This window comes from Osmia lignaria, chromosome 10 (genome assembly GCF_051020975.1).
Source record: "Osmia lignaria lignaria isolate PbOS001 chromosome 10, iyOsmLign1, whole genome shotgun sequence".
Lineage (NCBI taxonomy): Eukaryota > Metazoa > Arthropoda > Insecta > Hymenoptera > Megachilidae > Osmia > Osmia lignaria.
This window is the reverse complement of record NC_135041.1, coordinates 2935856-3007944: the sequence shown is the minus strand read 5'-3', so window position 1 is coordinate 3007944 and position 72089 is coordinate 2935856. Positions and strand designations below refer to the sequence as shown.

General features: G+C 40.0%; 3 protein-coding genes and 2 long non-coding RNA genes across 11 annotated transcripts in view; 2 read left to right on the top strand and 3 right to left on the bottom strand.

The window, feature by feature from the left end:
* Positions 1-7858, bottom strand: part of LOC143305763 (uncharacterized) — a 16016-nt gene extending 8158 nt beyond the window's left edge. The window contains exons 1-5 of the mRNA XM_076690575.1: positions 7800-7858; positions 7097-7545; positions 6861-7037; positions 5852-6775; positions 1-200 (exon numbers count right to left, since the gene is read on the bottom strand). The exon at positions 1-200 is cut by the window's left edge and continues 2208 nt beyond it. Of these exons, the coding sequence (XP_076546690.1) occupies positions 1-200; positions 5852-6775; positions 6861-7037; positions 7097-7545; positions 7800-7858 (1809 nt within the window). The remainder of the gene's footprint in view (positions 201-5851; positions 6776-6860; positions 7038-7096; positions 7546-7799) is intronic.
* Positions 7859-33174: 25316 nt separating this feature from the next.
* On the bottom strand, positions 33175-41808 carry LOC143305743 (uncharacterized). 2 transcript variants are annotated; one of them, XR_013062909.1, is made up of 6 exons: positions 41692-41808; positions 41377-41567; positions 40257-40489; positions 40003-40176; positions 38094-38377; positions 33175-33862 (listed from the first exon to the last, which is right to left on the bottom strand). It is a non-coding gene; the product is annotated as an uncharacterized LOC143305743 (long non-coding RNA). The 2 variants fall into 2 exon arrangements; XR_013062910.1 differs by lacking the exon at positions 33175-33862 and adding an exon at positions 33893-37971.
* Positions 41809-54010: 12202 nt separating this feature from the next.
* Positions 54011-60513, bottom strand: LOC143305748 (uncharacterized). The gene is made up of 2 exons (XM_076690547.1): positions 60066-60513; positions 54011-55744 (listed from the first exon to the last, which is right to left on the bottom strand). Exon 2 carries the CDS (start codon positions 55738-55740, stop codon positions 54259-54261), a length of 1482 nt encoding a protein of 493 aa, XP_076546662.1. The 5' UTR covers positions 55741-55744; positions 60066-60513; the 3' UTR covers positions 54011-54258.
* A 6531-nt stretch (positions 60514-67044) lies between these two features.
* Positions 67045-68896, top strand: LOC143305762 (uncharacterized). Its single transcript, XM_076690574.1, has 4 exons — positions 67045-67275; positions 67384-67452; positions 67656-67759; positions 68878-68896. The coding sequence occupies exons 1-4, from the start codon at positions 67051-67053 to the stop codon at positions 68894-68896; spliced, it is 417 nt and encodes a 138-aa protein (XP_076546689.1). The 5' UTR covers positions 67045-67050.
* A 1239-nt stretch (positions 68897-70135) lies between these two features.
* LOC143305732 (uncharacterized) overlaps positions 70136-72089 on the top strand; it is a 4472-nt gene continuing 2518 nt past the window's right edge. Inside the window, exons 1-3 of one of the 6 annotated variants that reach the window (XR_013062874.1) lie at positions 70136-70264; positions 71671-71984; positions 72056-72089. The exon at positions 72056-72089 is cut by the window's right edge and continues 150 nt beyond it. This is a non-coding gene — a long non-coding RNA (uncharacterized LOC143305732). Of the gene's footprint in view, positions 70265-70799; positions 71985-72055 lie in introns of those variants that run through there. The other 5 variants (XR_013062876.1, XR_013062875.1, XR_013062873.1 and 2 more) reach the window with 5 other exon arrangements.

Here is a 72089-nt window from a genome sequence, read left to right as displayed (position 1 = left end):
GTTCTCTACTACGTAAAATAATGCAGGCTTACCGTGAATGTGAAGAATTGTGGTACCTATGCTATAAATAGGTGATTTTGTAAGTCCTGTGATTTCAATAACTTCTTTAGTGATACGTTTGGCTTGATCTCCGAGAACATCGCGCACTATTAAGTTAACTGCCGCGCCACCGTCAATTAAAAATTCAGCTGTTTCTAATTCTAATTCCGGAACTTTGATTTTTATTCTTGGTGCTGGGGTTTCCTTGATGAGGATTCTCCCGTGAATCTGACTATCTTTTGGCGAGGTCTTTGCAGATCGCTCACCGCCTCGCCTTTCCGTTGAGCGTTTTCTGAGTTTAAAGACTTGTTTGATTCGACTGAAGAATTTCGAGAGTATGATCGCTGTCTGAAATTTTGCGAATTCCTCCTACAACGTTTTTCATCGTGTCCTTGGGTATCACATCGCCAACAATATAGCTGCGAAGTATCATCCTTTTCACTGCGTTTTAAAACTGTAAACCGTTTTTCATCTTGATCTGTGCGTGGTGAATTTGAACGATAAGAAGGTGAATTCGATTGATTCCTGGATCGCACAGTCCATGCTGATGTACGTGGTCGTCCTTCTCTCTCGTCTTCAGAGTTAGATGGTCTCCTCTGTCGATCTCTATATCGATCGTGTCGTGTTGGAGATTGAGGGTATGAAATTTCATTTCGACGTTCGTTGCTGTGGTGATCCCTGTTGTTCCAGCCTCCTGGTGATGTGTTTCGTGCCAAATCACGACGACTTCTTAATTTCCTGTCTACCTCTAGCACAGCGTCAAAAGCTTCCTCTAAGTTTTTAATGTCTCTATTTTGTGCTGATACCTTAAAAGAGATGCGGTCTGGTAATCCATCTAGGAAATTTTCTAAAATATCCATTTCCATTTGTTTAATATTTTCCTCTGAATGTCTAGGATATTTCTCTTTAATCGCTCCTCTTGTACAATAAACAAGATGGCTTGTTCTATCGATGTAGTTTCTCAAACTTTCGTATTCCCTAATTTGAAGCCTGGCAATTTCTGTTTGAAATTGCGATAAGCTCTTTCCTGGTCCAAATTTTCTCTTCAAATGCTTGATCAACGCGGATACCGAAGTGAATTGATGTTCTAAAGTACTTCTTCGCGCCGGACCGGTGAGTTTAGTTAAAATAATTGTAAGGTATTCCCTTTCTGTTCCCTCAGGAATCAAGGTCAATCCATCTTCTACCAGTTGTGCAAAACGTGATAAAGGTGGATTCTCACCATCAAATGTTGGTATTGTTAACGCAACATTTTGTATGCAGGATCTTTGTGTCAAAAGTGTCATAGAATTTGCGATCGAAACTGTTAAGTTCATAAGATCGGCTGAAGAAATATTGGCTTGTTCATTCGCCATGTTGAATGAATTTGTTGGTTAAAGAATGTAACTAGGAAAACTAGTATACAATCGTTGTTCAACAAAGTAATAGCCGTGTGTCAAATTCCACGAAAGTAATTATGCCAGTGAAATTGATCTATGTGACTATATCCCACCGCTGTCACCAGTTCTGTTACGCGGCCGACGGCTTGGCAGCGCGCGTGGCTATCAGAGGCTTTCTGATTGGCGGCCGCGTAACTTATTTTATTATCAATACAACCCGAGCGGTAAGATTGTATTGTGGTAGGAACTGTCACAAGGTTTCACTGGGTTTAAAGGAGAATGCTAATGTGGGTTTGACACAGCAATGTATATATTCTACAATCTTGGTCTATTACAGATGTTGTTGTCGCGAATATAGGTGTATAATGTGATATATTACCTATTTCCACTATGCTCGGTGTTCACGCACTGGCAATGCGGGGGTGTTGTGTGTGGTTGATTGTAATGCCAAATAGAAACACGACTCGCGGATTCTATAAGGTGAATGTTGCTCGAAGGGGACTTCAACCCGATCTCACTAATAGTAACCAACTCACTACCGTACACGACGTGCTCGACACGAGATGAACTCTGGTACTGCCCCCGATCGTTGGTACGAACGGGTTTATATACTAATTAAGAAGGGTGGTCTGGTTACTATTCGAGTGATCAGGCTGGGTCCACCTGCCTCTGCGACAGTTTAGAGTGGTTGCATCTGCTATTTGATTACGGCGGACCCATTGCTTTCCCAAGTGTTTGGTTCTGCTATCGGTGGGCCTTCTGTTTATTACGAGAGTAAATGGTCGGTTTGCCCGAGAGTTTTCCTTTCCAGATGTTTAAGCTTATTTGAAAGGAGACACGTTTGATAAAAACGGTCTGTCTACGTGACAAATTGAACGATAAAACTTTTTTATTTTTAACTTTTTCTTAATGAAACTTTGACTAACGCATTTGCAAGATTTTTCAGATTAAAATGGTACCAAAACACGATATGATTTGAATTATCTTGATTTATTAAAATAATAATAAAATTGCACATTATAATATATATTGTCATATATTGGAAAAAGATTTTGTAATAATTTTACAAAATTATTGGAAGAAGATGACAGTATAAATATAGATAATATCTATAACATGGATGAAGCTGGCCTTTTTTATGGAAAGCCTTACCATCAAAGACCATGATTTCCATGAAACCGGACAGTTTCTTCCTATTGAAAATTAAAGTAATTTACAAGCTAACAGTAATAACAGAATGATAATAGAATAAATAAACAATAATAATAAAATAAACAATATAGAATTGACATCTCGGCTACATACGTATAAGGCAGGCCGTACACGAAAGATACATCAAACACGCAACATGCAACATGCAACACGTTGCATGTTGTGTACGAACGTAGAATAGGTATCGCGGCACGGTACAAACGATTTGTACGAACGTAGAATAGGTAACGCGGCACGGTACAAACGATTTGTACGGACACAGAATCGATACCAAGACTGGATATATGCAACGTTTAAATGCCCAGAATCGACGCCTCGGCTGGATATATGCAACATTAAATGCCCAGAATCGACACCTCGGCTGGATATATGCAACGTTTGAAACCCGAGCCGACACCGCAGCCGGTTTTCATTTCCAATCCTCCTTTGCTTTTCGCCAACTTTTAACATCAATTTTATCAAGTAATTATAATTGAAACTATATCGTGTTTGGTACCACTTTCATCACTAAAATCTCACCAATACGCTAGCAGACGTTTCATTTGTTACGAGCCGGAGGGGGCGACTGCGTAGCCGGGGCTTAATTTAGGTATATGGTATTTGTTAATGGCTTGACCAGTGTTGTTAGTAACACTGGGAGCCTAAGGAAGTAGACGTGGAGACGAACCTACGTATGGCTAACGTAGGGAGCTCCAGGAGGTTGGCTATAGTGGACGAACCTACGTGTGGGTAACGTAGGGAGCCACAGGAAAGGTGTAGAGTGGAGGACGAACCTACGTATGGCTAACGTAGGGAGCCTCAGGAGCGTGATATGCGGACGAACCTACGTATGGCTAACGTAGGGAGCCGCAGGAAGCGTTAGTATTAGGTCTCGTAACTTGATTGATGTACCTCGAGCGGTAAAGGTACACCTTAATGGGTTTCTGGATAGTAAATATAATTGAATAATAGGATGTAAGTTAAAAATAATGTGAGTTTATTCTCTATTCCGGGACCTTACAATTGTTGTGTGTAATTGTCGCGGTGTTCAATGAATTAAACTCTAGGTTGTGTAGGCTTTTTAACGGCATTTGGAGCCCATGAAGGTACAAGGTTGGAGAAAGTTCCATCCGACCATGTGTTCGGGCCTAGAGGTTCGTTACTTTTCAATCGTGGCCGAGTCATAAAATAGCGGGACTCGAGGCCAAGCGACGACGGCCAGTACCCCTGAGTTTTAGGGGGTGCAAGACTGAACGTTGTTAGTCAGTCACAGCACAAACGCGGAAACGAACGGTCGGCTCTTCAGCAAACCGTGCTACCTTTTAAAAATATACTTATAACCGTTATTATAGTAGGACTTGGAGTTTTATTTAGAACCTGACAAATTCCTTAAAAGAACGTCCTCTCCTACAGTTGCAAGTTTAAATGAGTTGAATAAATAGAAATTAGTTTCGATTCCGCGAAGCAAGAATCTAATCCTTCTCGGTTTTCACGAATGCGAGCAAACGGGGGCGGACTACAACGATTAAAATAATGCTTAACAGCAGACAACGTACTGTATAGTTACTGTGAGTGCTTGAAGGGGACTTGAATACCCGATCTCGCAGAGTTTCCTCGTTGCAGAGATTGTCCGTAAAAGAACGTACTGACGTGTAACGAACTGATTCTAGACTTCAACTAGACCCGAGGTGCCCTTGTCGCTATCCTTTTTATACTCAAAAACTAGAGTAAAAAAGTGGTGGGGACTGACTCTACGTGACCCGTAGGACCGCGCCCTTGCTTTGCGTTGGTCTCGAATTTTCTAGAAGACGGTTGGTGTCGGGTGCACCCATCCGATTCCATATAAGGAAATTTTTTGAGAAGGGTTTGTAACACCATATAAGGAAATTTCCGAGACGGATACGTAACCCATTCAAAAAAAGTCAAAAATAAAAAAGTTTTTTGATTCAATTAGTATTAGTCACACCGATACGTTTCGGCTCTTTCCTTTGATCATCGGACCTCTCTCTTTGCGCCACTGTTTGTCCTTTTCTACGTTCACGCTTGGCTGCTCGACGCGTGTAACCCGAGATTCGACGCCTCGACTGGATATATGCAACGTCTGGGTCTCAATGTTTGTTGCATATGTCCAGCTTTTACTGTACTTTACTAATATTTTCAACAACTTTGTCGATCCCCAAATGGCCCAAATCATCATGGCATGTGCGAATTACATTATTTTCTAAGCATGCCGGTACATAAAATAACAATTTATTGTTTTTAATTTTCTTATATACTAGTCCATCTCTTAATATGTAATATTTATCTTCGCTGTGTTCTAATTGGTCTCGTAATTCGCTAATTGTATGGTCTTGACATTGCTTGATCGAGAGTGTCTGCTCGAATTTATTGGGTTCTAAAATAAGTATTGAGTGAGAACGGCTTAACGCATCTACATGCGACATGTTACTTCCGCTTCGGTGTTCGATTTCATAATCGTAACTTTGTAAAAACATCGCCCACCGCGAAATTCGAGGGTTGACATTTTGTTTGCTTAATGTTAGTCTAAAGCTGTCACAATCCATAACAATTTTAAAAGGTACGCCGGATAAATATATATGAAACGTTTAATCGCGTATACGACTGCTAAGCATTCGAGCTCGAAGCTATGATACTTTGATTCTTGAACGGTTGTCCTTTTACTAAAATAAAAAACAGGTTGAAAAATTCCATTCTGTTGCTTTTGCATTAGAATTGCACCAAACCCGCTACTACTCGCGTCACAATGAAGTTCTGTTTTCAATTTTGGTGAATAAATTGCTAATACTGGTTTGTTCACTAAGCACTGCGTCCAAAATGAAACACGGCATTTTTCCGTAGCAATTCGTAAAAAGGTCCTGCGATAGTCGAAAAATCCCTAATAAAGCGTCAAAAATAGCTTGCTAAGCCTACGAAACGGTGTAATTGTTTGGCGTTCGTAGGAACAAGGTAATCAACAACAGATTCTACATTCTCTCTATCGGGAGCAATACTATTGTTTGTTATCACGTAGCCTAAATAGGTTATTTGTTGAAACAAAAAGAAACATTTATCCAATCTAAACTGTAAATTATGTTGTCTCGCTAATCTAAATACCTCGCGCAAAATTTCTAAATGTTCTTCTACCGTCTGAGTAGGTACTAAAATGTCATCAAGATAAAGCAAAATTTTGTTTAATGGAAGTAAATTTTGAAAAATGTTGTATATGTACCTTTGAAAAATACGAGGTGCATTAGTCAATCCAAATGGCATTTTTAAGTATTCGTACTGTCCTAATGGCGTTATGAAAGATGTATATTTAACTGAATTTTCAGAAACTCGAACGTGGTGAAAAGCATCTTTCAGATCTAGTTTCGTAAAGTATTGTTTGTCGCGTAGCTGATCTAAATAATCATCAATTAATGGAACCGGAAAGTTGTCTCTAATCGTAAGTTTATTAATTTCCCGAAAATCTACACATAAACGAATTTCACCATTTTTCTTCCTTACCATAACAATTGGACTGGCATAAGGCGAATTACTCAGTCTGATAATTCCTTGTTTCAGCAAATCATCAAGGATAATTCTCAATTTTTCCTTATCCGCAAAAGCTAATCTACGCGGTCGAAAGCTAACAGGTTGCTCGGTTTTAAGAGCAATAACAGCCTCGACAGAGCATGGGGGCTCATTATTGTCGATGGGATGGTTCTGTATATCTAAATAAATTTGCCTAAGCTCTTTTGCTGTCTTCGAATCTAAATTGGGGTCAATATTTAAATTCTCAGTTACCGTAATTGGTGTTTCAACATAATCAATTTGTAGTATTTGTCCAGCAAAATTTTTTGTTTCTAACTCGTGATCTTTATTACTACTTGTCGCAATTTCAAAAGCATCTCCCATAGTTATTCGAACAGACCGTGATGAAATAAAATCTCTGCCAAGCAACGCAAAACATGACATCGTATTGTCCAGTACTACGAAAAATTTTATTTCTAATCGCATATCATTAATATTAGCCATAGTCGAGAAAACACCTAAAATATCCAATCGCGAATGGTTAATGCCGTAATAATTATTAAGTTTTGGCGAATCTAGACGAAGAGCAGATGGTAATAGTCCATACTTAATTAAACTAACGGATGATCCGGAATCAATCATCGCTGTAATGGCTAAGTTAAACATCATACCATTGTCGTCTCGAATCGCAAACGAAATCGGTACCATAAACGGAGTTTCTGGGGAGTCCGGCTGTACCAAATTTGCAGAAGTTCCCGGCGTCGCTGTCGATGTTGATGTCGATGTCGACGACAGTACCCGTGGCTGCTTTCGCCCCTGGTCCACCATGGGGGTATTTTTCGGGCAATTCTTTGCGTGATGCGCTGCTCCGCATTTGAAGCAGGATCCCCATTCCCGTGCTGGTTTTCTGCAATCCTGTTTCCAATGTCCCAACTCGTTGCAATTATAACAACGAATTTCCTTGCTCTACCAACCTTCCCGATCACTGCTGACCTCGTCCCGCAGTGACAACTTCCTGAATGCTTCCAATAAATCACTGGCTGTTTCAAGTCGTTGCATTCGTGCTTGATCCCTTAGACGAGGGTCGGGAACCCCGTCGATTACTAAATCCACCAATTCCTCTGGATCAATCAAAATTCGGTTGGCAAGTGTGACCTTGTCGTGAAAATAGTCACAAAACGACTCGGTTTTTTGCCAAGTCCGTTTCTCAAACTCTCTTCTTGCGGCCAATTTGTCCAATCGGACCTCAAACATTTTCCGCATTTCTTCCAACAGCGCCGTTGCTGATAACTCCATCAAACTCGGCTTTGAATGGAACCATTTTAAACCCTTGCCTCGGAGGCGTAGCATAATCATCGTGGACGAAGCACAATCGTCCAGCTGGTACATCACTCTCAAACGTTCTACTTGCTGCTTCGAAATACTAAAATTGTTTTCAGCGCCCGAAAATTCACTTAATAAATCCGCGATTGTTCTAATACTGGTAGTAGACCGCAAACTTGCACTACTGTCCGTGGATTGCGGGGTTGTTGACAAATTTCTTTCCCGTCGCATTAATTCCACCTCGCGTTGTAACAAATCGCGTTCGCGACGGAGAAGTTCCATCTCTCTTTCCGTAGCGGACGCACTAATTCCAGCAGCTGATGACGTTTCGCCAGATGGACCCTCCGCGATTACCGGAATTGGGCCCTGGACGCTCTGAAGCTATTCGCTCTCAGATTGTCGCTGAAGAGCATCTTCTATTTCCGGCTCGGCGGTGATCAAACGGGCGATCAGCTCATTTTTGCTGCCGGTCACGGATAAATTCCTATCCCGCAATAGCTCTTTTAACTTTGCGATTGTCAAATGATTCAAACTTCTTTTCCCAGGCATCGTAACAACACAACACAAAATGGCAGTTCACCGTTTTCAGCACCAAACTGTTAGTCGCGATTCCAAAAATAGCCAAAATTCTAATTTCGCACTAACAACACAAAAGAAACTCAAAAACGGCACGAATCCCACTTCTGATAGTTGCAGGAGGGGTATGGTGAAATAAACACACACCGTAATCTGCTTAGAAATACTGCGTTATATTTTGACGTCCGTCGTCTAAGACGCCTTGGTTCGAACTGCTTTGAACTGTTTCGAACGAGTGCCCGTCGAAGAAAACTCTGGGCCCACTTAAGGGTACGTGACCGTGTCGGGGTGGGCCGAATCGGAGCCCCTTGACCCGTCCTGTCTGCAAAGGTCTGGACTGTCTCTAAGCTCGATGGGGTGTCATAAATCTAATGGGTAAACCTAACAGTCTACACGTATATATTATAAATATAGTCTTTGAATTAAATATAATCTTTGGAGTACAGTAAAACCTGGATAAATTCAACGAAAGAATGCTTGGATAAGTGAAACATCGCTATCCCCTCCACTTGGGGGGATCCCCCTAGGCTAACCGAGCCGCTCGACCAGGAAACTGTGTAACATGATCCTACCGTAATATTGGTGTGACTAATACTAATTCAACGATAAAACATTTTTATTTTTAACCTTTTCTCAATGAAACTTTTACTAACGTATTTGTGAGATTTTTCTGATTAAAATGATACCAAACTCGATATAGGTTGAATTATATTTATAAACAATAGTAATAGAATTGTAACGTCCCGGAATTATTATCGCGAGTACGCTACTGCACCGACTGCGTAGGGAGAGCGGTTCCCTATAAGAAGGCGTCTCGTAAATAACAAAATAGTGAAGGGATCATAGGTTCGGGTGGTGCGCGGTAAAGGAGTGAAATCCAACGTTAATTCCTTTCTCAAAAATCGTAATGAGTGTTTATTCAAGAAAGTTGTGTGTTGTGTTTGTTTATAATATGTATATAAAAAGAAAAGGTAAGTAATTATTTGAGTTATATAAAAATGTAAGTAATGAAAATAATATAAAGAATTAATGTAATCAATGTACAAATGTTGCGCCCTGTTCTTGAAATACAAAAGGAAAATAATTATATTAGTTAAGTACAGTGAGTGCGCTCTGTATAAAAATTACAAAGAAAAATAACAAAATAGTTTGACCTAAAATAAAATACAAAGAAAAAATTTAATTGATTAGTGAACGCGTCTCTAGATACGATTATAAAAATTCTAAATCTATAACTTGAGTTTATAACAAAAAAAATAAAATTATTCAAATAAATTGTTCGATTGTCGGGAAATTGGCGTGGATCCGTTCCGACACTGTAGGAGCTAACCCGTTCGGCCGCAGTACGATTTCTGAGCAACTTAGCCGTCACTGATAGGCCGCATCCAAGGAGCTTCTGCTTTCGCTCGCTTGTTAAGCTTGGTTGCGAACACTGCAGGATGGTATCGTCGCTCTAGAGCCAGTGTGCTAATAGGCCGCATCCAAGGAGCTTCGGCTTTCGCTCGCTCGTTAAGCTTGGTAGCGAACCTGACACATATGAAAACCGCTGCGAACCGGTGGTCGGGCGCTCCGGGTCTGACACAAAACCTTTGCCGCCTCGCCGACAAAAGAATCTAAGCTACTGGAAACCTATGTAGTAATCGTATCATAGATCCGTGTCGGACTACGATCAGAATCGAAGTGAAATAGCTCCTCGCGGCACGCTCGTATTTATACCCGAGATTTACTTACGTAGCAGTTTTTTCTATACGCGTTTTCGATACCGGAAGTGTTTGGACTTTGACCGGAGTGTACGTAACTCCGCGCGTATCGCTGTCTCTGTCTATGCGTAGTGCTATCTTTCTTTATTCTGCGCTCTATTCCTATCTCTTTCTACGCGTTACTCCTATCTCCATCTATATATCCCGCGTCGATCTTTTATCGACGCGGTAGAATTATCGACGCGATAATTATCGATGTATTTTTTTTTGTATAAATTTTGTTAAGTATAAATATAATTAAATACAACATTCTTTTCCTATTTGTTAAATATGAATATAATTGTCGATCTGAATCGTGTTAATACAATAATAATAAAAAACGAAGTGTTATAACTTTGATTGTATAAAAACTAAAAAAAATAAATATATATTTTAATAATTAATAATGGTGGTTTTTTTTTATTTATTCTTCTTCCTGCGGGATGTTACAGAATCAACAACATAGAATTGACACCACGACTGAATATAAATGATGTCGGCTGAATACAAAAGATGTGTACGAACACAGAATCGACATGTCAGCTGAATAGAACACATGTGTACGGATTCAGAATCGACACCTTGCTTGGATAAATGAAACATTAAATGCCCGGAATCGACTCCTCGCTTGAATAAATGAAACATTAAATGCCCAGAATCGACACCTCGCTAGGATAAATGAAACCTTTGAAACCAAAGCCGACACCGCGACTGGTTTTGATTTCGATCTCTCTTGCTTTTCGCCAACTTTTAACATCAATTTTAGCAAGTAATTATAATTGAAACTATCCCGTGTTTGGTACCACTTTAATCATAAAAATCTCACTAATGCGCTAGTAAAAGTTTCACTAAAAAAAAGTGAAAAATAAAAAAGTTTTTTGATTCAATTAGTATTAGTCACACCGATACGTTTCGGCTCTTTCCTTTGATTATCGGACCTCTCTCTTTCCACCACTGTCTGTCTCTTTCTACGTTCACACTTGGCTGGTCGTCGCGTGTCACCCGAGATTCGATACCGCGCTTAGGTAAATGCAACCACTGGGTCCCAATCTTGGTTGAATTTATCCAGGTTTTACTGTACTTTGGTATACATTTTCTTTAACTTTAACTCGTCTTAAGGGGGGCGTTTGGTCCAGCCAAGGTTTTTTTTTCATTGCGTTTTTTTCAAAGATAAAATTTATTTTCGTTCACGAAACTTTTGTTACATGTTGTTCGGTATACACCTTAGCGTTAGAGCGTCGTATTAGTCGCCGTGACGTCACCGCGCAATCATAAAATTATCGGGCTACGCGCAGCCCCCACCATGCGGTGGTTTCGCGGAGACACGCGTGTCGCTCAACCGTTTGAAATCAGAATAAATCCAGATTTCGATCGATAATCAGTGTATAACCAAAGCGACAGTAAATTCTTTCAACCAATTCTTTATTAAAAAATCCGTACATTTTCGTTCTGACTAAGTGCCAGAGAACGGAGCACAGTGTGACAAAATAAAGTGACGATCATTGCTTTATTAAAAAGTTTCTCGTTATTTCACACCGCCTCGAAATCCAGTCCTTCGGATAAGGACGCATCATCCGACCATCCAACCAAACCAACACATGTAAAGGTACATCTGAACAAGAAAACACACTACTGAAAATTTGATTTGAATATCTATATTGTGACCCGCAATCGCGTGGGTGTGCACTTTATACTCTTTACACCGTAATACAATTCGTTGGGCGCCAGCCTCTCGCGGTGGCAAATACAAAGTAAAAGGGAAAATCGGGGGTTAACAGGGGACGGGTTTCGCGGCTCGACCGTAGTCTGCCGTTACACACACTGCACGGGGGAGTTCGTAAGGAGGATCTTCGAGGGAAGGGAGATCTCAGGGTAGAAAAGGTTTTCAGGAAGGTTCTTACGCATTACACGATCAAGGAAAGGGATGCAAGGGAACTTTAAGGGGAGGAAAGGGTTGTCGCGGGCGCGATGCGCGGACGAGGAAGTTACCGTTATCAGATTCTGAATTATACAATTTTAGTAACGATAGGGCTTACCACACTGTCACACACAGCACACGCACTCTTTACACTTCTACTCCTTTCACGCTCTCTATAGCTCGGTAAATCGCCATTTGTAAAATCGTTCTATCAAAATCTCTATACGACACGCTAATTGCCGGCTCGTCGTCGCAACCGCGGCGGTGAGCCCGTGGCAGGGAATTTTGGGGAGGGGATGGGGTAAGGGAAATTGGACCATCTTTCGGGTCGCAATATTGATCGACGATCGATGGGCCGGTAACGGGGATCGATGGGGCTGACAGAAGCTCGCTGCTGATGGCTGCGGGTTGATGGTCCCCGGGCTCGACGACAGGTGGCTCCAGGGGGAATCCTTTTCGAGTTGCTTCCTGGGCTGTCTTTGGTGGACGTGGTGGTCCTGCGTTGCTCCTTCCTTTGTGAAGGCATCTTGGCTGTCGTCGGCCTCGGGGCTCTTTCCACGAAGACGGGGGGTGGCAGCTTTGGTATGTCCTTCCGTCGCCTTCATCGACCTGGTACCGGCGGGTGGGAAGGAGGAGGAAGAGGGGGTGAGGAAGGGGTATGATCGCGTGGGCGTGGGGAGTGGGGAGAGCGCAGCGATTGTAATGGGGGGGGAGGGGGGGTACACGTGTCACCACGTTACAATATATATATAGATATAGCGGCCACAAGCAGAGGGTCCGACCAAATCGGCTGAAATCCTGGAGTCCTTGGAAATTACGAAGATAGTATGAATGTAGAATGCGCATGAACTACAGTCTGCAAAACAAAATTGTTAATTGCAAAAATGGCGGATATAAAATGAAATTTGGCGAAAAAAATCGGCCTTAATTTTGCAATAACTTTATCCTATAATAATAATTTTTCATAAGTCAAGGTTCATCCGTATATAAATTTAATTTTCTTTAATTTAAACTGTGAATGAAGTGAATCGGATGAAAATTCGATGAGCTACGATTCCAGCCAACTTGAAAAACGTGGTTTTGAGAAAAACGCGTTTAAAGTTTTCGCTTGTAAAAAGCATAAGTTTCTCAATACTTACGACTGTTTAAAGCTAATCCATAGAAGTCCCAGAAGTCTCAAAACAAACACTGTTCTTCTATTTACTTCGTATGCATCTTGTATAAAAGGACTAGAATTAAACAGTCTTCTTCCACACTTGCACTGAACTATGAGTTCTACCTGCTTGGCGCGCACCGCTCCTAACTATATTTTACGGTCGAATTTGATGCTATAACTTTGGGAATGTATTCTCTACATGTACAGGAAGATTTTTAGGCAAAAAAAAGTCTATTTTTTGGATCGGCTGCTAGCGATAAGCTCTCTAAGGGGTGTAACTTCCTTGAGTGATTTAACACTATTGACGTATCCCATGTTTGTGAGTATTTTGGGGTTGATGGTCTTAATCTATAGACGCCTTTTAAAAACCTCGTTGTTATTATTGGGTCTTTGCCCATTTTGTTGGGTGAAATTAAAGAAACAGCTAATCTAAAAGAATTCAGGGTTCCGTAGGAAGCACCTGCTTTAAAACATTCCGTAAGGAACTTTAACAAGTTATTTATATCTGGTGAATAGAAATCAATTTGATTTGTCAAACAAAACTGAGCCCATCTTTTTAATGCTGATCGTACTGCTTCACTGTTACTGAAGCCAGCGAAGCTATCCACCGCTTCTTGTGGGATCTCTTTCTTTAGAAACGCTTCCCTGATATTTTGCCGGTCATCAAATACAGGTGATTCGCTTGCGGATGTATCATTGTCCTACAGGGTGATATCAATAAATTATTGTCTGGTCCGAAAATTAGAGGTTCAAACTCTCTAAATAGAGGGTATCAAGGTTGTTCCAGCCATCTTGGGACTACCATGATTCCCGTAGCTTTATCCTGCTTAACCTTAATTAGAGTTTTTAAGATTAAGCTAAATGGGGGAAAAGCATAGAACTTTAAGGAGTTAAAGTAGGATCTGATCGGAGGATCAGCTGACTGTAAAGGCATCAACCTGTATGGCCTCTGTATCCGGTCTCCAAGATAAGAATTTTTCGCACTACCTGTTTTCCTTACTTGCAAATAAATCAACTTCAGGTGGGCCAAACTGTTTTTTAATAATCCCAAAAATTTCCGGATTAAGTTCCCATTCTATATCATCGTTCGCTAATCTTGATAATTTATCCGCCTGAATGTTCTCAGTCGAAGGGATACCTATATGATGCAAAAAGGAAAATTCTTTTCTTTCCCGCCCATTGCCATATTTCTCTCGCCAATCTGTTATACGCAATCACAGTAGGGTTGTCTACCCTAAGTAATATTTGACAATTATATAACTTGCTCGCCAATGTTTTTAATGCTAATCTCATAGCTAGCAGCTGTCTGTAATTAATGTGAAAATCTTTCTGGAAACCGTTCCAGTGACCGTACGCTTTTACTGAACCATCCGTGGTTCCCCAGCCTGTCCCCGAAGCGTCTGAACATATTACCGTCGCATACTCCGCCGATTTAAAACTATTTTTTGCATTTGGTAAATTGTTTACCCACAAACTTAAATCACGCCGGGCAGAAGAAGATAAACTCATTCTCGTACTATAATCTCCTCTATTTTTTGCTAATGCCAGAATCTTTTCTCTTACAATTCGTTTGTGTTTCGGATGTTGGGGCGTTTGAGGGATATCCTCGGAAAGGAATCTCGCGGAAGGATTGCGGTCAATATCGGAGAGTATCGAAATAGGCGGATTCGCACAGGACGCAAAGAAACGTGGTTTAAAGTAGCACTTTTAATTATTTAATTAAGTTTATTTGTCACTGCACACATACCAACAATAAAAAAAAACGCCGGATTACGCAGATAATCGGTTAATATAATTGAGGAGATAATCGCGTAACAAAAGTTCGTTGTTATAATAGATTTAGGATTAACGTGTTTCTTTCGCGAGATCTGGATTACAAATAATACCGCGCACAGGTAGCGTTCGCGGAGACAAAGAAATTCGGTTATTACCGAGGAGAAGGAGGGGGTCGTGTGAGACCCCGGACACGGCGAAGGTGTTTGGAATTTAAGTACGCGCGCACGGGCGCGAATAAACATTGCCATGAAAGGATCAAATGGCTTAACAGTCATCGATTGCCGTTGCCCGAACAGTTTGGTATATAAAAAATCATATTCGACTGCTATTAATTTACTTATCAACTCTGCACATTCTTTAATTGCGCAGATTTTTTCTATTATTCTCCGATTAGAGTCTGTTTTTCATTTAATGGTAATTCGAGTGTGTATTGCAACGAGTCAATAATCACCCCCAAAAATTTACACCTCGACGCTGGGATCCTGCAACTTTTCCGTTCATTTATCAAGAAACCCAACGATCCTAGCAACCAACTTATTTCTGTAATGTTTTTCTCACATGTCTCGTAATTTTCGCCAATCCATAAAAAGTCATCTAAGTATATTACCGACCTGAACCCTCTGGATCTTAATACGCTAGCTACCGGCTTGAACAATTTGGTAAAAATAAGCGGGCTTATGTTTAAACCAAAGGGTAAACATGTACATTGGTATAATCGTCCCAGAAACTTAAACCTTAAATATTTTCGACTGCTGATAAGAATCGGTACAAGATAATAAGCGTTTTGCAAATCCAACGTTCCCACAAAATAACCGGCATGAACTAATCCTGCTGCCGTCCTAATATCTTCAATTTTGAAGTGCGACATCTTAATAAAGTTGTTTAAGCCTTGTCGGAGCGTCCACTATTAAATATTTAGGAAACGTGCCGTCTAAAACTTTCAATAATCAGTATTTATAAAACGTGCCCGATATGGGCTAACCGAAATTTCGTTCTGAGAAAAAAGATAACGTTGAAGCACTTGAGAATAAGGGGCGTCGTCCTGTCTCAATAAAACAGTCTTCAACGGACCACGGTCGCGAACGGTCGAACAGTTTTTCCATTTCTTTACCGCGTAGTCAGAATTTAGCAGTATCTTGCCGCGATTAGTTTCCTACCATGAAATCGAGTGTTGTTCCGCGATTCCATTAGTTTTCTACCTAAACTACCAACGCGCCCAGGGCCTTGCCGGTCTCTGAATACAAACCAAGGTCCTGCCGGCCACAACCAACAAATCATCGTCCGGGGCCTTACCGGGACCACAAACCCGAGACCTCGCGGCGGCAACAATCAAAGAGTAACGCCCGGGGCCTTACCGGGTCCACTGATTACAAACCCAAGGTCCCGCCGGCAACCAAAAACGTCTCCCTGCGCAGGGGATCCAACGTCGAACATTCGTATACACTATATCATCAATATCACACGCGACATACTCACACACACAAATCAATCTTCAAGGGTTTTTTACGTCTTCGGGCTTTTTCCCTTGCATTCACAAATAAACTCTTATTTTACCACTTTACTAATCTGTTGAGAAAGCTAGAGGTAAATCGTCCTGACTAGGAATGTTTGTTTTGTTACCAGAACTCTACCCTTTAACTTCAAGCAGCACCGTCGCTTTTTGTTTTCGTTTTGTCACTTCCGTTTTCCGCCTATAAAAAAAAACTGCATGTGATAGTATGACTTTTTCTATGTTTTGAATAATATGTATAAGTGTAATCCATCATATATAATATTAATAAAAGTATTGTTTAAGTATAGCAATACAAAAGGTGTGTACGATCGATACTCTTCCACATGAACAGTTTCAATACTATTCTTTGAAATGAAATCTTTAGAAAATTTACAATTGGATCTTGCTTCGTCTGAGGTTCGAACAAGAGTGCCCGTCCTCTCAAAGTCAGCTCTCGTCCATCCGTTTCCCCCCTTTTGATTTTAGATCTTCAGCGCGCTAAAGACTTGAGAGCGATAAGGGCGAGGTTCTAGGAAAGGACCGTGATTCCCGAACGTTTCGAAAGGATGTTTAGGATTCGTCGATGCTGGTTTGACAAATAATTATTCGGCATTAATAAATGGTAAAATAAGAGTTTATTCATGAATGCAAGGGAAAAAGCCGGAAGGCGTAAAAAACCCTTGAAATGTTTGAGTAAAAAGGGAAAAAGCCCGGAGGTGTAAAAAACCCTTGAAGAATGAGTTATGTGTGTGAGTGTGTCGCGTGTGATATGATTGATGTATGAATGATATGAACGTTCGACGTTCGTGGTTGCCGGCGGGACCTTAGGTTTGTGTTCAGGGACCGGTAAGGTCCCGGGCGATGCGCTTTAATTGTTGCCGCCGCGAGGTCTCGGGTTTACGAACCGGGTAAGGCCTCGGGCAGGTGAGTCGATTGTTGCCGGCGGGACCCTGGGTTTGTAATCAGTGGACCCGGTAGGGCCCCGGGCGTTACGTGATTTCTGTTGGCGCGACGAGGTCTCGGGTTTACGAACCGGGTAAGGCTTCGTGCGCATTTTGTTTTTGAGTAAAAAACTGTGTAATTGAACAAAGGCACTCGACTTCGTAATAGAAACCAGATCGCGGCAAGACGCTATTGAATTCGGAATTACGCGGTAAAGAAAAAGAGAAAGAACAAAAAAAACAAAACTGTTCGAACGTTCGCGACCGTGGTCCGTTGGTGACTGTTTTATGGCGGCAGGACGACGCCACTTATTTCCAAGTGCTTCGACGCTATCTATTTCTTAGAATGAAATTTCGATCAGCCCATATTGGGCACGTTTTCTAAATATTTAATGGTGGACGCTCCAACAAGGTGTTTAGTTTCCTATAACAACAGGTTATGGGCCCAGACACGAAACAAAATCAGTGATTATCGTGGATTATACACCTTTGAGGTTAGGGTGTAGCGTGCTATCTGATATTTGAACACGTGGCGTGGTCTCGTTTTCTGGACTTTGTTAGCCCTTTTGTAGAGTGAAAATTGAGAAGCTGGTTGATTCAGGAAACAGGATGCAATGGAAATTCCAGGTGAAAGCAATTCTGGATGCACGTGATGTACTGGAAGTTATTGATGGAACTTGGGTTAAACCTGACAATAGTACTGAGAAAGCTGCTGAATTGGCCCGCTGGAAGAAGGCAAATAAAGTTGCCAAGGAAGTTTCGGTTACTACGTTGGACAAAAAACCATTATCATTAATAATGAATTGTGATACTGCCTGTGAAATATGGTCTAAGTTGCTGAACATCTATGAACAAAAACCAGCTAATGCAGTATACCTACTGCAAACACAATTTCGTGAGTATCGTTATACACCTGGTGACGACATTACACTGGAATCATATGCAAGACGGTTGAAAGAGTTAAATGAGCAGGTATCTGACACTATGCTTATGACGACCATTCTAAACACATTGCCATCCGAGTTTCGACATTTTCATAGTGCATGGGACTCCACATCTGCTGAAGGAAAGACTAGACAAATTGGTATCTAGATTAATGGTCGAGGAGGCAAGGTTGGGAATGAGTGAGATCAAGATGAATCCTGAGTCAGCTCTTGTAGTAAAGCAGCAGATAAAAAAGAAGAGTTCTATTCCAAAGCCCAATTCAGATTCGCACAAAGTTAAAACAAAAATAAAATGCTGGACGTGTGGAGGTCCTCATCATCGACGCGACTGTTCTAAAAGGAAAAGTAATGATGAGTCGGTGAATAAACAAAAGGACAATACAAAAGGTCTGGCTATGGTGAGTACACAATCTGCAAATACATCTGACGTCACAAGATGGATTATTGACTCGGGCTGTACTGAACATGTTTGCTGGCAATTAGAGTACTTTTCTACTTATGATAAATTAAAAGAAAAAGTCACATTTGAACTGGGTGATGGCAGTAAGGTTGTTGCTGCTGGTAGTGGCAAGATAAGAATAAAATCCCATGTAGATGGTGCGGAACATCATCTTGATAATGTCATGTATGTCCCTGACATGAAAGTTAACTTGTTCTCGGTTCGATCAGTAGCTGAAAAGGGATTCAAGCAAACAATCTTGGGAAACAAATGGACCTTTGAGAAGAACAATTTACTTATTGTTGAAGGTCACAGAAAGGACAATGTGTACATCCTAGGCATAGATGTAATACAAAACAGGGATTTATGTCTTTCAGCTCGAAGCAGCAAAGAGAATTCATTGCAAGTATGGGACGAAAAGATGGGACATCAAAACAAGTCTCATGTTAGAAATCTCTTGAAGTAGAAGGGCATTGAAGTCTCTAAGACTGACGGAGAAGAAAATTGCGAAGGATGCGCTCTTGGAAAGTTTCAACGTACCAATTTTGGAGTAATTCCAAAAGACACTTACCCAGGAGAGTTGGTGGTGACTGACATCTGTGGTCCTATGGAGGAATCCTCACTCGGTGGATGCAGGTACTTTGTTGTCTTTAAGGATGATTATACGCAATACCGAAAAGTGTACGTTATTCGTCATAAGGATGAGGTGGCGAGCTGTTTTAAGGCCTATATCAACTACGTGCCGACTTGGACCGGAAATGTGGTTAAAACTGTTATGTCTGATAATGGTACTGGGTATACCAATAGGCACTTCGTTGAGATCGCTGAGAGTTCAGCTATTGAGTTGGGACGTTTCGCAAGCTACACTTCTCAGCAAAATGGACGAGCGGAAAGAGAGAATCGCGTCTTGCTTGAGATGTCTAGGACAATGCTGTTAACGCAGAGAATGTCAAGACGCTTCTGGGCTGAAGCAATTACGTGTGCTGCTTATATTCTGAATAGAACAGGAAATAGTCGCGAAATAGGAAAAACGCCTTTTGAAGTGACCGGAAACTACAGAGTATGGGTACCGGACGAGGGGCGAGTCGAGATCAGCCGTGATGTTGAGTTTCACGAAGAGCCTTTGCCAGAAGCCTTGGTGGAATTGAACCAGGAAGAGCTGAGCGATGATGAAGTGGCGCAGGAGGAACCTGAGTCACTATGTGAACAGGATGGTGATCGCAAGCTCGATGAACAGCAAGAGCAACATACCGAGCAGGGGACTCATCAGTCGAGTGTGAATACAAGGTATCACCTTAGAGATCGTGAGAACATTGCAAAGCCAAAACGTCTGGCATATCTGTGTCACAAAGTTGTTGAACCAAGATCTTACACGGAAGCGATACAGATGCCTGAAAAGAAGAGTTGGATTGAAGCAATGGAAGAGGAGATGCGCTCTCACTGGAAAAATAAAACCTGGGAGTTGGTGAAACCTAAAGGGGATAAACGACCGCTTACCGCAAAATGGGTTTATCGAGTGAAAACTAAGCCGGATGGAGAAGTTGATAAATTGGGAGTCAGGAGTACGTAATCAAAATTACAAGTTTTCAACTTCAACTTTATTTCTATGCAGTGTTTTATGGGCGAGTACAAACGTGAATAACGCGCTGTCGTTCGTTTTTCTACCCGCTCGTTGCCCAGAGAAAACTCTTTTCTACCCAATTGGCTAACCCTCATATAGAGAGTTGCCAATTGGAATCTTCCCTTTTCCAAGGTCACCGCCTGTGCGTACGCCCTTAGCGCGTTTCGTCTAACACCGACGGTGCACCTTGGCGGGGGGTGCAGCCGAACGCACAAGTTTGACGATGCAACGGGATTCCCGAGTGACCAGATACCCTTGCCATAAACGGTCAGAGACCGCCGGGCCAGGTACGATGGTCTCACCGTGAATCCCCAGTTTATGATGCTGCACCTAGCTATTGAGACCGCTGCTAAAGAAATCTACAAAGCATGCTTACTAAAAATCCTAATGATTTCTTCAAAAATAGCTTTTCGAACGCGCACGTCATAAACCGTGCTGACCGCCTGAACACCAAAATATATACTCTTTGTGTTCATGTAGCAAGCCGCTACAAATTATAACTGCTGAACTAACAAACTGATAGAAATGAGCGTTTAGAAACTTTCAGTGGAGACATGGGAGTACCTAATGAAACTTATTCCAGTTGAAAAAATAAATTCTTTGATCGCTTATTTTGCAATTGTTTTAAACAAATGCCATTTTATAATAGCGGGGCAATATTGAAAAATTTGATATTGTAACGTGGTGACACCTGTGCCCCCCCCCCCATTACAATCGCTACGCTTCTCCCACCGCACATTCCCACCTAAAGATAACCCTTAACCCTTCCCTCACCTTAACCCCTTTCCCCCTGCCCGCCGGTATCGGGCCGATGGAGGCGGCGGAAAGAACCCCAAGAAGCGGACAACTCTAGAAGGAGCTACGAGGCCGGCGACAGACCTTCAACCCTTCCAGAAGAAAGGTGCAATGCGGAACTTCGGAAAACTAGACGAAGCTGCCCAGAAGTTTGCAAACGCCCACCCGGAGCCATCTGTCACCGAGCCCGAAGACCTCAGCCCACCCGTCACCGCAGGATGTCCGTCGGCCCCATCGACCCCGATCACCGGCAGATCGACAATCGATAATCGATCTATCTCGTCGCCGGAAGAGGCCCCCTTCCTAGTCCCATCTCCTCCCCAAAACCATCCCGCGACGGTCTCGTCGTCGCAGCAGCGACGGCGGACCCAGTGATGCCAGAACCGTAAGACGTGGGACAAATTTTTACCCTCCCCACGACGCACAGTGGGACAAAACTGCTTTTGGCGATCAAAATTCTGTAACATCGGTTCTATTGGAAATATTTTAATGAAATTTTGGGAAGTTTTTGCCTACATTATAATATTTAAGTTGTATTAATATAAATCATATTGAACTACAGGGTGTCAAGATATTCACGTATAAACTGTAACGCGTTCAATATCCTTCACTTGTTAGACATAGTTTATGTTATTTCACAAAAATTTAACTTAAAACTGTTAATAACTATAATGAAAACGGATATAATAATTAAAAAATGACAAGACATGTGTTATTATAATATATTTATTTATATTTATTATGATCTATACCAAATCATTCGTGAAAATAGTTTCGACAATTATGAAAATTTATTATGGCATATTGCAAGGCCGAAATAAAGTTTTAGATGACGAATATACACGTTGAATGCAGTTAACTAGTTAATAATCGTATCTGGTACTGCTTTTCCATCACCGTGCGCTGCGGCCAAGATGGGTGTAATTTATTTCAATCGCCATTATTTTGAGCAGTGGCAGGTTGGGGCAGCCGTTTTTTTCTGATTCTGATAGAGGAAGGTTTACTCTTTACTACAGTAGTAATCACACCCTGCACAAATGTGCACATTTTTTTAAAATCAAACGCAAAGTTGATATTTTAGTTAAATGTATTTCGTTTCAGTCAGATCCTATTATTTAAAAAGTTGTTAACATTTTAACTTATTTCATGCACTGAATAGAATCTATACTAATCTAGTAAACTTTGTAATTCATTTGAATTTTATCTTTTCGAGTAAAAGTTATTAGAATCGTATATTGAAGTTACGGATAATATCATCAGCGTTTCGTTTTGACAAATTTCTACTGACTTTGAGTGCGAACCACGGCAAAACGAAAGCAAATATGAAAAAACGGATTACACCACGTTAAACTACAGTTTATTCTCTATCGATGTATGTAAATAGTTTTTCAATTTTCGAATACACGAAAATCGACTTTTGATCGCCGAAAGCCGTTTTGTCGCACTGTGTGACGTCCCACGACGTCCCAGTGATTCCCCTACCGCAGTTGTTTCATCTAACACAAGCGCGTTGTCCACGTGTCCATGTGAGCTCTGCGGGTTTGGCAGAGTTCGGCTGCTTTCGTCATTTCTACGTTATCGGCTCGATGCTCAAACCACTAAAGCACGTGGCAGCAGCATCGACGAATCGACAAAATAATATAATTTCGTCCATGGCAATATGGTAGAAGTGAGAAACCAGGAGATTCAGTTCGAATCCCGATTCTACGGTTTCAATTCTGATTCTTAATGCATTAACGTTTTTTTAATACATAAAAATACATTTTTAATACATTAATACTATGAAATACATTAACTTGGGAAGCAGTTAAAAAAAGGAGTTAAACTGCATCTTTCTTTGATATTTTTTTTAATATTTAAGTTTTATATATATACATATGTATGTACGTTCATATGATAAAAGTACGTGATACAGTAAAAGCTGGATATATGCAACAAACATTCAGTCGAGGTGTCTAATCTCGGGTTACACGCGACGAGCAGCCAAGCGTGAACGTAGAAAAGGACAGACAGTGGTGGAAAGAGAGAGGTCCGATGATCAAAGGAAAGAGCCGAAACGTATCGGTGTGACTAATACTAATTCAACTATAAAACTTTTTTATTTTTGACTTTTTTTTACTGAAACTTTTACTAACGCATTGGTGAAATTTTTCGGATTAAAATGATACCAAACACGATATAGTTTGAATTATAATTACTTGCTAAAATTGATGTTAAAAGTAGACGAAAAGTCAGAGAGATCGAATCAAAACATTGCATATGCATATCCAAGCGAGGTGTCGAAGTTTGATCGAACGTCTTGCATATACCCAGGTTTTACTGTACTGTAAATTGTTAGGAAACCGTCTCTTGTGGAAGAAATACATCGTAGAAAGGAAATAGATGAACAGCGATCACCTTTATTATACTATTCATTGTTAGTCATTTATTTCATGTCAGTCGCCTTTAACATATAAAAAATGGCACAAAATATCCTGGATTTTTAATATTTTTCGATCGGTTGTGTATTCGACGTAATATCGAAAACATGTTGAGTTTGCTACAAACTGCTACACACGATCCGTACAGGAGACTGGTAAAATGCTGATTACTTAAGAAAAACAGCCCGTAAATAAATCTGTTGTCAGATTTATTAAAATTTTTTTAGACAGATAACTTAGTATATTCTTTCAGCATAGAATGTGTTATTATGCTGGATTTTCCCGATTCTCCTGAAAGTGTGCGAGGCTGGCAGAACGACATAGCTCGAGCGAGTTCTTGAATGCTGGCGGGCGTAGAAAATGACAAATAGCGAAAGAGAAAGATGTCCGAGAATTAAAGGGCCCGAAAAGAAACATTTGAGTGAGACAATATTAATTTAACCATAATTTTTTTTATTTTTCATTTTTGCTAAATGAAACTTTTACCAATGTAATTGTAAGGTTCTTCTGTTTAAAATAAGACCAAACACGACGTAATTTGCATTATATCTACTTATTTATTTAAAACATAATGCAAATATATAAAGTAAGTATAATTCAAATTATGTCGTGTTTGGTCTTGTTTTAATCGAAAAATTTCATCAATACGCTAGTGGAAGTTTCATTCAAAAGAAAAATCAGTCATTACTCATTATAAAGCAACGAAGCGAAAGTGCAGCATAACTACACAGAAAACACATAAGGTTTATAGCAAGCTTAACATTTTCTATTGTATTATGGTAATCACTATATTATAGTTTTGTTTCCTTGTTGTATTATAGGAAAGTAAAATATGCAATATCGTATAAGCGTGGACCAGTTGCAATAGTTGCAAGAAACCTGATATGTATATAACAAATTAAATGAGGAATCAAATTGTATCTAATCCATCTTTCATTGTAATTACCATTCAGAGAATAAAATTATAATAGTTGTAAGGAATAAGAAATAAAACTAACAAACCGTTAAAGATTGAAATTTCTTTATATCCTTACAATTTAACCTAACCAATTTTCCTCGTATGTCTTCGGATTTACGTATTGTAATAGTTAGAATAACAGTAATATCTAATTGAAGAAATTACTTCTGTATCACGTACTTTTATCATATGGACGTACATACATATGTATGTATATATATAAAACTTAAATATTAAAAAAAATATCAAAGAAAGATGCAGTTCAACTCCTTTTTTTAACTGCTTCCCAAGTTAATGTATTTCATAGTATTAATGCATTAAAAATGTATTTTTATGTATTAAAAAAACGTTAATGCATTAAGAATCAGAACTGAAACCGTAGAATCGGGATTCGAACTGAATCTCCTGGTTTCTCACTTCTACCATATTGCCATGGACGAAATTATATTATTTTGTCGATTCGTCGATGCTGCTGCCACGTGCTTTAGCGGTTTGAGCATCGAGCCGATAACGTAGAAATGACGAAAGCAGCCGAACTCTGCCAAACCCGCAGAGCTCACACGGACACGTGGGACAACGCGCTTGTGTTAGATGAAACAACTGCGGTAGGGGAGTCACTGGGACGTCGTGGGACGTCGTGGGACGTCGTGGAGAGGGTAAAAATTTGTCCCACGTCCCACGGTTCTGGCATCACTGGGCGAACCGTCATTGAGCCCGAGGCTAAGTTAAAGCGAGCGAGTATAGAGATTTTGTACAGAAGGCGATTCGTAGGAAAGTTACGAGTGAGATTTGTGTGTGAGGTGTTTTGGGTGAGTCCGTTTCGTATTACTATTGTAAAGGTGTGAGTTTCGGCAACGGCAATCTTCGCCTGCGTACATTCGCGTCCGCGTACTGTTTTGATTCTTTAAAGATTTCTGTGTTTTGCGAATCCCCTTGTCCAACCCCTACCATTCCCATCTACGGTCATCCTCCTACGCGTAACGTATACGGACTTCCTGACGGACTTTTCCCTACCCTGAGATCTCTCCCAACCCTAAACAGTCCTCCTTGCGCACTCCCCCGCGAAGCACTGTACGGACGTAAGTGCCACGAGTCCCATCCCCTGTAGCGACCCCCATTCTACCCCCTTTTCCCACTTTCGATTTTGATCGCCACGAAAAGTGGCTAGCGCCCAACGCATTGTAATCGCGATTTGTACTCGTGTTGAAAACGAATATAGAGTGTACCCACGAGAATAACGGGTCACACTATATATGTGAATTCACATATATTCAAACTCATTATTATATTTCACACTCAACATATATTGTATTATATTTTAATATTTTATATCTATTATTATATTTCAATATTTTGTATATTTTATTATATTTTAATATTATATGTATTTCATCATTTTTTAATATTGTATAATATACTATTTTTGGTTCATCTTAATCAATTTTAATTTTCTTTAACATAACCTTTTGTTAGATTCGTTTATAATTCTATAATATTAGCGATCTGATGAAAGGGCCCGAATGGGACTAGCGCAGGGATGGCCAACCTTTTCAGCAGGCGGACCAAATTTCAGAAATAATACTTCCTGCCGGGCCATGCATCTAATTTTTTTTCTGTTAGTTAAAGTAAACAAGCAAGGGTGCTACAGCTTCGACCACATCGTCACTCATGATGTAATATTCTTTTGGTGATATGTACAATAAAGTTAACATTTATATTCATTTGACCTAGCTCCGCGGGCCTCGTGTTGGGCGCCCCTGGACTAGCGTATCTCCGAACTCACAACATTTTTTAGACCCAATAGCAATAGAAATTATTAGGGTAAACTTTCTGGCTTTACGGCGTCATACACGCGTTACGTTACCGTTAATCACATTGCTCGATTACCACACTACCACATTACATACTTTTTCACTCTTACAATAGCTGACTTTTACACACGGTAGCGTCCCGAGCACACACGCGCGCTCCGCACGTAATAACACCAATCTCGAAGAGATAGACTATCCTAAAAACATCAAAGATTGTTTCTGCGTTCGATTAGGCAGTTCCCGGAATAATATACGCCTTGTCGAATCACACCCGGTCGATATAAGGAAAATGATAAAAGCAATTTTGAAAAACATTCGGTAATTATTGAGATTAGGTTACACCTCACCGATTATGATGAAATTTAAATATGTTGTAAAACTCAACATTTTGAACAACATTTTCCTATACATATAACCGCCGCTAGGCTTTGGTTTTCGAGATATTTTCGAAAAACTGTTGTCCGTGACAACGTACACATTATTATGGGATCGCCATTTTTCTACTGTTTCTGCAGGCAACAACACGGCGATCGATGACCAATACATATCTTTTAAGGGGGTTAAGGGATATAAAGGAGGTCGTGGAAGATGTTGGAAGGCATACGAAACGTTATATAAGTTCTAGAAGGAAAAAGATGTAACTGCTCAAGGTATCAGGGGGAAAAGAAAGAACAAAGAGTTGTAGCGTAAAAGTAGATAACAGAAAGATTGAGTATTTGAAATAATCTGTGGTAAGGTGTTAAACCACTTCGATGAATTCAGAACATTCCACGTTTTAAGAAGATTAATTTCAAGTAACAAAAACATCTATTTTCATTCACAATTCAAGCACACTCGTATGAATAATACATTCAAATGATTGTTATAAACAATCATGGCAGTTTAGAGTACATCATGATATTTACGATTGCGCAGTGTAAGTATTAGGTTGTTGCATATGAAATGTCCGATTCTTTAATACGAATAATCTGATGCGTTTCTGTTAGCAAATATTTTTGTGCCTGTGGATGTATAAGGTATCATTGTAAAGCTCGTCATTGGTTCTATTGAATCTGACTTTTATTTTTCCTATTTACTTATCTAACTTCATTTTTATACGACTTACAAGTTAGTATGAATCAACGCGATTTCCGAGTATTTCTTTTATACCACTGGAAAAGCGGTGATAATGCCGTAGTAGCTGCTCGGAAAATTCATGATGCATTTGATAAAAATACGGTTAATGAACAAACAATTCGTCGATGGTATGGGAAATTCAAGGGTGAAGATGAAAGCCTCTCAAATCAAGAGCGTGGAAAGCCAGAAAAGACCTTAGAAGACGAAGATTTGAAAAAACTGGTTGAAACAAATCCATGCCAAACAGTGCAGGAACTTGCAAGAGAATTGGGTATAAGTATTGCCACAGTTTAGTTTGAAAAAAGATATACTCGTTTAAAGTTCATTTAAAAAATCGGGCATTTCATATGTAACAACCTAATACTTACTACGAAGAGATGAGAAGTTGAAGAGCGGGGCGGGACAGGGGCAAAGGGAGCACTTCGCACGCTCCGCCCTGTCCCTACGTTTGATTCTCGCGTTCAAAGTTCGCCGCAACGCTGACTTCGTACTATCTCGCTTTGTAGCGAAGTCTCATTTTTCTTCTTTGTCAGGCGACGCGATTAGTGTATGATCGCATCGGCCAATAGCGCGCGACGATCTAGAATGCGTGTGCGTGAGATGTGACTTATCAACGACGACCAATCGTACCCGCATTCCTTAACCTTGTCAACTTCTCATCTCCCTATAGTACATGATTTCTGATGAACAGAGTTCTAAAACAAAATTTAAACAATGTAACATTAAACAAATTTAAGTTGCATAATAAATAAAGGAACATTTTGTTGAAATAACAATCCATTTTTTGCTCCAAAATGTTGGCAATTTATTTTTTTTTAGTTGAACGAAACAATCTAATGCTGGATAATAGAAAATTTACAATTAGAGTTATTTAGATTCAAGCATTAGAAGTAATTTACATCGTCCAGTCATACTATTACATGGCAAGCTAATATAGAGTGGGGTTTGATACACCAATCAGAACCGTATTTCTTTACCTTGCAAGTAGTAAGTATAATGGGGAACCTTCTTCTGTTGTTTAATGGAGTAAGAAAATAGGGATGAGAGTCAAAAGTAGTTTTTGGGTGTAGGGTTATGTGGAGTTTCCAAGCAAGTGGTGGACAGAAATACAGGATGAAGTAAAATGGATTGGTTTGTTATGCTGGGCGGACAAGCAGGAGTTTTCACTTAACACTATACGCCATGATATTCTTTCCATTTTATCTGAAGTATCCAAACAAGACAAAAGAGAATTTAATCACTTTTGTAATCATTTTTGTTATGATTGTAATCAATAAAAGTTCGATATTAACAACATTAAATGTATACTTAACTTTACCGTAATCACCAGTTTGACAGTTACTTGAGAAAATCTTCTATTCTTTATTCTTTTTAATTAATATAATACTTGAGTAATAATAAATCAATAGAAGTAGCTTCCAGTTACAGATTTTTAATATTATACATCTATTCCACGTTCTAGTATAAGCTTGATTCGACTTCTTTTTGGGGATAATGTAGAGCTTTCTGTAGTGTAAAATGAGAAACCAAAATCCTCTATTTCAATGGACCAGGTTGTTCTAGTGACAAAGAGGTTGTGAATTTTTCCAATGACAATGACCATTCTATAGCTAGATAGAGGGCAGAAGCTGCACAGAAGACAGCAAATAAGAAAACGGGCTGACAGATTCATTTGTATTCAGTAAGGTGAAAATCTCACGATTATGAGCGCGCTGTTCACCGTGACGGGAAGACGTGACCTCCGTTCATCAAAGATTTATCTAGAATATTCCGTCGTCGATTTACCTTTGAAAATGTTAGATGGTAAAAACTATCATAATTCTACATATTTCTTACTGCCTTTCATGTTTCTGTTAAATATAATCAATATTAGAAAATATTTTGCAAATCTCTTTACTGCAACTTAATAGATTTCTAATGAGCTAATATTTCATTATATTCTATTTCAAATTAAGATTTATTAAGATTATTATTAGTGATACCATGGGAGAAGCGCGCAAAGTAGTATTTTCCACTCAATTATTTTCTTGAGTAGGTTGGTTTCTTTGATATACATTAGCAGATCGTGCTTTTTTGCCTTCCTAGTTATCCTTCAAAATAGGCTTCAAGCTTCAATAGAAATGACGGTTTAATTTGGAATTCATCTTGGGTGTCCTATGGGCGGAAACTGAAGAACTCCAAATCATCCTTGTCTTTTGTCTTCAAGAAAAAAAACAGCATGATAGCTAAGCAGCAATATTGGCAGAAAACGATTCAAAGAATACAACCAGATAAGATAGGTTAGTGCAGGCCTGCCCAAGTAGGGGAAAACCATTCCTGAAACACATGTTCCGGTTCCCCTTCCAACGTGGCTCCTTCAAGTAAGATGGGACGGTTCCGACTACCGTCTCACCTAGGAGACAGTACCGCCGTTAGGAAATATGCTTGGGGCTCCTTATTTTATAAATTTTTGTACAATATATAGTACATATTATATACATTTTGTAGAGTATGTATTTTATACACATTTCGTGTGTAATATCACAGAAAATAAATATTGTAGTTGAGGATGTTCGTGCAAACTGTGTAATTCTAATTTTCCGAATTAGTCTTCCGAATAGTCATTCATATCGACCGAAAATGGATCACTGAAATTGAATACCTTTAAATCTAATTTCAAATTGTTCATTTAAATCCTCGAGGACAGATACGAAAATAAGAAAGTTTACTGCGGGAAATTCATCTTTGATTTCTCCGCAGCTTGGAAAGTTTTTGAAGTTATTGTTTTGCAATTGATTTGTGCAATTGAATGACGTTTCCCTGTGAGTTTCACCTGCATGAGTAAGACTACGTGATTTCAGATGTTTTTTTGCTGAGCGAAGACCAAAACAACCCTAGCACAGCACCGTGAGTCATACGGTCACTCTTACTAATATTTTGACACCCTCAGAAGCAGAATAATTTTTTTTTAAATTAGACCAAACCACTTGAGCTTTTTAAAAAGTTTAAAAATATAATTGTATGTATATACAGGGTATTCGACAACAGGTGGGCAATATTTTAAGGGGTGATTCTAGGGATCAAAATAAGACGAAAATCAAGAGTAACGAAATAGCGTTTACCGCTTTGTTTTCCAGTTATTAACGTTTAAAAATTCGAGTTAATGTTTAAAAATTCTGCAATCTGCTCAGCACCGACGATCGAACGTCAGGTCAGCAGGGGTCGGTACAGTCATAACCAAGAATCGTTGAATAGTAGAAACTGACCTCGTACTATTCTTCTATTTTTTTTTTTATCTTCACATTGAATTTACTTTAAATAACAATCACCAAAACAATGTTACATTAAATGTTCAATATGTCCATCGTTTTGTTCAATACATACGCGAATGCGTTTCCCGAAATTGAGTCTCATGCGATGAAAATCGTCTGAAACGTTTTGAATATTCGTTGTTTCAATTCCTCGCCGTTCGTTACCGTTGTTGAGTACACTAAACTTTTCAGGTGTCCCATAGAAAAAAGTCCAAAGGATTGGAGTCAGGTGACCGGTAAAATATTTGGGTAGGTAGTAATTATAAAAGAGTCTAAGTGAGTGAGAGATAAGCTGGTATCGGGAATTTCCACAAGTATACTAAAAAATATTAAAATAATTTGTGTTTTTTTTTATCTCGAAAACGTACTCGGTACTTTATCTTGGTACTGCAGCATACGGCTTTTTCTTCCTATTTTTTATCTTCACATAAGAAAATCCCTTAACACAGTTAAGCGACTATTTTTCCGATTTATTATCCATTCTAACCATTATGTTTTATATTGTTAAACGTTTGATAGCTCTGAAGGAAGCTGATTCTTCAAGTTCGAAAATAGTACCTAGCAGTATTCACAAACTTCATAATTAAAATCCACTTTCTTACGTTTTCGAGATAAAAAAAAAACCAAATTATTTTAAGAAATGACCGTACCCACCATAAAAATGAAAATTTCGAACACGAGACGTCAGACGGATTAAGTAAATTAGGACAATCCCAGAATACCTATTATTTTATGATAGTCGGCACTCAACTCGACTCCACGTACCTGCAATAATATCAGGGTCATTTATTGTTTCGTTCCAGCGCACCAAAATTTGTCCTTTACCTGAAGTAACTCTCTCACTCACTTAGACTCTTTTATAATTACGACCTACCCAAATATTTTAGCCAATGAAATGCTTTTCGTATTTTTACCCCTCTACGCAGAAATTTAACGTATACCCTAACACTATGCGAAAGCAGCAGATTCGAATTGACAGTCCTTACATACGTTGCAAGGAAGTGTCTGTGAAGTGTCTGTGAAGTGTCTGTGAAGTGTCTCTGAAGTGTCTGATTATTGTAATCCATAATGGAATACACTAATGAAGAATGTGCAGACATTCATATGTGCTACGGTCGAGCGGATGGTAAGGCTTGCGAAGCTCGAAGGATTTATCAACGATTATTCCCACAACGGAAGATATCAAATTCGAAAACATTTACTAGGATTCATCAACGATTAAGAACTGCAGGTTCGTTCCACCGAACGAAATCTGGCGGACATGATCAACGGGATCCGGACCTAGAGGAGAAAATTATGCAGCACGTAGAAGAGGATCCATCCACCAGCACGAGGGACATTGCTGCAGTAGAAGGTGTCAGCCACAATAAAGTGTGGAGAATTTTAAAGGAGCAACAGATGCATCCGTACCATTTTCAACGGGTCCAAGCATTAGAAGCAGGAGACTTAGAAAGAAGATTGACATTTGCAACATTGATGTTGCAAAAAATTACTGCTGACCGACACTTCTGTACCAAAATATTGTTCAGCGATGAGGCAACGTTCACCAAACACGGTGTGCAAAATTGTCACAACGATCATATGTGGGCCACCGAAAATCCACACGCCATTGTAGTCGCAAATTCACAGCGACAATTTTCAGTTAATGTTTGGGCCGGAATTGTCGGTGACCACATTATTGGTCCAGTTGTGGTGCCTTATCGGTTGACAGGATAGAATTATTTGGAATTCCTGGAGGACAAATTGCAATCATGTTTAGAAGAAGTGCCATTAAACATTGTACGGGATATGTGGTTTATGCAAGATGGTGCACCACCACATTGGGCGGGCGCTGTGAGAAATCACCTGAATGAACGTTTCCCAAACAGGTAGATTGGTCGAGGGGGGCCTGTCGCTTGGCCTGCACGTTCACCCGACTTCAATCCCTTAGATTTTTTTCTATGGGGACACCTGAAGAATTTAGAGTATTCAACAACGATAACGAACAGTGAGGAATTAAAACAACGGATATTGTTTACATCGGGAATAATTCAAAACGTTTTAGGCGATTTCCTTCGGATGAGAATTAATTTCGAAAAACGCATGCGCGTATGTGTTGAACAGAACAGTAGACATGTTGAACATTTGCTGTGATGTGTTTTAGTGTTAATAGTGATTTTTAGTTATTGTGATTTTAATGCTAAGCTTTTATTTTTAAACTTGGTGATTGTGTGGTACATGGGGAGGGGTATTAGTGGGTGTATGTACATTGTTTTAGTGTTAGTAGTGATTATTAGTTAATGTGATTTTAATGTTAAATGTTTTATTTTTAAACATGGTGATTGTGTGGTGCAGGGGGAGGGGTATTAGTGGGTGTATGTACATTGTTTTAGTGTTAGTAGTGATTATTAGTTAATGTGATTTTAATGTTAAATGTTTTATTTTTTAATTTGGTGATTGTGTGGTGCAGGAGGAGGGGTTTTAGTGGGTATATCGAAAACGGAGAGTCCCACATTACCGGATTTTGTTTCGGTGTGCGTAATAGCATTTCCCCTCCTCCGAGATAGATAAAAAAAAAAAAAAAGTAGAATAGCACGAGGTAAGTTTCTACTATTCAACGATTCTTGGTTATGACTGTACCGACCCCTGCTGACCTGACGTTCGGTCGTCGGTGCTGAGCGGATTGCAGGTTTCTGGCGCTTTTTACTTGAATTTTTAAACGTTAATAACTGGAAAACAAAGCCGTAAACGCTATTTCGTTATTCTTAATTTTCGTCTTATTTTGATCCCTAGAATCACCCCTTAAAATATTGCCCACCTGTTGTCGAATACCCTGTATAATAAAATAATTTTTAACAATTATTAATTTTTTCTTCACAGCTATTAATAAAACCTATTGATCGTTAAATAGTATACTAAATATATTTCAACCTTTTCGGAGGCTTTTTTTGATTTAATGATTGTACGCGTCTCACTCCGTCGGTAACTGTCTCGGCGCTAGTTCGAATTATCGAAGCCCAATTACGCACCAGGTCGATAAGCGATACTCGCGCCGCGATTTCGATTCTGGATCGTTCCGGATAACTTTCGTTTCGTGCGAAAGCCACCAAAACGCAAGCATCTAAACCGAGCCGATTGAATTCAAAAAACCGTTACCATCCTAAAATTAAAAGATTCTCGTGTTCGTGTTCCGAGAAGCCAACACCGCTTTACCACTGGAAAGTAATTTCCATCTGTGTTTGTGTTAGAAACGATTAAATAATTGACGCGCTTGTTAAGTGACTTTATTTAAATACACGAATTTAGCAAGTACGTCTGTTCGCTTAATTCCGCCTCGACGTCCAAGTCCTTGCTTAGCCGTGAACCATCGACCGATTGTGCATCAAGTCGTGAAAGTGCACTCAACTCTTTCCAAGCCTTTACAAATTTGGTCCTTCGAGCCGGATCTGGAATCGAGGAAAAAACCGTTAGTCGTCAAGCGCCATGAGTACCCTTGAAGAATTGTTTCAAAAGCAAACACAAACCATGCGCTCAATAGAACGAGCTCTCGCCAACTTTAAAAAATTGGGGCTGTCTAAAATGACCGCAGCGACCACGCAAAATCGCATGGCGATGTTGAAGCAGACGTATCTCCAAAGTCAAGAATTGAACGCCAAGATCGCCGCTGGGATTGACCCGAAGACCAAATCCAACATGCCGTATTTCGTGGACAATCAATTCGAGAAGTCCGAGGAGCGGTATCAAGAGACTCTGGATTACATGGCGGAGGTGTTACGCGGCATAGGATGCCGCTCGCGGATCCATAATAACAGTCTTGTAGTTTAACAATCTTACGAGTTTAATTATCGAGAGCAATAAACTCACCGTAAGACATCGTCCGTTTTGCCTTCTATGTACCTGGTAAAAATGGTAATAACGGTAAATTCATGAACCGATGAATTTACTCCATCAATTTAGAAGCACGGTCAGTCATGTTCAATAGCACATTGTCTAATTGCTAGAAACCTTTCTAAGCTGGTCGGAGTAGTATTTTGTCACGTACCGAATCAATCACCATGAAACTCCAAAAGGTCCAACAGTATACAGACCTTCTACAGTACAAGGCCAGTAAAGTCAGAACATTTATTTGGCATACGCATTGTCTACAAACGCTCACGACGAGCAGTTTACAATCCTTTACGAGGTCTTGCCATTCGCTTCACTTAAATTATAACTCCTCTTCCGGGTCTTAAGCGAACCCCCTGCTGTGCATGTGTCTTGTGAGATCTACCAACCCCGACAGGGTTCGAACCGCCTTCTGCGCTCTGTCCCAGGCACCACTTTATCGTTTGCACCTGGGTCACTGCCGGTTCGGGTTGTAAAACTCCCGAACCATCTAAGCCGCATACTCAGGTACCACCGGTCACCAAGACCATCTGGGCCCACAGTCGCCCTTGCCTGGGAGTTATCGCCGGTTCTGTGCAAACACGCACCTTAAGACTCCCACGTGCACCGCAGCCGATGGGTTTTCGGCTAGCTTACATGGGAAATGTCCATCGACTACCTCCCTGCGGCTCCTTGCTGACCGTTCGTAGGACCCAGGAGAGGGAGAATACAAAACTTGGAACGAGACACCGAGACTCGAGTCACTTACTGTCGATCCTCAGATCTGACCACTTCGTCAGCTTTCTTAAAGTCAATTCACACAGTCTTAACGATATACTCCGACGTAGCTTCATAGTTCAGTTTTAACGTACCTCTGAGGTATTAGTTCTCCAAACACACACAAACATTTGTACAACACCTTCGAATTAAACATATCTGCTTTTAACGACTTATCAGAAGTCTCAGTGTAAATTTATTCTCCTTGCAAAGGTAAAAGTTTGTAAGGAAGTACGCACCTTCCGGTGGTGGAATCCGCGTGACACAACGGTATCCTCTATCCGCGATGGCGTACTGAACAGGAGGTTCTTGCCAAGGTGGCACCTCCACCAGAGTCATCAGCCAGCAACACGGGAATTTCAAATCCGATGACGTCAAAGCCAACGGCCCACCTTCCGAAGCTACAGTTGCCGACCTTCGATGGAGCGTTCGACCAGTGGGAGACCTTCCGTGACCGTTTCACCTCCATGGTAATAAACAATCTTTCTTTGTCGAACGTGGAACGTCTCCATTTTTTGTACGCCTCGTTGACAGGCGAAGCGAGCCGAGCCGTTAAACATCTCCCGGTTACCGAAAACAATTTTGAAGTCGCGTGGAAGACGATAACATCGCGGTACGAAAATAAACACCGGTTAATTTCAACCCATTTAAACACACTGTTTTCGTTACTGTAACATCCCGCAGGAAGAAGAATAAATAAAAAGCCATCATTATTAATTATTAAAATATATATATTTATTTTTTTTTAGTTTTTATACAATCAAAGTTATAACACTTCGTTTTTTTATTATTATTGTATTAACACGATTCAGATTGACAATTATATTCATATTTAACAAATAGGAAAAGAATGTTGTATTTAATTATATTTATACTTAACAAAATTTATACTCAAAAATATACATCGATAATTACCGGGTCGATAATTCTACCGCGTCGACAAAAGATCGACGTAGGACACATAGATAGAGATAGGAATAACACGTAGAAAGAGATAGGAATAGAGCGCAGAATAAAGAAAGATAGCACTACGCATAGACAGAGACAGCGATACGCGCGGAGTCACGTATACTCCGGTCAAAGTCCAAACACTTCCGGTATCGAAAACGCGTGTAGAAAAAACTGCTACGTAAGCAAATCTCGGGTATAAATACGAGCGTGCCGCGAGGAGCTATTTCACTTCGATTCTGATCGTAGTCCGACACGGATCTATGATACGATTACTACATAGGTTTCCAGTAGCTTAGATTCTTTTGTCGGTAAGGCGGCAAAGGTTCCGTGTCGGACCCGAAGCGCTCGACTACAGGTTCGCAGCGGTTCTCATACGTGTCAGGTTCGCAACCAAGCCTAACGAGCGAGCGAAAGCAGAAGCTCCTTGGATGCGGCCTATCAGTGACGGCTAAGTTGCTCAGAAATCGTACTGCGGCCGAACGGGTTAGCTCCTACAGTGTCGGAACGGATCCACGCCAATTTCCCGACAATCGAACAATTTATTTGAATAATTTTATTTTTTTGTTATAAACTCAAGTTATAGATTTAGAATTTTTATAATCGTATCTAGAGACGCGTTCACTAATCAATTAAATCTTTTCTTTGTATTTTATTTTAGGTCAAACGCGATTGTTATTTTTCTTTGTATTTTTTTTATATACAGGGCGCACTCATTATAACTAATATAATTAATTTTCCTTTTGTATTTCAAGAACAGGGCGCAACATTTGTACATTGATTACATTAATTCTTTATATTATTTTCATTACTTACATTTTCATATAACTCAAATAATTACTTACCTTTTCTTTTTATACACATATTATAAACAAACACACAACACAACTTTCTTGAATAAACTCATTACGATTTTTGAGAAAGGAATTAACGTTGGATTTTACTCCTTTACCGCGTGCCACCCGAACCTATGATCCCTTCATTATATAATTATTTACGAGACGCCTTCTTATAGGGAACCGCTCTCCCTACGCAGTCGGTGCAGTAGCGTACTCGCGATAATAATTCCGGGACGTTACATTACCGTCTGTTTCGTCGGAAACACCGCTTGACCTCCGATTGTTACGCGACAAAATGAATATGTCCCTTCAAATGCTCCGAAATTTAAATAGACCGGTTGACGCTTGGAGCGATTTGCTTGTTTTTATGGGAGTTCAAAAATTAGATCGAGCTTCGCGCAAAGCCTGGGAATTTCAACTTAGCGATGTTATCGAATTCCCCACCTATACCGAATTCGATACTTTCTGCGAGAAAAGAATCCGCGTCCTAGAAGCGTTACCGGTGACCAGGCGCGAAAAAACAACCGAAACCGAAAAAATCAAACCGAGCAAATCTAAGCCGATTGCCGCCCACTCAACAACCTCCGTGAAAATAACATGTCCGGTCTGTCAACAAAACCATTTAATTTACCAATGTACCGCATTTCTTTCAAAATCGACATTTGAACGTTTCAATTTTATCAAACATCAGAAACGATGCGTTAACTGCTTTTCAACAAAACATTCGGTTACGCAATGTCCGAGTCCGCGTTCGTGTAAGGAGTGCAATCAACGGCATAATACTCTGTTACACTTTTCAACAAAACCGGATGGCGCGCCCTCAACCAAAAAGGATGCCGCGTCGTCTGCCTCAGGAGAAGGAGCAACCACCCCTGATCATGAAGTCGAGATAAGTGCGAACGTTGCGTCCGATACACCAATTAATTCCAGTATTCTGCTTTCAACAGCTCGCGTGCGAATCCACTCGCACACAGGCCGAAGCGTCCTAGCTCGCGCGTTGCTGGACCAAGGCTCCGCGGCGACTCTAATCACCGAGCCGTTAGCGCAGCTGCTCCGTCTCCACCGAACGAGGCAACACACTCGAATTACCGGAATCGGAGGAATTCAGTCGCAATCCAACCACGTTGCTGAAATAACAGTTACGCCAGCCAAATTGAATGAACCTGCATACTACACAACCGCAATCATCATGCATTCTTTAACCAGGTACGTGCCTTCACAAAAGGGCGCAATCACTAATTGGTCTCACCTTACAGAATTGAATTTGGAGGATGAGGACCCCATGAGCGCGGATCCTATCGACGTTATCATCGGAGCCGATTTGTATGGACAACTCCTACTGCCGGGAGTGAGAAAGGGTTCCGCGTACACTCCCACTGCTCAGAATACTAGGGTGGATCCTCTCCGGTCCGGTACAATCATCCATTCCCGTCTCCGTCGGTATCCACCATATCTCCGTCCTGGAGGACCTCGACCAAGATCTGCGGAGATTCTGGGAAATCGAGGCCCTCTCCTCTCCCGTTCTCATGACGCCTGAAGAGAAAAATTGCGAATTACATTTCAAAACGACGCACCACCGCGCTTCAAACGGACGCTATATAGTTCGATTGCCTTTCAAAACCGATCCTCCAGCTAAATTAGGAGAATCGCGGTCCGGAGCACTACAAAGTTTCTGCGCGCTTGAAAGGCGGTTATCTCGCGACACAGCCACACTTCGAATGTATCGCGAATTCCTTTCAGAATACGCCTCTTTCGGTCACATGAAGAAAGCCGATCTTCTTCCTCCAACCACGAGAGATTGTTATTATATACCGCATCATGCTGTCTTCCGCGAGAGCAGTGAAACTACTCGCCTTCGCGTGGTCTTTAATGCTTCGCGCCGAACGTCGAATGGAAAGTCCTTAAACGACCTTCTTCTAACCGGACCAAAACTCCAGCAGGATCTTGTCGCGATCTTGATTAGATGGCGTCAATTTCAATTCGTGTACACCGCGGATGTTGAGAAAATGTATCGCCAGATTCTTATTGACCCGCGAGATCTCGACTACCAAAGAATATTGTGGCGGGACTCGCCCCTCCTACCAGTAGAAGAGTATCAACTCCTCACGGTCACATATGGGACCGCTCCAGCTCCGTATTTGGCTCTTCGCGTCTTGCAACAATTAGCCGAGGATGAGGGCTCGCCCTATCCCGAGGCGGTTTCCGCTCTTCGCGAACAAGCCTATATCGATGACTTCCTCTTCGGAGGCGATAGCCTCGAGTCCGCTCGCCAATTGCGAAACCAAACCGTTGAACTATTAGGAAAAGGCGGCTTCTCGTTAAGAAAATGGGCTAGCAATAGCTCTGCGCTCCTGTCCGACATCAACCCTCAAAACCACGGACTCGCGATGAGTAAATCATTAAAAGCCGACGAAATCATATCCGTGCTCGGCATTACATGGAATCCAGCATTAGACCAGTTTCACTTTAAATTAGCAGTACCCACCGAATTGCCTAAGACAAAACGAACAATTCTCTCTACCATAGCAAAGCTCTTCGATCCCTTAGGTTGGATCGCGCCAGTCATCATTGTAGCAAAAATATACCTTCAGACTTTGTGGTCCAGTCAATGTGATTGGGACGACGTTCTTCCAAGTTCCCTTCTCTCGAAGTGGCATAATTTTTACGATCAACTGCCTGATTTGGAACATATTTCCATTCCATGAAAAATTTCTCCGCAAATCATTAAAACTCAAAGCCTGCATGGGTTTTCTGATGCGTCAACGAAAGCGTACGCGGCTGCTGTTTACTCGCGAAGTGTTTTGTGTGACGGCACGGTTAGCATATCACTCATCCTTGCCAAAACTCGCGTAGCTCCACTCAAAACGATCAGCGTGCCCCGATTAGAATTATGCGCCGCGCTGCTTCTGGCTCGCCTCTTAAAGTTCGTTCGAAACGCGTTAAATCAGGAAATGATCGAATCCCACTGTTGGACCGACTCCAGTGTCACATTAGAGTGGGTCAATCAACCACCGACTCGATGGAAAACCTTTGTCGCAAACCGCGTAGCACTTATTCACGAACTTAGTCCTAACGCACAGTGGCATCACGTATCAACCCACGAAAATCCTGCCGACTGCGCGTTTCGCGGGATGTCTATTAAACAATTAAAGGATTACCAATTATGGTGGTCCGGTCCTCAGTGGCTGCACCAGGAATCCTCTTGGCTTCATGCGTCTCCTAACCCGATTCCTGCGATCTCGCTTGAAGAAAGACAATCTTCTCTACCTAACTTCACTACCTCTTTCGAACAGTGGGATTTAGCAGCGTGCTATTCGTCATGGTCAAAACTCCTGAGGATCACCGCACATTTACTGCATTACATAGACATCCTTCGCGCACGAATCAAAAGAAAACAGGAAAGTAAACTCACCGAATCGAAAATAGTGGCTTCTGCTTCGCCAAACGTTCTGAAGCCCACCGCGATTCACAAAGCTCGCGTATTTTGGTTACGTAGGCTCCAAACCGACGCGTTCCCCGAGGAATTGAGAGCCCTAAGAGCATCCAAGCCGATCCCGAGGACAAGTCCTCTACTTTCTCTCGTGCCGTACCTGGATGCTGACGGTTTAATGCGTGCAAAAGGGCGCCTTGCTAAATCTCAACTCGCTGAAAATGCAAAAACCCCCATTATCCTTCAATCACACCCGCTCCTAACATTGTTAATTGAAAATGTGCATCGTAATCTATTACACGCGGGACCCAAGCTCACGCTCGCCTACCTACGAAATGATTTTTGGGATCGTACGAGCACGAGCTACCATTCGAGGCATTTTATATAAATGCGTCGCGTGCACACGCGAGAGAGCCGACGTTCCCTCCGAGCTCATGGGAACTTACCAGCACCAGGCGTACATCGCGGTATTTATCTGTTTAACCGTTAAAGCAACGCACCTCGAATTAGTAAGCGATTATAGTACGTCCGCTTTCTTAGCAGCGTATCACCGATTTGTGTCTCGCCGCGGGATTCCAAGAGCAATGTACTCTGATAACGGGACAACATTCCAGGGAGCGAATCGCGAATTGTTAACCGCCTTTCGTTCTGCACTCAAAACCGCCGATTTCGGTAATAGATTAGCAACAGACGGAGTCGAATGGCACTTCATGCCCCCGAACGCTCCCCACTTCGGCGGATTGTGGGAAGCCGCGGTTAAAAGCGTCAAATACCACCTAAAGCGTACTATTGGCGCACACACACTCAGGTTCGAGGAAATGACTACCGTTCTATGTCGAGTCGAAGCATGCCTCAATTCGCGACCGCTTGGAACCGTCTCCGATAATATTGACGATTATCACGCGTTAACACCCGGTCATTTTTTAATCAACGCACCACTTGTAACTCCGCCCGAACCGAGTATATTAGATGTAAAAGACAATCGGCTATCTCGCTGGCAACTCTTACAAAAGCTCACCGAAACCTTTTGGAAAGCGTGGAGCCACGATTATTTGCACACTCTGCATCAACGACCAAAATGGCAAATTAAACAAAACCTCACCAAAGTAGGTCAACTCGTGCTACTTCGTAATCCGACTCTGCCGCCAAGTCGATGGGAGATGGGACGCATCACCGCCTGCCATCCAGGGAACGACGGTCTTGTCCGCGTCGTCACCATCAAAACTGCGCAGTGCGAATACACTCGTCCAACAACGAAGATCTGCTTTCTTCCCGTCACGATCAACGCTGAAACTGAGAAATCTACGACGTCACAGAGTAATGCGTAGTTCGGCCTCCACACATTCCGTCGATCCATTGCGTCATGCGATTTTCTTAAAACCACCGATTCGTTTAGTCATATCTGAATTGTACTTACCACCGGCTTCGTCCAGCGAAATGTAATCACACCAGCGAAATGTGACCACACAAGCGAAATGCAATCACACGAAATTCCGTGGTTACAGTATACACGCGTAACCTCCATGTTGCCGTAGTGGCGTCTCTTGTTGAATGAATTCATTCAACGGGGGGCGGCGGCGTGTACGCATCTCACTCCGTCGGTAACTGTCTCGGTGCTAGTTCGAATTATCGAAGCCCAATTACGCACCAGGTCGATAAGCGATACTCGCGCCGCGATTTCGATTCTGGATCGTTCCGGATAACTTTCGTTTCGTGCGAAAGCCATCAAAACGTAAGCATCTAAACCGAGCCGATTGAATTCAAAAAACCGTTACCATCCTAAAATTAAAAGATTCTCGTGTTCGTGTTCCGAGAAACCAACACCGCTTTACCACTGGAAAGTAATTTCCATCTGTGTTTGTGTTAGAAACGATTAAATAATTGACGCGCTTGTTAAGTGACTTTATTTAAATACACGAATTTAGCAAGTACGTTTGTTCGCTTAATTCCGCCTCGACGTCCAAGTCCTTGCTTAGCCGTGAACCATCGACCGATTGTGCATCAAGTCGTGAAAGTGCACTCAACTCTTTCCAAGCCTTTACAACGATCAAATAGGTTTTATTAATAGCTGTGGAGTTTTAAAGTTTTTAAAAAAGCTCAAGTCGTTTGGTGTAATTTAAAAAAAATTATTCTACTTCTAAGGGTGTCAGAATATTAGTAAGAGTGACCATATGACTCACGGTGTTGTGCTAGGGTTGTTTTGGTCTCCGCTCAGTAAAACAATGTCTGAAATCACGTAATCCAACTCATGCAGGTGAAACTCACGGGGAAATGTCATTTTCCCTCCCGCCGTAATGAGCCCTATAAGTACAGATCCAAATCTAGAAACCTGCAATTTTCGTACGTACAGTCGTAGGCGGCACAATAAAAAATTTAGTAATCGCTCGTTTCGAAGCAAGTATACTTTTCTTTGGAGTCTAGCATAGTTCACGTGATGAAGATTTGGATACCATCATCATCAACCCATCGAAACTTTCAAAAGTAAGCAGTGTTTAATTATTTTTACGTTGCATTCTCCTATCTAATAATAACGTAATTATGCAATTTCAAAACTATACATTTACGTTGTCTTTAAAATTAATTTCATGTATCATTTATTATTTTTAGATTTTGTAATTGGTTCATTAATCATGGACCAAGGAAAGAATCCTGATTTGAAAAATTGGGAAATAAATAGTTTTTTCACTGAAAAGGATGGGAAATTAAAATGTTTGCTTTGCAAGTCAATATTGCAACTCCAAAAATAACATGGATACGGCAATACTGTGCGCCACTATGAGAAACATCACTCTGAACATTCGGAACGGTTCAAAGGAGAAACGCGAATTCACTTGTTCCAATTGTTGAAACGCAAATTGTTTAACGCTGAAAATCCAGGGGATAAACAAGCGTTCATCGAACTGATGTTTTCAACAAAACCGCCAGAGCCATCGAGGAACTCATTATCGTCGGATTTTCGCAGTGTTTGTGGTTCCATATCCTTGGAATTAAATGATTTCAGTCCACCGGAAAATTTTGCATCTACACCTGTCCTCGTGTTACCCTCGGAATTAATAGAGTCCAATTTATCAAAAAGCTTGTCAACGGTGTCACAAAAACTCGTCCACTATATTTTCCTCGACTGATTCAGAAGGTAGTATGAATTGTGCTAGTCGCGAAACAGTTGCTGCTTCGTATGCAGTTTGCTTAGAATTAGTTCGCGACAAATGTTACATCGTCGACGGGGAACGCATAAAAAAATGCTCCATTTTTATTGCAGAGTACTGCAATAAAAATAAAACAGCTGAGAAATTTAAAAACGTTTCGCTTTCAAGACATTCGGTAAACAGAAGAATAGAGGACATAGCTGAGTATCTGAAACAAAAATTAAAGCATTTGTTGCAAACATGTACACTTTTTTCAATTTGTTTAGACGAACAGATTGTTCGGCCGTCGACGTTTACTTTTGTCGTGACCGAAGGTATTTTATGACCTCAAGTGGTTCGGTGCGTAGGCCACCGTGAACTGCCTATGCCCCAAAATACGAGTCGAGGCAGGGCCTTTGTTAGTTTTCACTAGTGTAACGTCCTGGAATAATCACGAGTACGCTACTGCATCTGACGCGTAGGGAGAGCGGTTCCCTTGCAAGAAGGCGACTCGTATTTTTATATAGAAGGGATTATAGGTTCGGGTGGTACGCGGTAAAGGAGTAAAATCCAACGTTAATTCCTTTCTCAAAAATAGTAATGAGTTTATTCAGAAAAAAAGTAGTAATTATTTGAATTATATAAAAAGAAAGGTAATATAAAAGATAATGAACTAATATAATATAATGAATTCATGTAATCAATATACAAAGGTTTTCGCCCTGTTTATGAAATACAAAAGAAAATAATATATTAGTAGAGTACAATGAGTACGCCCTGGATTAAAAAAATACAAAGAAAATAACAATCGCGTTTGAGCTAGAATGGAACACAATAAAAGAAAATCAGATTATTAATTACAAAGTAATTCGTCCTAAATGAAAATACAAAGAATAATAAATTAATTAATAAACGCGGCTCTAGATACGATTATCAAAACTTTAAATCTATAATTTGAATTTATAAAATAATATAATTTAAATAAGAAGATCGATTGTCGAGAAATTGGCCAGGATCCGTCCTGACACTGTAGGGGCTAACTCGTTCGGCCGCAGTACGATTTCTAGGCAACTTAACTGTAACTGATAGGCCGCATCCAAGAAGCTTCTGCTAACGCTCGCTCGTTAAACTTGGTAGCGAACACTGCAGGACGGTGTTGTCGCTCTAGAGCCAGTGTACTTGATAGGCCGCATCCAAGGAGCTTCCGCTTTCGCTCGCTCGTTAAGCTTGGTTGCGAAGCAGACACGTGTGAGAACCGCTGCGAACCGGTAGTTGAGCGCTCCGGGTCTGTCGTGGAACCTTTGCCGCTTTGTCGCCAAAAGAATCTAGCTACGGAAACCTATGCGATAATCGTACCATAGATTCGTGTCTGACTACGATCAGAATCGAAGTGAACTCGCTCTGCGCGGCACGTTCGTATTTATACCTGGTGATTGCTGACGTAACAGTTTTTTCTACATGTACTTTCAATACCGGAAGTGTTTGGACTTTGACCTGAGTGTACGTGACTCCGCGCGTAAAGCTATCTCTTTCTATTCTGCGCTCTGTTCCTAACTCTTTCTACGCTCTGTTGCTATCTCTATCTATTACGCGCGCTCTATGTCGATCTCTTATCGACGCGGTAGTGTTATCGACGCGACAATTATCGATCTATATTTTGGAGTAAATTTTCGTTAAATATGAATAAATACAAGATTCTTTTTAGCTATTAAATACGAAGTTAATTATTATTATAGTTAATCACAAAAATAATACAAAAAAATAAATAAATGAATTGTTACAAAATTTGATTATATGAAAACGAAAAATGAATGTTTACATATATAATCATAAATTTCTTCTTATTAATTCCTTTTTTTTGTTATTCTTCTTCCTGTGGGATGTTACACTAGGGTCGTAAATTACCTAATGGTTTATCATCGCCACTCACGACGAGTAAAAAGAATAAGTGAGAACGAAAACTACTTTTCGTTCCCCACCCCTTTCGTGCGGGAGTGCTCGGGCGATTAACGCATCTTATTTAGTCTCAAAAGGAAACTGCTACAGTTCGGATCGCGATCGGCGACACGGTTCGTCCGTGAGTGCACGTTCGCAAATCATAATAATATTGCATGACGCAGTCATAACGATGACCCGTAGAGTTGGTTACAAGCATGTAACCACTCTGATTGTATACTCGTAGATGTTCGACCCGACCGTCGCGTCGATCGGAAGTCGAGTGCCGGATCCGCTCAGCTCTGAGCGCGCCAACGAGAGTCAATCCCAGGGAGTCGCGGACTCCTGGGCAGGACGAGGCGCACAGAATGCTTTTGAAAAAAAGCACTTTAATGTCGCCTGTGCCACAAAACAGCACAGGAGAGTCAACACATAAACAAGTACTGTACGCGTCTGCTAAGTTGAGACTCCTAAGAAATTGGGTCTGATTGGTCGGAGCTAGATGGGTCAGACTTAGACGCGCACACTTATACAGTTGACCGACACGCATTCTCGCTATTCGCTCTCTAGGTTACAACTACTAGTAGAAACTACTACGACTACTACTAGACGAGGGTTCGAGGTGAGGATTAGGCGGAGCGTTTCACACCTCCAGTCTCAACTTAGTAGACGCTGACAATACTCCGCAGGGCAGAATGCCCAGCTGAGCATTCACACTCACAAAACAGTCAGTTCGAAGCGTCGAAGACGCTTTTACAATAGTCCAAATACACGCGAGGCGTCCGAGTATGCCGCTGACACGTGGAAGCGCCGGTACACGATCCGAGGGCCACTGCACTTTCGAGGACAGAAATCTTGATGATCGCGAACGGATATCTTGTGCGCGTAACGCACGGAGATCTTGCCGCGGGCAGGGCACGTCGGAAAACAGTCTTTCTAGTCCACGAAAAGCACGGCAACGCGATCTACGTCGCGTTTTGAGGCGACCCAAGATGGCAGGCGGAAACGATTGCACAGTCGCGAAAACGACGGGAGCGTTCACACGCGACACGTTGGTGAGTCCAAGAGTTCTGCTGCTCTTTGTTTCCTCGCTGAGGATGGAACAGGGCTTCTCCACTTTACTTTGGCTCGCAGAACCGTTTTAACGCGTTTTCTTTTATCGCACAGTGGTCGAACGTCGCGCACGTGTTGTAACTTCGACGTTTCGCAAAGGACTCGTCACCCGAGAACGTTCCTTTCGATGACGACGAGAGAGAGAAAGCGTTGTACAGTAAAACCTGGATAAATTCAACCAAGATTGGGACCCAGTGGTTGCGTTTACCTAAGTACGGTATCGAAGCTCGGATGACACGCGACGACCAGCCAAGCGTGAACGTAGAAAGGGACAGACAGTGGTGGAAAGAGAGAGGTCCGAAATCAAAGGAAAGAGCCGAAACGTATCGGTGTGACTAATTGAATCAAAAAACTTTTTTATTTTTGACTTTTTTTGAGTGAAACTTTTACTAGCGCATTGGTGAGATTTTTGTGAGTAAAGTGGTACCAAACACGATATAGTTTCAATTATAATTACTTGCTAAAATTGATGTTATAAGTTGGCGAAAAGCAAGAGAGATCGAAATCCAAACCAGTCGCGGTGTCGGCTTTGGTTTCAAAGGTTTCATTTATCCTAGCGAGGAGTCGATTCTGGGCATTTAATGTTTCATTTATTCAAGCGAGGAGTCGATTCCGGGCATTTAATGTTTCATTTATTCAAGCAAGGAGTCGATTCCGGGCATTTAATGTCTCATTTATTCAAGCAAGGAGTCGATTCTGGGCATTTAATGTTTCATTTATCCAAGCGAGGTGTCGATTCTGAGTCCGTACACATGTTTTCTTTGCAGCCGACGTGCCGATTCTGTGTCCGTACACATCTTTTGTATTCAGCCGACATCATTTATATTCAGTCGTGGTCTCAATTCTATGTAGTTTATTCTATTACTATTGTTTATAAATATAATTCAACCTATATCGAGTTTGGTATCATTTTAATCAGAAAAATCTCACAAATGCATTAGTAACAGTTTCATTGAGAAAAAGTTAAAAATAAAAAAGTTTTATCGTTGAATTAGTATTAGTCACACGGATATTACGGTCGGATCATATTACACGGTTTCCTCGTCGAGCGGCTCGGTTTGCCTAGGGGGATTCCCCCAAGTGGAGGGGATAGCGATGTTTCATTTATCCAAGCATTCTTTCGTTGAATTTATCCAGGTTTTACTGTATCGCGCTTCCCGATTGGTCGGGAAGGATCGGATGATCTTAGACAATAGAAGAAGCTCGTTTTCGACGTAGCGCGTTTGTCATCCGCTTTCCTATAGGTGGTTGACTGGTGACACTCGCGCGACACGGCGCACAGTGGGGTATTTGCCTCTCAAACGCGGTAAAAACTACTTTAAAATTTGCTCAATCTTCACACTGTCATAACATTGCTAAATTTCATCCAAATTTGATGAAACAAATACCATTTTAAAGCTTACACTTTCTATTTTTTAATAAGTCTAACGTTATCACATTAGGATGTTTTTTTAACAAAGTTATAGCTATAAAAAATTATAAAGTTAATTATTCAGATTGAAAAAATTATTTTGTAATAGCCCAACCCTTTCTGAATAAAACAAAAAAAAAGTCTAGCTCAATCGGACAAACAGTTCTTGAGAAAAAAATTCGTAAGTGAAGCCCGTTTTCGTCGATTGGGCAAAAATTGCAAACTTCGAAGGTCTGTAATTACTAAACAAATTCGAAACCGGCAAAATGATGACTTAAACCCCTTCTAATTTCATATAGACTATAACATATTTCATTTAGAACAAAATCGCCGATGGAGATGTCAAAAAGTGATCGATTTGGCGTTGAGACCGATGACTCAACATCGGTGTCAATAATAGTAATAAAATAATTTTTAACAAAAAACAAATCCGACTTCGGAATGCACTAAAAAGTATCAAATAATTTCTATTTCATTTATACCAATATTCCATAGCTATTAATAATATCCACTTAATCGTTAAATAGGATATCAAATACATTTCAAAGTTTTCGGAGGCGGCGCAAAATTAAAAATACCCAAATATACGATGCTGCCAATAGCGATTTGACTGCGGTATGGCAAACCTGGTAATTAATAAGTCGTAAGAAAAAAATTCGAAATGTTGTAGATACGGTAGAAAACATTCGTATTTGTAACGATTGTGTTAGCAGTTGGTTGCACTTCTGTTGTACATGTATACTGCAATTCACGAGAGACCACACTTAACTCGCGCAGCTCACTAGGTCTAAGGACATTTTTAATAACGTGTGTCAGTCCTCTCTTCAGCTTGCTTTTTACTTTGCGATCATTTAAATGGTGGACAGAAATATATGACGTACGATAACTGATAACCGATGATGATATGGTAAAGATACACGATACAACGAAATTTCTATTATTTTGCAAAGGAAGAATTATATCACACACGTTATTAAAAATGTCCCCAGACCTACTGAGCTACGCGAGTTAAGTATGGTCTCTCGTGAACTGCAATGGGTATGTTGATTCCCGTTGAATGTTGTTTACTTGAAATTATCAAATGGGTCATTTGTCATATGTTGCCGACGCCTGAACTAGGATCTTCCTAGTAGAAGAAAAGTTTATAATTTTGCGCCGCCTCCGAAAACTTTGAAATGTATTTGGTATCCTATTTAACGATTAAGTGGATATTATTAATAGCTATGGAATATTGGTATAAATGAAATAGAAATTATTTGATACTTTTTAGTGCATTTCGAAGTCGGATTTGTTTTTTGTTAAAAATTATTTTATTTCACACTTTTTAGTGGAACCTGTAGTATTTGTAGGATAGTGTAAGGTGATTTTAGGTTTCTGTTGCTTAGCTAATAACCATAACCATAAACCGAAAAAATATTGACCAAATTTAAATAGTTAATAAACAACAAATTTCATAAATTATTGCAAGTGGGATCATCGCGGATATACAGAGTGTCACGCGACTACCTCTACAGCCGAAGAGGGATGATTGCTAAGGTGATTCTAAACAACCTTTTCCTTTTCCAAAATGTAGGTTACGGCTTGTTTTTCTAGTTATTAACAAAAAACACCGACCAATCCGAGCGCGTACAGCGCGCGGGATTAGGGACTACAATGTCGGCTATGAAAACCGGGCCTGACATAGGTCGCGAACGAACGGCTCGACATCCCGTTGGCATAGCACAATAAAAAAACTGAACTGGTAGAACATTTTTATGAATACGGAACCTAATCTCTAGTCGCCTATCATAATGTAAAAAATGAAATTCTAAGCATTCCAAACAACGAATGAAGATGATTGAAATGGAATAATTAATAAACGTTTGAATTGGACGCCGCGTTAATGATGAAAAATTTGAAAACAATTTAAATGAAACTTTAGCATTCGTTCCTAAATTAACCTACTACGCTGAAAGCAGATAATTGTTACTGGGAGACGAGGAAATACGTTCGGTAAAACAGCAGTTTTCATGATCGGGCCAGTGAACTCTTCTCATTTATTGCACTTAATTTAGAAACGAATGGGTAAGTTTCATTTAAATTGTTTTCAAATTTTGCATCATTAGCGTAGCCTCCAATTCAAACGTTTATTAATTATACCACTTCAAACATTTTTATTTGTTGTTTAGAATCCTTAGAATTTCCTTTTTTACATTATGACAGGCGATAAGAGATTAGGTTCCGTATTCATTCTAAACAGCGACTAAAAATGTTCTACCACTTCAGTTTTTTTATTGTGCTATGCCAACGGGGTGCCAAGCCGTTCGTTTGCGACCTACGTCAGGTCCGGTTTTCGTACCCGACACTGTAGTCCCTGGGATTGCGCTCTATGCGCGCTCGTATTGGTCGGTGGTTCTTGTTATTAACTCGAAAACCAAGCCTTAACCAACAATTTGGCAAAGGAAAAAGTTGTTTAGAATCCCTTTAGCAATCATCCCTCTATGGCTGTCGAGGTAGTCGCCTGACACCCCGTAATTCCTACTAAATATGAAAGGTTTCATCGCGAACGATACATTCCTTGCAGAGTAACATGAAGGCATAGATTTTTTGCTATAACAGTAGTTATTAACAAATTCAATAAATTTTTGCAAGTGAGATCATCGCGGATATACCTCCTACTAAATGTGAAAGTTTCCATCACAATCGATACATTCCCTGCAGCATAAACGCTAGAAGATATAAATGAAGTATTACGTTTTTTGCAATATAAGTCGTTAGGAATGAAAAAATACAAACATTTTTTTGCGAGATCAATCGGGAAATATACTCTACAAGATGCGGAATTCTTGATCCGATTGGTCCATCCGTCTCGCGGTAATCGGTGAAAAATATAAATCAAGCATTAAGTTTTTTGCAAAAAAATCGTTAACAGTGAAGAAATGCAAAATGTCTCTTTGACATGACCAAGTGGGAGAAATACTCTACAAGATGCAAAATGTTTCGTTTCGCTTGGTCTATCCATCTCGGAGTAATCGGCGAACATAAATTTAGAAAAAATAGTCGTTAGGAATGAAAAAATGCAAAATATTTTTTCTTACGGGACAAATGGGGAGTTATACTCTACAGGACGCAAAAAGTTTCGTTCCGATTGGTCCATCCGTTTCTGAGTAATCGGCAAACGTACGCCGCACGTACATGAAATAGTACGTTTTTTTGCAATAAAAAGCGTTTGGAATGCAAAAATGCAAAATGTTTTTTAAACGGGACCAATCGGGAGACATACTCTACCAGATGCAAAAGGTTTCGTTCCGATTGGTCCATCCGTCGCGCCGTAATCGGTGAACATACATAAAAAAAAAAAAAAAAAAAAAAAAAAAAATACATACACATCGAATTGAGTATCCTCCTCCTTTTCGAAGTCGGATAAAATAAAAAATCACTGTAGATACCTGAGTAGCAGTTAGTAGCAGCTAACTTCTTTTTTATTTTAAAGGCAAGACTTTGTTCTTTCAGATAATACCAAACAGAACGCGGGATTCCACGGGACTTTTTTCAAAATAAACAATAAAAATAGAAAATATTCAATACGGTATAATTCCAAAAATATTAAAGATAACAAAATGAAATTTGGTACAATTAAAATACATACCTGGTACGTTTAAACCCATCATAGATTAATTAAATTGAGTGAGAATTAAAAGCATAAATAACAGTTGTAGTTTTTAAGAATTTCGGAGTTGCCTTCTTTAAACCTCTGTACCCACGTTGAAAATTAATAAATGTGAAAAATAAGTATACTACATAGTGGGCCAAATATTCAATTAACTATTTTCATAGTACTTTTTGACTTTAGAGATAATTTTCTAAAAATGACATTTTACCGCGTTTGAGAGGCAAATACCCCACCGTGCCGTTTGGACGCGGTGCCGTTTGAACGTCTTCCTATTTGGATTCGGGCCATTTGGACACCGTATGTTTTAAAATCGTTTCTTTTAAGAGTCAGCAGATGGTGGTATTGTTCGTCGATTTGTAGGGGCTTTCTCGGAATGCGGTTAAACGTGGCCCCTACCGTACCAATAGATGATACACGGTCTTGAGAAAAAATAAAGTTTTTACACAGCTTGATTACACACAAACCAAAATTCCTGTCTTTTATTTAAAATTAATCAGTCTCAAGATAAAAACTACTAGTTATAATACAGAAGTCTATTTAATTATGGCACTAAGTGTCACTACTATAACTTTGGAAAAACGTCTCTACCTTTCGCTATGAGTGCGAGGACCAGAACGACTCACGCCAAGCGTTGGCTTGGGAGGGGAAACGCATTTTCCCGCATTTTCTACTATTAAAGGGTGCGCTGCGGTAGCCGGAAATGCACTTTCCGACGGGACGGCTCACCGGAAGTAGGTGCCGCTACAGATTCAAATTCCTATGCTATTTCAATGCGTATGCAGTGACTACAGATCCAAGAAGACTAAACATGTCCATGTTACCGATGGGGCGTCATTATTGGAGTACCCGGTACCCCAAGGTGAGGTTGGGTTTCCACAGTTGGTATAACAGTTGTATCTGTTTTATCAATTCTTCTCTTACCATACCTCGCTGGAACATGCATGACACAACTACCTTATCGACTACACCAAAGTGAAGAAACGTATACATGTATAGTACGTTTGCAGTGTTGCCACATCTGTTTCCATATGCATGGCAATTGGTGTTCGCAGTTCACACAATCATATATCTGCTTTCATTCGTGTACGCTGCCGCTTCGGTGCTTTCCACCAACAATTCACGTATTCTGACGCAAGTCCCGAGTAATCTGACAGTCACAACCAAAAGATCGAGTTCGAATCCCACGGGGACAATTTTATTTTTTATTCTTAATCAATTCGTAATTTTACTTTGGAAATGTTTAGATGTTACAAAATTCACTGAACCTGCATTACAATTACCTCCTCTTCGATTTAGATGAGTTTTGGATATGTTATAGAAATCGATATTTTGAACAACTTTTCCTTGGACATATAAACGGCGGCCCTGCTTAGTTAGTTTCCGAAATATTCGTGAAAAACTTTCGATGGTAACACATTGAATTCTGCGACAGCACACTTCTGTTTAGGAACGAGAGTCTAGGGAACGTAATGGCTCTGTCTACAGCTGCACATACGAGACTCCAAAAAATGTCTATTAAAACTCAATTAAAAATGAATATTATTGATATATTAGGTTAGGATTAGGTTATATATTTAAATCCGGGCGCTGTAAGGCGGCCGGCAACAGTTTCGTGACAATGATAAATTAATTACAAAAGTAATTATAAATTTATTAAGTAATTCTAAGAAATGAACAAAAGCAATTAAAAATAGGTATTATACATTATGTGTCTGAAAAAAAGCGATATTTTTGGACGAAATTACTACTTTTTACTTCTTTGACGAGTTTCTAATACAGTGAATTCTGCCTATATGCGTCTGTAGCAACAAGTGCGACGGCCTCTTACTTACTGTTTCTGCAAACAGCGGCACTGGACCCATCAACCTCTTATATGTATATGAACTTAAAACTCAAACTTTACACATTTCAATATGTTGTAGTCTTTAGTTGAATTCAATGAAAAATAAAGTTTATTCAAAAGTATAATGCACCAGATAAGGCCGACACATCATTCGCCTGGTCGCTATTCTCTCTCATTCTCTCACTCATTCCTTCTCGCTCTCTCCTCGTCCAACCTATCACTCGCTTCATTTCAAATGCATTCACTCGCCCATTCGTCATTTCATACTCTCGCCATTTCTCTCTTTCGTTCAATCCCCCTCTCTCTGTCACAGTCACTACTCCTGTACAAATTGAAATCTTAATACTTAAATCTTATAAATCTTTTACCAGGATATTTGTAACATTTTTCTGATTAATTATTTACAAGTTGACGATAATAAGTATCGAACACGGGGAAGGATGGCTAATGAAAAAGAAAGAGAATCCGCGATCGTAACAATCCGCAGTCCTTTTTCCATTCGCTGTTCTTTTCTAACAATGTAAGAAATTTATGTTTAATTGTTTCTAGCGTTACGTTCTTCCAGTTCACGTCAGTCTAAAGAACTTATGCAAGCGGTGCAAACGTGTGATATACAAATTTGTAACCGCTTTCAGTGTTCAAAAAATGGTATTTCGTAATACGCGCGAGTTAAGTGACAGGAGGTAAGTAAATATACAATATTCTTTTAATTATACACGTTTACTTTGTCCGTACAGGTCGACAGCTTAGGTCGATGGTTCAACACTGAATGAATGAATTGTCGTCGAGGCGATGGTAAGCTCTCTTTTTCTCTTTGTCTTATTCTCATCCTCGAGTCGGAATTTTGTTATGTCTGTTGCAGTGCCACGTCCTGCCTGAGGTGATAAGACTGGGGTTATGTGTCGTCACATAACTCCTCCCTGCCGAAGTTCAATGACGTCCTCGTTATTGATTGTTTGGGTAGGTTGACGTATTTTGCCCTTTTTCCTGTATGTGAAGTGGATTAAGAGGCCTATAATGATTAAAAATATAATTGCGACACTGGTTACAGACATATGAAATTCGATTCCAAGCTTTTGAAATGTTGGTATATCTATTGTAGGTGAAGTTAACGTTTTCAAAGGTTCCAAATTCAATTGATAATTCCTGATGATTAGAGGCAAGATTTCTGGTTGCTTTAGTTCTCCGAGATTTTCATTAAGATTGTGACCTTGTACTTGCACATCGTTTCCTTGGACAAAGTGTGTTCCTTGGAGGGTGGTTTTGTTCCTGTTATATTCAATAGTTATCGGATAATTGCATGATATTAATGTCGAGTTGTTCGATAGCGGATATACCAATACTAGAGGTATATTTGTTGAAATGTAGATTGGTCTGATCTCTTCTGCGACAATTCGGTAACACAGATAATCGTGATCGTATATTAGTTGACATTTATGAGCAAATAATTTGACTGTTGTTCCTGTTAATTTCCATGGTGTAGTTATAATTTCTGTTTGATTGTTATGACTGATTGTAGCAAGTCTTTGAAATAAGGAGAACTCGATAGGGTTAAGGATCGGAATTTTAAGTGTATAGATAATGAAGTCAGGGGCGGTTACGATTGATCCTTGAGTAAATCGAAAATCCAATAAATTGTGATAATGTAGCATTAACTCTTTTCGAGAATAAAGTTTTAATAAATGCGCTTTTATATCTGACATTTGTTCATAAGTTAGTATTTCTAAGTCAAACACTTCTCCTGAGAAAACGAACGACCTTTTAATTTTTTCAAGTAAATTTAGAAAATGTTGTTCTTGAGTGATAAGGGTAATAATGGCTTCGAAGAGGTCAAGTCGCGTACTTTGTTCACTAAGAGTGTTTGCAAGATTTTGTAAATTTTTGTTAATCATTTCTGTGTTTCCATTTATGGTATTACTTATCGTATTTATAATGCTTACTGTTTTACCAAGAGTTAATATGCCTTCGTGTTGTTGGCGTTCGAGCGAAGTCAAATAATTGTTTATTTTGTCAAGATCATTAGCATCCGGGTTTCCGAAAATGTACTTGATTACTGTACCCAATCCATTTATTAATCCTCTTTTAACCCTTTTGGTTAGGGGTTCAATTTGTTGTAGATTTTGATAAATTTCGTTACATAGGGATTCGGTTTGCCTGAATAAACTTGAATTTCTGAGTTCCTCCCGTCCAGATAATATGGTATAACTAATGAGGATTTTGTTGTAAGTATGTCTAAGGGACGTTATGTTTATGTAAAAATGTAGATAGTGATAATTTTCCATAATCCTTCCGATTCCTTGTTGATAGTTGTAATGCGTTGCGTTTGGATCAGTTTGGATACTCTTCACGAGTATAATTGAGATCGTCAGGGTCAATATTATTTTCATCCTCCTGTAAAAATGAAGAGACCTTTCTTAATCTTTTGGCATCTCTTAAGTTATAGCGGCGTTGCTGTCCGTGTATATGGCAATCTAATGTGGGGCCTTGTTGTTTCTCTACAAGTAACCTTTGATAACGGGGAGCAGTTTTATCGCGTTGTTGCTGATGCGTTTTAACGAACATTTCCCTACTTTCCAACGTTTCATCCGAATTATTAGGTAGATGTTGCTTCTGTAGTTGTTTTTGATATAATTTTTCATAGAACGGTAAAATTTCCTTTTTTCTAATTTCGTTATATTTTTCAATGGTATCACTATCGGGATCTATAATGTGTTTATGTAATTCTTTATAGGGACCGTATAAGAGAGTGAATGGGGCATAATTTGTTGAGGAGTGAATACTTTGGTTATATATTAGAATAGCTGTAGTCATGTGATTTTTGGTTATTTCCCTTGGGTTTTGATCTATTAATATACTTAATTTTTCCTTTAAGGTAGAGTGTAATCTTTCTATGGGTCCATTCGACGTATGTCTGTTAATGGTGGTTTGTTGATAATCAATTTTATGAATCCTGCAAAATTCTTTAAATACGGTCGAATTAAATTCGCTACCGCTATCTGTAGTAATCTTATCTGGAAAATTATGATGCGAAGAGAAAGGTCATAGTTTATTTAATATAATGGTGGCATTTCCGTCAGGCAAATGATAAGCTTGAGCGTATTTAGAGAAAATATCGATAATGGTAAGAAATTCTTCCTTATTGAAATTAAAAATGTCCATATGTATATGTTGAAGCGGTCTATTAGCAATTATGGGTCCGTAAGTTTCTGTCTCGTAGGGCCTTCTTTCATATTTATGCTCAAGGCATGTTTCGCACTGATTTATATAATTTTGAATAATTCTATCCATATTAAGTGTGTACAGTTTCTTCTTAAAATGTGCTATTGTTTCTTGTATTCCATTATGAGTTTGGTTATGGTATTTTTCAAGTTCTTTCATAAAGCTATTTCGGTTGACCGAAGGTGTGCAGGTACAGTAAAAGCTGGATATATGCAACAAACATTGGGACCCAGACGTTGCATATATCCAGTGGAGGTGTCGAATCTCGGGTTACACGCGACGAGCCGCCAAGCGTGAACGTAGAAAAGGACAGACAGTGGCGGAAAGAGAGAGGTCCGATGATCAAAGGAAAGAGCCGAAACGTATCGGTGTGACTAATACTAATTGAATCAAAAAACTTTTTTATTTTTGACTTTTTTTTAATGAAACTTGTACTAGCGCATTGGTGAGCTTTTTGTGATTAAAGTGGTACCAAACACGATATAGTTTGAATTATAATTACTTGCTAAAATTGATGTTAAACGTGGCGAAAAGCAAAGGACGATTGGAAATGAAAACCGGTTGCGGTGTCGGCTCGGGTTTCAAACGTTGCATATATCCAGCCGAGGTGTCGATTCTGGGCATTTAAACGTTGCATATATCCAGCCGAGGTGTCGATTCTGGGCATTTAATGTTGCATATATCCAGCCGAGGCGTCGATTCTGGGCATTTAAACGTTGCATATATCCAGTCTTGGTATCGATTCTGTGTCCGTACAAATCGTTTGTACCGTGCCGCGTAACCTATTCTACGTTCGTACAAATCGTTTGTACCGTGCCGCGATACCTATTCTACGTTCGTACACAACATGCAACGTGTCTGAAGTGATGTGAAACTGTTTCTCAAAGTCAGGGTATTTTAATATGGGCGCATTGGTGATTAATTCTTTACATTTATTAAATGATTCGATGAGATCTCTATCTTCGCAATCGATTTTTTCTCCTTTCTTGAGCACTTTCGTGAGGGGTTTGGTTATTTTTGCATAATCTCTAATAAACTTCCGGTAGTAGCCGGTGAGTCCTAGAAATGCTTTAATCCCTTTTTGCGTAGTTGGAAGGGGATACTTTATTATAGCATCAATTTTGTCTGGGTTTGGTTTAATTCCATGAGGTGTGATAATATGTCCCAAAAACGGTACTTCTTTTCGTAAGAATTCGCTTTTATCCAGTTGTATTTTCAAATCATACGTTCTTAATTCATCAAATAAATGTTCTTGCAATGATTTTGAAAATATTACAATGTCGTCCATGTAGACGAAACAAAATTTGTGCAGATACTTTCTTAAAACTTTATCCATCATCCTCTTGAAAGTGGCGGGGGCACTTTTCAGCCCAAAGGGCATTCGAGAATACTCGTAATGACCATTTTCCACTGTAAAAGCTGTTTTTTCTATGGAACCCTCGTGTACAGGGATCTGATGAAAGCCCTGGGCTAAATCCAATGTACTAAAATAGGCACATTTACCTAAGTTCTCTAAAATGTCATCCACCCTCGGGAGTGGGTATTTATCTTCAATAGTTTTGTCGTTTAACTTGCGATAGTCAATTACCATTCTCCATTTCTTCTTCCCACTTGCGTCACTCTTTTTCGGTACAATCCAGACGGGCGAAGAATAAGGCGAATTACTAGGACGAATTATTTCGTCTTTCAGTAGTTTTCTTATTTGTTCTTGTATTTCCTGTTTTAAGTGGTATGGGTAACGAAAACTTTTGACGTAAATTGGATATTCGTCTTTTGTTCGGATATTGTGGCTAACTGCACTAGTGGCTGATAATTTCTTATCCTCATTATAAAAGCAGTCTTTATATCGATGGCATAGGTTTGTAATTTTATCCCTTTCCTCGCTGTTCATGTGGTTGGTCCTTATCTGTGTTATTATTTCTCGATGACGGTTCGTTCCAGCGGCCTCGCATTTTCCCGGTATATTGTTTAGATAGTTTATTTCAAACTTCGTCGTACTAAATATTTGAGTTTTATAGTTTATACTTGCTTCTAATTTTTGCAGGTCTTTGTTTCCAATTAAGCAATCGTAAGTGGAATGCCATTGCGCTATGAGGAAAGTAATAGGTGTTTCGTCTCCTAATTCACGTAAAATCGGAAAAGTGAGTGCACGTGTACCCTTTGTTACTTTATGTACTGATTTGATTTCAAAATTATATGGAAAAATATATTCGGAAAATAGGCGATAGGCTATTTCGGGATTAATAATTGATGAAGACGCTCCTGAATCAATAAGAATTTTAAGTGGCGGGTCAGCCGTGATAATATGTGGAAGTTCAGGCGAATTTCCAATCGAATTTAGGTTTACTATATCTCTTGATTCGTGTCGGGGTCCTGTGGAAAATTTTCGTGATTAACTTCTTCCTGATTTTCTAAATCTTGTTGCTGTTCTTCCTGATGATGAAGTTCTTCCGCTACGAAGTTCGGAGGTCCTGTGCTTCTGAAGAAGTTATTTGGTCTCGCCATAAAATTATTACTTGGTTATATAAAATTGTTATTAGGCCTATTAAGGTTATTATTCGGTCTGTTAGTGTTTCTCGTACTAATCGACATAGGTGTAGGCTGAGGATTTTGATTCCTAGGTTGATTACTATTTGGTCTATAATTATTACTGTTTCCAAAATTTATTAGTGCAAATGGTTTCTGTGCAATAGCTGCACGTTGTTGAAACGGGTTTATGTTTCCGGAAGTTCCATTTGTTTTGGGTCTGTTCTCGCGTTGTCTCATGAAGGTAAGAAAAGCTGCTTGTTGCTCGTGGTTATCGTACTTTCGGCATTTTGTTAGACAGTCCTCGATATCAGTCAATTCAAAATGCGTCAGATGCGAATGATACGGCTGTTTAATTCCGTTAGTAAATACGTTTTTCGCAATATTATCATAAAAGTTATTTTTCATAGCAATTATATTGTTATCCTGATTATTTAGTTGTATATGGTCTTTTAGTTTATTCAAACGATTTTTGATTTCGTCGGCGTATTCTTCGTACGTTTGATTAGATTGCTGGTAACAAGTACTGAGTCTGTTAAATAGTAATTCTTCCGAACTAGGATCGCTATATCTATTAATTAAGAGTGTCCTACAATGGGGCCAGTCTATGGGTTTATTAACAACTACCAAATCAAGTGCCTCTCCGCGTAGCTTCGATTTGATAAGAGCATACAGCGACTCGTTGATCGCATTGTCGTTCGTTGTAAGATTTTCCGAGAATTTGTCACATGTCTGAATAAAATGAGACAAAAGTCTTGTCCCTCCCTCGTACATTGGGATCGCGTCGCGCCATACAGATAATCTCATTTTAAATTGGTCAAATGTAAGTTGAGCCATTATTTCGCTTACACTTATTTATAACGGGTCAGAATTAATGTACGTGATCAATCGTATTGAATAGGGGCAAAGTAGGAATATAGTATATATATATATATATACGTATAGATAGGAAATTTCAAAGACTTACTTCTCCGTGTCAGTGCCGAAAGGTGGCCTGATCGTGTTGACACTGCGACAATGGGGTTGAAACACCAGCTGCTTCCTCGTCAGTGATTTTCGTCACACAATTGGAGAAAAATCCAGATTCAACAGCCTCGCAGTATCCTGTCCGCAGCGCCAGTTAAGTGACAGGAGGTAAGTAAATATACAATATTCTTTTAATTATACACGTCTACTTTGTCCGTACAGGTCGACAGCTTAGGTCGATGTTCAACACTGAATGAATGAATTGTCGTCGAGGCGATGGTAAGCTCTCTTTTTCTCTTTGTCTTATTCTCATCCTCGAGTCGGAATTTTGTTATGTCTGTTGCAGTGCCACGTCCTGCCTGAGGTGATAAGACTGGGGTTATGTGTCGTCACATAACTCGCGCTGGATATAAAAAATGTGTTTATCGCGGTTGTGGTGTTACGTCGCGTAACAGAACAACTGAGACATTACATTCATTCCCAGTTGCAGACAATGATCGGTTGATACAGTGGATCGTGAATAGTGGAAACGACGATTTCGCGGATTTAACCGATCTGCAATTGAAACACCGATATATTTGTTCAAGGCATTTTGCCGAAAAAGACAAGGTGGTACAACTGAAATTGAAGAAGGATGCCGTACCGAAGGATATTGTACGATTTGGGTGAGGATAATGAAGAGCCTACGTGTAACAGTCGTAAGCATTCACCCAAATTCCTTTGTAGATCAAAGAGAAAAGAAATTGATCAATTGAAATTAGCAACGCAGAAATTGCGTAAACTGCTTGCTAGAAAAAATAAACAAATATTAGCATTAAAACGTAAAATAGAGTCGTACGAAATGACGGAGTCAGATTTCGTTCGAAATATAAAAGACAAAGTTTCGAACGAAGTAAAGACGTTCATGTTAATGCAATTGTATCCGCAACCCGTATATTCTGCTGTAACGTCCCGGAATTATTATCGCGAGTACGCTACTGCACCGACGCGTAGGGAGAGCGGTTCCCTTGCAAAAAGGCGACTCGTATATAATTATATAATGAAGGGATCATAGGTTCGGGTGGTGCGCGGTAAAGGAGTAAAATCCAACGTTAATTCCTTTCTCAAATTTGTTTAGTGAGTATGTTTATTCAAGAAAATAAGATCTGTTCGTTTATAATATATATAAAAAGGTAAGTAACTATTTGAATTATATAAAAATGTAAGTGTTGGTTTTTCTCTTTTAAGAAGAAAAAGTTTTTCATTCTTTTACAAAAACCATCGACGTACGTATTAAGTTTCTTTTTCGAGGCACAAGTCAAGAGGGTGCAGCTGTGTCCCTTCTTGGCTTATTTAGACAACGAATAGGACCGATAGAGTCTATGGGTACATGACGAATTCTTCGTCACTGACCTGTTTGTAGTCTGACTGTTTCTTTCGAGCTGTACGGACGTGTCCTTCCACGTGCTTAAATAAAGGTTTTATTTATAGTATTTTCTTCTATTTTTATTTTTTGTTTCACCACCTATTTCCAATAGTAAGTAATATAAAATGTAATGAAAATAATATAAAGAATTATCGTAATTGATGTATGTACAAATGTTGCGCCCTGTTCTTGAAATACAAAAAGAAAATAATTATATTAATTATTTACAGTGAGTACGCCCTAGATTAAAAAAATACAAAGGAAAATAACAATCGCGTTTGTGCTAAAATAAAATACAATGAAAGAAAATTCAGATTATTAATTACAAAATAGTTTGACCTAAAATAAAATACAAAGAAAAATAAATGAATTAGAAACGCGACTCTAGATACGATTATCAAAACTAATAATCTATAATTTGAATTTTGTAAAATAAAATTATTTAAATAAATTGATCGATTGTCGGAAAATTGGCGAGGATCCGTTCCGACACTGTAAGAGCTTACTCGTTCGGCCGCAGTACGATTTCTGGGCAACTTAAGCCGAGTATCCACCTGTATCCAACGCCCGTATCGTATCACCGTTCCGAACCCTTTTGAATAGGCAGACGTTGCCTCGTTGCATGCCACGGCGTGCTACGGCTCGGACAATATTTCTTCGTTTCTTGATAGAAACGGTTCGGCAATAGGACTGGGCCACTACAGGCGAGGAGTTTCGTTTTGCTGCGTGCCGTTCCAAAGGAACGGAGGCAACGGACCCATCCGAAAAATTTGTCGATTCTTTGCCGTTGTGTCGAAGGCGTTTGCACTTGACATAGCGTTTCATGCCGTCACTTGGGTTTCAATTTATTTGAAATCTTGCAGTATTATTGGATTCATTTCAAAATCGATGAAATTATTTATGAACTTAATCTAATTTAATTTAGACAAATTTTATCGTCTAAATATATTTAAACAGATCAATTATCTTCGGTGATACGCTGTACATAAAAGAGCAATGTTAATAAGAACCTCTGTGATTATTGAAAAAGGACAATGTTAATTATCCAGAGATTTTTCCGTTGCCGAATATCGAAAGTTCTATTGGGCTGTGATACGGAGGTGAAGGAACGGGCCGATCCGAAAATTGTCGGTTTCTTGCTGTTCAAAGGATAGGTTCGGAGACCACTTGAAACGTAAAAACAACATACCCAGGCGAAGGCCCGAAATGCTATGTCAAGTGGAAACATGACACTTGAGGCTCGAGATAATATGATCTGGAATCGGATATATCAGTGAGATAATACTAATGCAATGACTGAACTTTGTTATTTTTCATTTTTTTCTTATAAAACTTTTACCAAGATATTTGTGACGTTTTTCTGATTAAAATGATACCAAACACGATATGGTTAGGACAATTACAATAAAGAAACAGCATGCAGGAAATCAAAACTTCTCGCCTATAGGAGTTTCTTTCAAGAAACGAAGAAATATTGTCCGAGCCGTAGCACGCCGTGGCATGCAACGAGGCAACGTCTGCCTATTCAAAAGGGTTCGGAACGGTGATACGATACGGGCGTTTGATACAGGTGGATACTCGGCTTTAGCCGTCACTGATAGGCCGCATCCAAGGAGCTTCTGCTTTCGCTCGCTCGTTAAGCTTGGTAGCGAACACTGCAAGACGGTATCGTCGCTCTAGAGCCAGCGTACTAATAGGCCGCGTCCAAGGAGCTTCGGCTTTCGCTCGCTCGTTAAGCTTGGTTGCGAACCTGACACATATGAGAACCGCTGCGAACCGGTGGTCGAGCGCTCCGGGTCTGACGCAGAACCTTTGCCGCCTTGCCGACAAAAGAATCTAAGCTACTGGAAACCTATGTAGTAATCGTACCATAGACCCGTGTCAGACTACGATCAGAATCGAAGTGAAACAGCTCCGCGCGGCACGCTCGTATTGTCGAGTAACCCTTAAAGATAATCATCTTTAGGGACTTCCCTTGTTTTCCCGAACTCAGAGAAAGGACCCACATAACTTTTCCAACCCCTGTCACATCACTCTCAGTCCCGGAATTCGGGACTAGTTTATCGGGATTGGATCATTATCGATCCTACCCTAAAATCCAAAAACCTTGTAACCACAAAATTTACGACTTCCTTTAAGAATCCAGCCACCGGACCCGTACGTGACTCCGACTCGCGCTTTTCCCGCCTAAAAATGTCCTTTCCTGGAAAAACCTCCCTACTACTCGACCACCACACCCCAATGCCAAGTATAAAGGCAAGCTCTCTGGAAGAGCAAAGTCAGTCTTAGTTCAACGTTAAGAGTACGAGGAACGTTTGTATATTGAAGAATAAACTCTCAACCAAATAACCCAGTCTTGTTATTTGCAATCCGACGACAGTATTTATACCCGAGATCTGCTTACGTAGCAGTTTTTTTCTACACGCATTTTCGATACCGGAAGTGTTTGGACTTTGACCGGAGTGTACCTGACTCCGCGCGTATCGCTATCTCTGTCTATGCATAGTGCTATCTCTCTTTATTCTGCGCTCTATTACTATCTCTTTCTATGCGTTATTCCTATCTCTATCTATGTGTCCTGCGTCGATCTTTTATCGACGCGGTAGAAGTATCGATGTATATTTTTGGAGTATAAATTTTTGTTAAGTATAAATATTAATAAATACAAGATTCTTTTCTTATTTGTTGAATATAAATATAATTATTAATCTAAAAAAACGAACTCTTACAAATTTTAATTGTATAAAAAACGAAAAAAAAAAAATAAATATTTTAATAATTACTAATGATAAGAATTTTTGTTTATTCTTCTTCTTGCGGGATGTTACACTGCGGACGAGCAACATATTTGTCTATCAATGCACTATTCGTCACCGAGTTTATTCCGAAAACTCCGTGACGATTTCGGTTTCCGTTTACCATGTGCTATGACAATTAGTAGATGGTTTGGAAGCATTGAAATGTGGCCGGGCATTTGTACGATCTCTTTTACGCAGTTACATAGAAAGGTATCGTGGATGGATAGTTCTGAACGAAATTGCGTGTTACTGTTCGACGAAATGACAATAAAAAAGTCCTTTGATTTTCATTCAAAAAAACAAAAAATTGAAGGCTTCCAAGATTATGGTGCTTTTGAATCTGAAATGAAATCAGGCACGCAAGCCTTAGTTTTCATGCTTCGCGGTTTATTTTATAATTGGAAGCAACCCATTGCTTATTTCATAAGTAGCAGCAACATGTCAACTGTAAACTTGTTGTATGTGCTTGATGCGGTAATTGCTGCTGTCTGTAGCGCTGGTTTACGCGTACGTGCAATTGTTTGCGATCAAGGTTCTGGTAACAGATCGGTAGTAGATCGAAAAGTATCTCTTGAGAAACCATATATAATACATGAAGGAAATAAAATTTATTTTCTTCATGATTATTTGCATATATTTAAAAACATTCGCAACAATTTATTGCAGTATGATTTGATGATTAACGATTCTGTAGTTTCATGGTCAGATATATCATCTCTATGGGACCTTGAACGAAAGAAAGGCACTAGGGCAGCTGTAAAATTGTCATAAAAGCTGTTAGATTCCCGATATTTAATAAATATTTTATTAAATTTTGGTACACGGAAATTTTACAAAGAACACTCAGGCTAGTTTTCTACTGCTTTTCTATCGGTCTCTCTACTTTGTGCTCACGTTAAAATCTAAACTGAAGGGAAAAATGTTCTGTATTTAAAAGGTCGGGAATTTGGAATTGAAAGTGGTGGGAATGAGGATTAGGACCAATAGGAATCGTTGGAAATTGGTAAGGTTCGAAGGGTCAAGCGAGTGATTCAAGGATGGTGAGTAAGGATTTCAAGGTTCGGATGTGTAACTGTAAATAGAAGATAGTATGGCTGGAGACAGATTTTAGATTTCACTTATCCTAACTTAAATACGAAAAGTTAAAAATATTTGCTTAACCTATGAGGTATCCAACAAAGCATATTCGACCGAATGTATTCGAACGAATGAATTGTAGGCTCGCTTTGCAAGTGTTTAGTCGAACAGTTTCGGCAGCTTTGTTAACGGCCAGCACGCAGGGACAGATCCAAAGCGATACTGTTGTGAATACTGCATGTTTTATTCGACTGTTGAATGATTTATTCAATAATTTAAACAGTCGAACAGCGCATGATGCTAATCCGCAGAAGTGTGCCTTATCAAATAAAAATCCTCAAGTAGAAGAGAATTTGATAAGACAGGCAACAGCATGTACAAATTGGTTTGTGATTCAAAAGGGTCGGCAGGTACGACCTCCGTGCTTCAGAGGCTTGCAGCTGTCAATTAATGCGACGATACAATTGTGGCATGACATTCGCGATGAAGGTACGTCATATTTAATGACGTCGCGATTACAGCAAGATCCAATAGAAAATTTGTTTTCTATGATCAGACATAACGCGGGTAATTATGAACAAAATCCGTCCGCGAAAACATTTAGATTAAATTTGCAGAAAAATATGATGTTAAAGTCGCAATCTGCAAATTGTTTAGATGATGAAGATCTTAATCTTTTGAAGTTACCACAATCTTCGGAAAATGTTGCGTCAATTAGTACCGGCGATTCGTCAGATTTTGTTAATTATGACAGCAGTGACTCCAGATTCATCAGAGATTCTGGAGTCACCCGTAAAAGCCCACAAGCAGAGGATGCAAGTGACACTATCATCGCTGATATCTTGCAAGAAGTATCTGAAACTGCCCACACCTTAGAATCGTGTGCCATTGAATATTTTGCGGGATATGTCGCTATGAAAAACATTAGAAAAACTAACTGCGACATATGCAAGGCAGAATTATTAGATAGTACAACAGTAGTACATATGATTCCGATTTTGGAAGTCCTTAGTAAGAAATTTTCTTTTGCATTCCGGATATTTAATGCTATTTTTGATAAAATATATCCTACCTTACGGGCTGAAGAGGGTATTCTTGATAAAATATTTTCTTATTTTATAAAAGGTGTTAACAATTCACCTGAGCTGCATGGTTGGTTTGATAGTAATACGTGTAACGAACATCGGAAAAAAATAGCATACTTTATGATGAAAGTAAAAATTCATAAGGATACGGCCTGGCTCGGTCAAGAATTACGACGCCCTAAAAGTTTTTCTCACAAGCCAACCGCAAAGGTGCGAAAATTGCAAAATCTGTGAAAAACTGTTTTCACTTTCAGAATATCTGCCTTTCTACTTGTCTAGTTATAACAAATACAGTCAGAGGCGATCTAACGTGGGCTGACAATTTATGAAGTGGTATAATAGGGCTCCAGGCGAAGATCCACTATAAAAAAATCTAACGCGCCATTAGTGGAACCTCAAAGGTGGTGTGGAAGACCATTATTAATTAATATTCATTATAAACGCGGAATTTTCTATGTGCGTCGGTGACTTGCGACTATATTCTTTTAAACCGCGTGCATTCAGTCGAAAAAGTCGGACAAGCTAGTCCGTCGGACACCGCCGCATGCGATCGACGCACATAGGAAGTTCTGCCTTTAGGAAACTAGCGAGTGTGAAGTGGAGGGAATGAGACAAGTGTGAATGCGTGAGAGAGAGAGCCTGCGCATATTACTGTTTCAGTCTCACTTGACCGATTCATTTGACATCTTCGTCAAGCGATTCGACCAATTACGAAAAAACTATCGGGTAGTGAGGCATAGATCCCCACTTTCACCTTCACCCATGCCGTCTTCTCGTAGACGCGTGGTGCAGATGAAGATCAGCAGCACAAGGCGAAGGCGAAGCATCGGCGTCGTTATACAAAAGGTAAGAATTAAACTTGTATTCAGTTCAGCAAATGTGATTGTAATTAAAACGAACTGTGAGTTTGGGATTCTAATAACCCTATTTTAATTTATAACTTTCATTTTACAGATATTCAGAATGGTCGACAATAATGCGGCGGCGGAGGCACCGAGAGCGGAGGTACCGGCGGAAATAAAGGTACCATTATTGTTAAATATATATAACTGTAGTGACGAGTGTATGTACTATGTACTTCTCTCGATATGCGTCGAAATAGATTTCGTGTGTGCGTGTGCGTGTGTATGCGTATAATACGTGTATATGAATATATTTCGTAATAAACCTTTCTCTGGCTTATGTATATGTATTTTATTAATCGCGTAATTTTAAATGAATTTCAGAAAATCAGGAAGATGGCCAGGCGGGAAATGAACAAAACATTACGAAAAGTACGAAAATTAACATTTAAAAGACGCCCACCACCACCAGCCGCATACCCGGGGGGGTATACATACCCCCCCCCCCCCCCCCCCCCCCCCCCCCCCCGCAGTACTATCCCGCCAGGATATACACTCCTCAGCCGGCACCGATCTACGCTCCCCCGCCGGCAGCAGTGTACGCTCCCCCGCCGGCACCGATATACGCCCCCCTTCATTATTGTCTGCCACAATATTTTCAGTAAATATGTACATCTATAAGTGTATTAAATAAAAATATTATAAACATACATTTCTCTTCTTTCCGCAACCTATCCCTTATTATATTTAAAAAATATAATTACTTATTACTACATGCATAAATTTCATCTTTCCGCATATGTACGTACTATTTACAAACTTCGCATGATATTAAAATTATTAGTAATTATTGAGATTAGGTTACACCTCACGGATTTTGATGAAATTTAAACATGTAAAATTAGACATTTTGAACAAGTTTTTCCTATACACATAACCGCCGCTCGGCCTTAGTTTTCGAGATATTTTCGAAAAACTGTTGAAACTAACACATTGAATTCTGGCCATACGTGTGTGTCCGTGACAACGTACGCATTAATATGGGATCGCCGCTTTTCTACTGTTTTCGCAGGCAGCAACACGGCGACCGACATCAATATATATATACATATATTACGGGTGGGTTTAAAAATTAAATTTAACTAATTTTCATAATTTTGAATTGTCAGTACGTGTGTCTGGTCGCCTCACGGCGACCAGAATATCACTTTGCCTTTAATTCACTGATTAGGTAGAGTAGATTGGGTTAGGTTAGGCTATATTAAATTCCCAGTTGCCATCATAGCTACGATACATTGAAATCATGAATGCAGAAGTACACAAGGTATGTATTGGTCATCGGTCCCCGTGCTGTTGCCTGCAGAAACAGTAGAAAAGCGGCGATCCCATACTAATGCGTACGTTGTCACGGACACACACGGATGGAAAATTCAATGTGTTAGTTTCGACAGTTTGTCGAAAATATCTCGAAAACTAAGGCCGAGCGGCGGTTATATGTATAGGAAAAAGTTGTTCAAAATGTTGAGTTTTACAATATATTTAAATTTCATCAAACTCGGTAAGGTGTAAACTAATCTCAATAATTACCAAATTATTTTTTGAACAGAAAAATATTATCTGAATAGACCTGCCTTAACACAATTCAAGTAAAAAATTACAGTGAAAACTACATCCGCATCCGTTGACTCCAGCACGACAAAGTAAAAGATCATGCGGCATCCCTTAAACATATTCCATCTCATTTTATCTCGTTACGCGTACTCTCTTTCTTGCTCTTCAGAGATATGGCAACACTGATCTCGAGACACTGAGTAAAGAGATATATTTATTGGTATTGAAGCAATTTTCCGTTATCGTCAACGTGCCGTAGACTGTTGCAGTGCGAAGTGTTTCATATTTTTGTACTAGGATAGAGCAGATGGCGTTCGTTCTCGAGGCACAAATTCACGACCCTTCCAGAACAAAGGCATGTTTAGTCTTATTAGATCTGTAGTCACTGGCATATGCATGCTGAAGTAAGTATATGATTATGTGGCACCCTCGTCTCTCGATCAACCGTCACAGTCCATGGAGCCTGCTTTGCCGTCCGGCAGGCGGCATCACCACGAGCGGAAGTGTGGGGACTTCGGTTCGTCGATAAGGAAGAGAGGAGCGGTAATTAAGCTGTTCCCACTGATTGCACAAAAAACTTGATTCTTTATTGCACAATATTTAAACGAGAGTATCACGTCTCACTTCTTTGGCGTTTCTTTTTGGAATGGAAATTCACCCTCGCCATTTAGCGCGTCTTCTACCAACTAGGCTTACCAACTAAAAGTCTATGTACAACTTAATCTAGCAACTAAAACTAACTAGCCTAACTTAAACTAGTTACTCCCAGAGAGCGCTTCGGGAGCGCGCATAGGTGAACGCCACAGAAGCAAATCCTCATACCGCGTGCAACCTTCTAGCGTGCTAGGTGCGCACCGGTTTCACACCCCCTACGAACGCGCGCTTTTTCCGCTTTCTCCGATTTTTCCTCACTTCTTTGTCTACGCTACCTCGCGACTAGTCGATGTCCTTGCTTTCGCTACGCCGAGCTCTACGTGCACACTTTTTACACATTATTATTTACTCAGTTTATTCAATTTTATAATAAAGTTTTGTGTTTATCTACATAATCGTATTTGTTTCGTTCATTTGTGTTTTCAACCCTTCGCTACGTATAATCAGCACCCACGTGTACAACACAGCTAGACTCTCTCGCGAGCCGCGTGTTTGCCGCTGGGGTGCTTGAGACGCAAATCCGAACAATTACATACATGGTCAAAAATATTAAATTTGGAAGTGATTTAATATGTATGTGGAGTTTTTATCGAAAGCATGTGATTACACATGTGATCAAAGATATTAAATTTCGAAGTGAATTTAATGTATAAGTGCAGTTTTTATTGAGTCTTGTGCGCAACATTAAAAAACGAGATGTCCAGTTTTTGACAATTCGACTTAGCATGGTGTGTAGCAAAGCTTGTTTCATAAAACAGCTAACAAGGGAACATCGGGGACTGATACACTCCGATTTTGATGAAACTTTGCATAAATATTTATTAGACCTGTTTATGAAGATAACTGTAATTCGTTGGTGCCCGTTTTTCACTTTGAGGGAGATATCAACCCTTTTATCCGAACCGCCCTTTCTATATACGTGCTTATAAATTGTAAACAACAAAAGATATAAAAAAATAGTTGAAATAAAAGTTATACCGTTTCTTGAGGTCTATAAAACTGCGTGAAGTTTTTCAAAACGGAGGGGGAGGGGGAATTCAATTTTGCAAAAAAGATGATTTAAAAAAAAACTTACACGCAGCTTTATAGACCTCAAGAAGCGGTTGTTACGTCCCTAGGTGTAACCCATTTTCGTCTTTCGCCATTCCAAAGAGGTCTTGCTCTGGAATCCGCAAAACATCAGCATTTCCTCGCTTAGCGACGCCCGCGATACGAAATCAGGGAACTCGCGGAATGCGATGGCGAAAACCCTTTGCTTGCAGGTTTTCGCAAGCAAAGAGCGTGACCTACTCCCCTTTTTGGAGTATAAGTTATCGGCGCGACGCAAGTAACACAGTTCGGTGATAGCGTAAAGCAGAGACGAAGTTCTGCTCGTTCGCAACCCGCGTTTTGGCTAGACTCGAAACCAGGAAGATCATCAACGACGTGCTCGGCCGACGGTTCAACACGAGTGTATCCCCGAGGTCTGACGTTCCAGGCCCATAATAGGACAAGCTCCAGGAGTGCATCCGTGTGCTGTGCAGGACCACCACCAACCGCTTGCATCTTCCAAGGTCGAGTCGTAGCCACGCGCCGCGAGTCTAGTGTTCCGTCGAATCCGCGTACTAAGTGTAAAGCGAGACCTCTTGTGTGAGTGACCGACGCGTGCAAGAGAAGCATTTGCTGACGACACCCGAAGACAGCGAAGGGTATGTAAGACAAGCCAAATTGAAATACACTTACACATTCGAATAACCTGAATCGCGTATTTTGATCCCCGGTCTCCCATCCTATACCCCCTTATCTTTGAAAGGTAGGTCAAGGTGCGCCTTAGCGCTTTAAGCGGCAGAACCCGTATCTAGGATTTAGCATATAATAAACGCCCCGCAAGACGGGACGTAACACGGTATAACTTTTATTTCAACTATTTTTTTATATCTTTTGTTGTTTACGATTTATAAGCACGTATATGGAAAGGGCGGTTCGGATAAAAGGGTTGATATCTCCCTCAAACTGACAACCGGGCACCAACGAATTACAGTTATCTTCATAAACAGGTCTAATAAATATTTATGCAAAGTTTCATCAAAATCGGAGTGTATCAGTCCCCGATGTTCCCTTGTAAGATTAGTAAATTATGTATATCGTTTGACAGGTATAGGTTAGAGTAGAGGAATATTTACAAGGTGGTTATTAAGATATCAGAGGATCATTCATCCACGTATTGCATGTAATAGGACAAAAGATACGATAATATTGCCTAATTATGCAAATGTACTAGTTTGTTTTGTTTCATTAGTAGTGCATAAGTGCTTGAAAATGCGCCATGACATGGTGCGTAGCATTCTTATTGCAAAGTAATATCTATCTATTTACCGCAGTAAGAGCAGCATATAACAGAGTTTTATCAATAAGTAATTAAGCTGCAGCCAACATTAAAAGTTGGATATACATATTTAACCTTATTTGGTAAGTAGTTTTGTGCATTAAAGGTATATTACTATCGCTGTGAAATCTATTCACATCTACCATTTCCACAGCCTCTAATTGATTTGAGTGGCTCTCATCACCTTA

Excerpts from the sequence above, each read along its gene's own strand:
- LOC143305748 (XM_076690547.1), bottom strand. The coding sequence starts at position 55,740 with ATGAAAATAATATTGACCCTGACGATCTCAATTATACTCGTGAAGAGT.
- LOC143305762 (XM_076690574.1), top strand. The coding sequence starts at position 67,051 with ATGCGTGAGAGAGAGAGCCTGCGCATATTACTGTTTCAGTCTCACTTG. Across the intron at positions 67,276-67,383 it reads TCGGCGTCGTTATACAAAAG|ATATTCAGAATGGTCGACAA; the intron begins GTAAGAATTAAA and ends TTCATTTTACAG. Across the intron at positions 67,453-67,655 it reads AGGTACCGGCGGAAATAAAG|AAAATCAGGAAGATGGCCAG; the intron begins GTACCATTATTG and ends AATGAATTTCAG.